Genomic DNA, 65,144 nt, shown 5'->3' on the forward strand with positions numbered 1-65,144 from the left:
CATTTGGGCACAGGGGCTGCAACAGACTCTGCTGCTGTGGAGATTCAGGCAAGTACTTCCAGGTAGCTGGGTTCCTCTGCCCATCCTGTCCCTAGCAGGAATACTGGAGCTCCAGTACTAATGCTGGTCTTCTAAAGGCAAATCAGAAAGGTTTCTGCTGGAGATGACCCTCCTAATTTTTCTGGGGTCCTATTCCTTGGGTTTGTGAGCTTTAGGAAAACTGCTCCTTGCCTAAAGTTCCCCAGTGGGAAACACTGCCCTCTGCCCGAGGGGCAGCTGTTTGCACTGGCATATTAGAGCTTCTTTCTGCATCCAGAAAGAGAGAAAAGGCTCTTGGGACCGGCTGACTTTGAGCAGGGAAAAGGTTTGATGAGCTTGTAGGAGCCTAAGCAGCTGCTGAGGAGCTCCAAAGGAGCTGCCCAGAGGGGTCAGACAATCATTAGTGGATTTAGCTTATTCCTTGTGGTTTAACGTATCAAAATTCCTTTAATTGCCCTTTTCCCCATATTCCCCCCAGGCTGTGAAATACCTTCATGTTTTGCCTTGTGGATATTTTGCCAGCTTTACTGGCAGGGCCCCTTCTTATCACGTGTTGAAAAGGGCTTTCAATGCTGGGGAATGGTGTGGGCTGCTGGTGGGAAGGATCCTAGGAAAAGTGAATTCCTTGAAGGGCTTCTCTTTGCAGAGAGGCTTTTAGTTTTGCCTGCTGATGCTTTTGTCAGCCAGTGCTTCCTCGCCTTTGCAGTCAGGAATTTGAAAGGGAGTATTTTATCTGGTAGCAAAAGCAAGGCTGGGTGATGAGTGAAGAAAAACATTTGCATCTTCCATCTTGATATTTTGATCTGTTTGGAGAAAGTCAGTTCTATGCTTTAAGGCTGCTTTTAAGTGGCGTTTGGATATGTAGTACTTTTTTGAATGCCTCCCTTGTCTCTGCATGCTGAGATGCTGCAAATGTTTCACCTCCTTCAGCTTCTCTGCCACCTCCCAGTTCCCTTTAGGGAGGTCACAGGGGAGGGGATGGAAACTCCACTGGAATTGTTCCCTTCATTGTCATCAAAGCTCCTTTGCCATCAGCCTGGGGGGAAACCCAAAACTTTTCAAGGCAGGTTTGGCCCGCATGGTGTGTGGGGGTGGATAAAGGGGCCATTTTCACACACCCTTGTCCCAGTGCTTCCCTTTGGGTTTGCATTTGCGGTTGAAGCTGCCTGAAGCCGGGTGAGTGATGCTCCTTCCCTCTCGCAGAGAGGAGCACAAAGGGTAAATGGATTTGTGCAGCTTTTGTGCTGCGGGGGCTCCTTCACCGGAGCAGTGAGTGCTCTGGGCTGGGGTGGGCACACAGGCTCTGGGGCTTTGCCTCTGGGTTTCAGGCTCTCCCCTCCCGAGGCTTGCTGGAACTCCTGGCTCTCGGAGCAGATGCAGGAGCAGAGGGTCCCCTTCCTCTCCGGACTGCAGCTGAAATAAAAACAATAGCTTCAAGCTGCCAGGGGCAGTGGTGGGGAGAGTGGGGCAAGGCATCCAGTTTCATGCTTTATTCACACTGCAGGCTTTTATAAAGGCAGTGTAAATCATGCAGAGCAGCCGTGGGCTCTGCAGACAGCATCGCTCAGGCTCTCAGACACATTGATCTGCATGCTGGAAACTGAGCGTGTCCCTTTGCCCTGAGCAGGCTGTGGGGAGAGGCCTGCCAGGTGAGGATGCTGAGCTGCTGCACTGCATGTCAGCTCTCCTTCACCTTTGTGAAGCACTGCCTGCCTCCCCTGTGTACTAACCCATTTTTCCCCCTCAATATTTTGTGCTCCAGCATTGTTATGGCAAGGCTTGCACAATGCAACGTGTTTTTCCCTCCAGTTGATTTTCTCTGATTAGCCCATTTTTCCTCTTGCCCTCATTCTGTTTTTCCCGCAGTATGCGAACGCCGTTCGCTGAGAAACTGTGTCAGCCTTCCTCTAATTAAGAGTCTGGCAGGAGGCAGCGCAACAGTAATTTTGGAGATGACGCTTCCAGTTTGGAGCTGACAGGGAGCTGAGGTGCTGCAGCAGGCGCTGCTGCTGGGGATGCAGGAATGTTCTCCGGCTGAGCAGGACAGGGGGACCCACAAGGAGCCTGCTGCAGGAGCAGTGAGTACCCCGGGTGCTTGGGTGTTTGATCTGTGTCCTCTTGAAAAGCAGCTGCAGGAATGGTTAAATCTGTGGTTATGTCACAGGTTTAGCCCTTTGTGAGGGTGTCTCTGTGTGTGTGTAAAGGATAGGAATAAATTGCAGTGGCCCTAAGTCGGCTGCATCTCTCTGAAATAGTTGTAATGTTGGAAAGTAAGATGGAGAGCTCAACAATCGGCCTGAAAAAGGGCAAATAAGGAGAAGCCATTCAATGGCGCTCTGTCATATGGCTTCAGACTCCATAGTTCTTTTATTAGCAGGAAAGCTCAAAGCAAACAAAAGGAGACAGGAGCTGGGGATCTGCTTGCCTCAGGATGTGGATGCTAAAAGCTTAGAGGTTCAAAGAGCATTTTATGGCAGAAAAATGAAGCAGGAGTCTGTGAAATGAAAGCCGTTCTCCCTGGCTGAGAAAGCTCAGGCTGCTGATCCCTGGAGGGTGGAGCATGTGCTGGGGAGATATCCCAGATGTCTGTCCCATTCCTTCACCCCCTAGCAAGGTGCTAGGATTTGGTCCAGTGTGCTGTTAATGCCTGAATGCTTTATGTGAACAGCTGAGGGATTTCATGTCATCTCTCAGTTTCCAGGCAGTCCATCGTGTCCACCATTCTGTCTCTCCATCCACTCCTGAGACAGAAGTTGCTGTTGAAGGTTGTGCCAGCCCTTGCTCTGAAGGAGCCTAGTGAGGTGTATGGGGTCAAATGTTTCATTTGGCTGAAGAAAACTCAGTGACATTTTTTGATCTTTCTAATGACCCTGTGAGCCAGACTAGGAAAACGAGTTGTGTGGTTCAGGAACTCCAGCAGAACACAGCCAGCCACATGCCAGAGTTGACCTCCTTCCTCTCCCCTCCCACCCCATCCAAAGATGTAGAGAGAAGTACAAATAAGAGCAGATGAGGAGATTTTTAAAAAAAAAAATCTTTCCTATGTGGTACCACTAGAGCACAATTCAGCATTTTCCTCTCTACTTGCTGTGTCAGATTTGCCTCTTGGGGGCAACCTCACCCCACTCCGGCTGGGACCAAAGGGAGCTCAAGTGCTTGGGGGCGATGACTCACTGCGCATCTCTCTCTGCCTTTGCGTTATCTGATCATTTTTAGTAATCGAGGTCATAATTTGCTGAAAGGATTTTAGGATTTAAGCCGTCGAGGCTTAAAAGCTGTTGGTGGCTTTTCAGAAACGATGTGATTGGCTCTTGAAGGTCCCTTTCCAGGCTTGGAGTCCTTCAAAGTTTTTTCCTGCCTTGGTGTCCTTCAGAGAGAGGAGGGTAGTATGGAAGGACGTGTCTTTTGTGGTTCTGGTTTAATGGGTAGAGCATAAATCTCTGCGAGGAAGATTTACAGTGTTCTCCTAGCTCTTCTGCCTGGGTTGGCTTGGACTGTCACTAAGCCTATCAGATAGTGCTGAGGACACTCTGACTTGTCAGGGGGAGAGCAAAAATTACTGCTCCAGCTCCATTTCAGCCCCGAGTTCCTGAGCAGGCATCTCATACAAACCCTGTCCGCAAAAAACCATTTGCATTTATTTAAAGGGCGTTGAGGTATATGATGGAATAAAGGAAGTATTATTCATGCTTCGTGCTGTGGTTCCTAATGGTACTTTACATGCTGATATGACCTACAAAGCTTGTTGTTTTGTGCCTGCAGTGCTCTGATGTTCTTCCTACCCCGAGGGTCAGAAATGACAAGAATAAATGATTGTGATGAGCGTCTTGCAAATCCCTGCTCCCTCTCCTTGGAAGTGTCCTTGCCAGGGCACAGCTCAGTGACCTTGCTGGCACAGGCAGCAGAGGGACAGCATCCTTGTCTGGCCCATGGGACTGAACAGAATGATCTTCCTGTGAGGGCAAATCCATTTATCCATAGTTGTGTTTCACCTTCTCCCCAAAGCACAGGGATGCAGCTTGGGCTGGGCACGGGGCTTGGCCCAAGCTGAACACACACAGGGCCTGTCCTCTGGAACATACCAGGGAGGAGGCTGGAGCAAGTGAGGTTCACCATGGACCCCAAAGCATAGAGACTACTCCAAAGGGGGGTGCAGGGCCTGCAGCCTGTGTGTGCCCAGTGAGGGACTGAGTCAGCCTTGCTGGGGCAGCAGCTCCTGGCTCCAGCCAGCCTGGGCACTTGGGCAGCAGCAACCACGCCGCTCATTAACCCAGCCCTCTAGCACTTGCTCTGCTGGCCTTGACACTGTCCTTCTTAATAGCTCCCCTTTTTCTTTTTTTTTTTTTTCTCTTTTAATAAAGGTAAATTAGCTATATGGATATGCAGGAACATGAATCAAAGGAATTCAGCTGACTCTCAAATGAACCATTCGTACAGAGATGTGCTAAAGCACCAGGACGTGATGGATGCAGCCTGCTCAGAAAACACCTAAGGACAAAAACTGCTTGTGAGGCATCTCACTGCAGCCTCCAAAAATCTGATTATGTAGGGGGAGGAAAAAAAAATCAGGTTTTGGAATACATTAACTTAGCTGAACAGCACAGAGAGAAAGTACCAGCAAGAAGCAAATCAATTCCTGAAGGCTGCTGGGAAATCTCACTGAATTGAAGCTTCAGAGTAAGGCTGGCTGCACTTAGAGGAGTTATGTTTCACCTGAAATATTTAACACTGGGCATTGAAGTGCTCTGTGTGTCCAAAGAGCCCACCAAAAATATGCTTACGAGAAGATTTTAGAGGAACCCTGGGCTCATGCCATGCTGTTGATGGGTGAACCCAGATTTTCACATTGATCAGTTTTGTTGGGTTTTTGTTGGTTTTTTGGTTGTTTTTTTGTTCTGGTTATTTTTAAGAAAAGCACGGGAAGGATAAGTCCATCGCCTCCATCACAGGGAAGCAGAAATTACCATGTAATGAATGCTGGTCTGCTTTTGGGACATGTGCTGACAGATCTGTTGTTAGGAGGAGATGTTTCCATAGCAAAACCATCATCATAAATGGCACTGTGATGCAGCAGAGATGCTGTGGTGGCCCCGGGGACCATCTTCCCCGACCTTTCTGAGCATCCTTCCAAGGAATATGGGAGAGTGATGGCAGGGGGGATCAGAGCAGCTCATGGTGATGCTCCTCACAGCGCTGCCATAGCACCAGGGCTCTGCTGGCAAGGCTGTCAGCTCAGCGTTTTTCAGTCCTTTCCCACTTCAACAGAAAAACTTCAACAAAAGGCAAGCTTGAAATAGCTCATTTTATCTCCACAAACAACTTGCTTTGAGCATCATTGTCATTCAGCCTAAATTACTTTTAGATGTTTTTAATGACTGGGGAACGTTATTCAGCTGTTAATTCTGCAGCACTCTGCTGAGGGACAGTCCATCTGTAAAGACCAAGGACTCCAATATTGTGGTTGCTCTTACTGACATTCATTTAGCTTTATTATTTGATACGTGATTTCCTGTGGCAGAGATGTTTTCAGCTAAATTTACAGCTACAAGCTCTTTTCTTTGCATGAAGGGGATCTGCTTCCAAAAGGGCTGGAAGGCTGGCTATGCATGTACCAGTGGAAGGTCAGGGATGTAGAGGAGAAACTCCGGGAGATTGAAGGTGACAGTCCAAATCCTGTCTGCACTGAGGGTGACATTACCCTTTGGGCTGCAGGGATTTTAGACCATCATTTGTTACCTCTACCTTGCACTTTACTTGTAATGCACAGCACGGAGAGCTGTGACTTGCAAAATGATCCCACTGGGGCCGTGGTTTGTGACATCAGCCATGCAGGTCTCTCCAGTCCCTCTTTCCAAGGCAGGCACAGCTTTTGCATTCGTTTCCAAAAGCAACTTCTAAGTCACTTGCCTTCACCATCTCTGGGTTTTGCAGTGCTTCTGGGAGACTGTATTTTTAAATCCTAGCTCATAAATTTTGGAAGCTCCTTTCCTTCCCCACCCCCTCGCCCCTATCAAAGTGTCAGAGCTGAAGAAAAACTGCGAGAGTGATGGATGTGCCCAGCTCTGCTTGCCAGTGCTCTGCTGTGTGGGGGGGTTATTTACTGCACTGCTGGGGTTGTTTCTTCTTTGGTGACAGAGACAGCAGTGTAGGGGTTCGGTGCCTGGGAAGGAGGGGTGGGATGCCCATGGACCATCCAAGCATTTGGCTGGAGGAGGCAGGGCTGGGACAGAGGTTGCTTGGGCACAGTGACACAGAGAGCAAAAAGGTGAAGCCATGGGGACATGGATCCTGTCTGGTGCCTTGGCCCAAGGGGTGGATGCTGGGGCCACAACACCTTCCTGACTCCAGCTCTGGGGGGGGTGCAGGTTGGGTCACTCAAAAGGGCAGCTTTTAATAGCCACCAGTCTTATCCCATCCCTCGTGCAGCCCCAGGTTTTTGTGCTACTGCTCTAGGCAGTGTGTGGCAGGGACCTGACCTGCCATGCAGGGGAAACACAGGGTCTGTGCCCCACTGCAGAAACAGAGAGAGACACCCCTGTGCTCCCTGGCCAGGCTGGAGCCTGCCTGCTTTTACTGGGAGCAGCTGGGATCATGGGCAGAGGGGTTGTCAATGTCCAGCCCAGCAAATCACTTCTCCTGGTGCTATGCCTCTGTCTCTTCCCTGTGTGCAGCCACCTTTGTCCTGCTCCTGCCCCAGAGCTGGGACAAGCCCCCACAATGAGCTTCAAAACTCCATTTTCTAATGGAACTCCCAGTGCCTGCTGGTATTTCCCCCTCCATGCTGCAGGAGCATCCCAAAGCAGCTCTGCCTGGTTGAAAGGCAGGTCAGGACCCTGCCCTCCCGCAGTCTCACCAGCCCTTCCCTGAGGGCACGCTGCCGACAGATCCGGAGCCAGGGAGATGCTTTCCGCTGGCTTAGAGAGGTTTGCAGACAAGCAAACCAACCCGAGCCTGCCAGCTCGCTGTGGAGCGCCCGTCCCCCGTGAACTCCTGTGCGCCTCTTGCAGCCGGGCTTGTGGGAACGGATCGGAGGCTGCTGTGACTCAGCTGCTTCTCCCTTGAGAAAATCTGCCCTGGCACGGTGCTTGGCTCTGCGGCTGGGGCTGCCGGCACCTGGCAGCCTTCATCAACAAATGGCCTTGGGCAGAACATCCCAATTTCCACTGCCAAGCATTTATGGGAGGAGAAACGCTGCATGTGATCTTGCAGGAAGTGGAGGCAGCAACTCTGCTCTGTACTGAGCCGGGGGAAAATGTCCCATCCCTCCCTGAAGCTGAGCCTTGGGCTGGAGGGGCTGCAGCACAGGCTGGCTCTTCTGGTCTGCCCCTGCCTTTTTCCATCTCCTTATAACTTTCTCAGACAAATTCTTCTGCAATTGTAATTTTCCCCGCTGGCTCTCAGCCTGAAGAAACAGTGGTTTGGAAAGTTTGCTCAATGACTTGAAGGGAAGAGACTCCCGAGCCTTTCATGCTCTGTGCCCATTGGAATATTTTTTTTCCCGGGGCTAATTTGTGGAGCATCACACTTGGCTTGATGAGTCCGTGACGCTCTCAAGAAACAAAGCCAAGCCTGGTCAGTGTGTACTCAGCTGCTGGGAAGCCCCAAGTGCTGCTGTCAGAGTCCAGGCAACACCATGTGGTCTTTTCTGTTCCTCTGCTCCACACAGATCTGTGGGCCTGGAATCTGGGCAGGCTGCTCCTGTGGGGGACAAAGGAGACTGATGAGGTTTCCCCACTCCCCTGTGGCACAGGGCTGGTGTGCCCCCCATGGGGCTTTTTTTCCATGGAGGCAGGTAAAGCAGCAGTGCAGGTCTCACAGCGTAGCTGAAGGATGGAGGGGCCTGGAGAAAGGCTGTTTTGCTTGTTACTTTCTCATGTCAGAAGGGGAAAGTACCCGTTTTTCCGCTGGTGGTTTTGCCTTTATAACAAGCCTGTCGCTGCGGTGTGGGCTGGCACGGCCCTAGCCTTAGTTTCACAACTCCTTTGTGGGTTTCATAAACCCCAGCGGCTGGAGCACCGTGATTTTGTAACTCCCAGCTGGCTTTTAAACCAGTCTGGAGAGGAGCTTGAAATGGTTGGATGCCTGCTGCCTCTTGGACTACAGAGGCAGGCAAACCAAATCCCAGATCTGGAGCTTTATCTCAGTTTCTTACCTGGGGCAAGGGAAAGACAGGCTGCAGGTACTGCTGAGCAGAAGCCAGGCCTGCCTTAGGAAGCAGTGTCCTACCAAATGCTGGGGATCCTGGTCAACCCATGGGTTTGATAAGCACCAATGCCCTGTTAGTGCTACAATCCCAAAAGAGAACCCTTTGTGACTTGCTGCTGCCATGGTCTGCACCCTGCCAGTGTATTTCTAATTTAATCCTGGCTGCTATTTGATCCTGCTAAGTTGTTTGTCTTTACCCCTCTCTGATCCATAATGAAATCCTCTGTCTGACCAAACCTGGTTTCCAGTCGTGGGAGAGGGGACACAGATCGGTGGGGAGTGTAGGGGTCTTCTGACAGCCACCCTGGACACCCCTGTGTGTGGAACATCCATAAGATCTTGGTTGTGCAGGATAAGCCTGAGAGGGGGCAAGAGGGCTGGGGGCTGGCACATTTTGGGACTGCAGGCAGGGTGAGGGTCCCTTGGGGCCCAGGGTGAGTGTTGGTGCTGAGCTACAGCCAAGCCAGACAGTGGCTCATCCCCAGCAGCCTTGAGGTACTTGAGGCACAGCAGTGTCATGCATTAAGCACCCTGAATCGCATCACTGTGTGCTCTGAGGGGTCTGCATGGCCCTGCAGGAAGGCTGAAGGCTGTGCTGGCTGGGGAAGTGTCTCTGGCAGGGAGCAGCTGGCAGTGCTGCTGCCCTGGGAGCTGAGCTGCAACCTGAGTGCGGGCAGGTCGCATCTCCCTGCTCGGGGCGAGCGCAGCCTGCGTGCTGGGAGAGCTGATCCGCGCTAATCCCATCAATATTTCACGGTGTCCTGGCCCTGTTATAATTCCTCGCATCATTTGGGATGCCGACTGGGATGGGGGTGTGGTGCCAAGTGAAACATGAGAGCTGCCATGTCTTTGCCCTGGCTCCCTGGGCATCTGGGGTGTGAGAGGGGCTGTCTGTGAGCTTTTCTGCTGGCTGCCACAGGTAGAGTGGTGTGGCAGAAACAGATGAACTCAGAAATGCTGGCTCTTGGCATCTGCCTGGTTCTGCTGCGTGCTGGAGTGGTGGGGCTGTGCTGTGCTGGGCAGCTGGCCCCTGCACGGGTGGGGCTGTGAAATGGCAGAGCCTGCTCTACTCGGTCCTCTCTCTGTGGGGCACAGTGTTTAAGTGACAACAATAAGAAAATAAACAGTAACCAGTCTCTGGGCTGGTGATGAGGGCACAAAACATTTCCTTTTCATAAAGGCTGTTTGGAGTAACAGGGAGAGAGCACTACAGACAAAATCTGGCATGGTTTTGGGGAGGGGGGTTTCCCAAGGCACCATGTCGTGACTCAAAGGGTCCCCTGCTTTGGGCTGGGATAGGAGTTGTAGGGCTGTAAATCCTATCAGGAGCAGATGATGGAGCTGGGGTTGTTTAACCTGGAGAAAAGGATGTTCTGGAGAGACCGTGTCACTCCCTACAATTGCCTGAAAGGAGGTTGTAGCAAGGTGAGGGTCAGCATTTTCTCCCAAGTAACAATTGATAGGACAAGAGGAAAAGGCCTCAAGCTGCACCAGCGGAGGTTCAAGTTGGACATCATGAAGAATTTATTCTCTCTAAGTGTTGTTAAGTATTGGAATGGACTGCACAGGGAAGTGGTGGGGTCAACATCCCAGAAGATGTTCAAGAATTGACTGGACATGGCACTTAGTGCTGTGGTTTTGTTGATAAGGTCTTTTTGGGTCAAAGGTTGGACTCAATGATCTTGGAGATCGCTTCCAACCTTCACAATTCTGCGATTCTAGAGCTGCCCTGATAGGAAATTCCCCTTCCAGCACCTTCCTGGCTCTGGGCTAGGGTTGAAGCAGAGCTAGACCTTCAGAACCAATCCATGGATATGAGGGATACAAGCACAGGAGACGGTTGGGTCTGTTTGGGCTCCTGCTGCCTGGAAAAGTGCCTCTCTGACTCTTGGGAAAACCATGCAAAGAAGGGGAAGGTCCTGGCCTTCAACTTCTTGGAGCCCTAAATTCCTTCAGTTAATCTCATGGGGGCAGCAGAGCAAGCAAAGCTCTGAAAATAGATCTGTTTCCAGCTGCCAATGACTCGTGTTAATTAATTAAAGCCTCGCAAGCTCGGGCCTTTAAAATCCCAGTGCAGGTCGCGCCAGGCTCAGCTTGCTCTGCACTCACACACTAATTATCCTGCTGCAAGGCCAGCAGCTAACGAAGCTCCAATTTGTGCTGGCTTCGGCTTCCAGCTATGTGGGAGGCAGGGAGTGCTGCTGCAGGATGGGATGGGTACAGTGCCCTGGGTAAGGGGGAGCTTTGGGCAGTGCTGTCCCAGCCCTGGCACCCCTTCCCCAGCGCTCATGGACCAGCTCTCCCCATAAGTGGCCCCACAGACTCCAGCTGTGCCTCTGCTGAGGTAGGGAATGGGGTTTGGAGAGGATGTGGAGGACCAGCTGCCTTGCAGCACCTGAGCACCCCATACCTAGGTAAGACAGGCTGGCCAAGAACATCCCTGCCTGGCTCCCGTCCCTGCCTGGCTCCCGGTGCCTGGGCCTCCCACTTCCGCAGGGTGGGCAGAGGGGCGAGGCAAGGCGAGGCGCGGAGGAGACGCTGGGGTTTTGCCCGAGGACAGGAGGAAATGGTAATTAGTTTCTGGAGCACAGAGGAGGCAAGGGCGGGGAGGCAGGGAGTGCTCTAGGAGGTGGGCAGTGTCTGCTCTGAGAGTGGGGACAAGGAATGGGCCTTGGGATGTCATGCTGGGAGAGCGGGTGGTGGCTGCTTGGGGAGTGTGTGCAAGGGTGACAGAACCACCTGTCATTAAGAACACCAGGATGAGTCCCTCCTCAGCTGAGACCCATTGGTGGGTGAGGGCTGGGGGATTCAAACCTCTGTTACCCTCCCTCCACCTACAGTGTTTGTAGGAGTCAGGATTCTGGCAGTCAGAGGCCCTGGGAATGGCATGTTAGTCAGGCTCCCCACAGGATCACCCTGGCCCTGCCATCTTCACTGACCCTTGAGGTCCAGAAGGTGGTGGAATCTCAGCTAGGGCTGACCCTCACCCCCAAGCAATGCTCAGCAGCTGTAGCACAACCTGCTCAGCCCTATGCCCTGCTATGGGTCTGGCTCCAGGTCTGCAGGGTGTGGGGTTGGGGTGGTCTTTGTCCCCTTTCTGGAGACCTTACCTCTGGGATGGGATGGTGTGGAGCGGAGGGGATGAACTGGCATCCAGAGGCGATGGTGCTGGGACTGGGCACCACATGGCTTTGTGACCACAGGCTGGCATCACCCGGCCACCCTGCCAGCTCCAAGAGAGCTGCAGTTCAGCATACACAGGTACAGCATTTCCCCACCTCCTGCTCCAGCTGATTTCCAACTGCCCTAGATCCAACCTGCTGATTACACACAATGTTGGCTCAGGGTTTGGTTTTGGGAGGCCTGCTGCTGCTGCGAGGGTTTAGGAGGGAGGGTTGGCCAGGTGCTGGAAGCTTACGAAAGGAAAGCAAACACAGGCCTGGACTTGGCAGCTCCTCCACATGGGGAGGAGCTGCAGAAGCCACCCAGGATAAAAAGGCTCCACACAGGGCCCCAGAGAAACCATTACCTGCCTGTGTTTCCAAACAACCTTCCGCCATGTGTGAATGGCGAGGCGTGCTGAGAGCAGGGAGAAGATGGGGCACAGTGCCTGATCCAGGCATGCAGTGCAGGGTGCTGCGGTGACTTTGAGGGGCAAGACACCTTAGTGAGCACCATGGCACTGGCGGGGGGCTGTGCTGTGCTGACATGGGTGCCTCTGGCTGGGGTTTTGGCATGATGGTACAGGTAGCATGTGTTTGCTGTGCTGACAGAGTAGGATGGCACTTATCCGTGTTCAGTCATGCTTTTTCACAGTACTAAGTCCACAATATCAGTCCTTTGCCTCTCTGACTTTGCAAAGGGAATTCGCACGGGCTTTTGGGGGCCGCATCATGCAAACCACCTGTGCTGAGTGAGCCCCCGGCCCACCCTACGTGTTGGGGGCTGCACGGTAGCATCCCGTCCCTGCCTGCCGCGACTCTGCCGAGGGACGTGCTGCCACCTGCTTCCACGCAACGCAGGCAGGGCCGGCCCTGCTCCCCTCCCCTCCCCTCCTCGTCCTCCTCTTCCTCCTCCTCCTCGCGGCCCCACGCTGAGGGCCAAACCCCCACGCTCGGCGCTGCCGACAGGGGGCGCTGCGGAGCCCGGCTCGGCTCGGTCCGCACGGCGGGGCCGCGACAGCCGAGCCGGGCTGCGCTGCGAGCCGAGCCGAGCCGAGCCCGGCCGAACCCTGCCCTCGCCCGCCGTACCGCCCGCACCGGCTGCGCCACCGCGCCAGGCAAGCACCGAGGGGCCGCGAGCGGCGGCGTTCGGGGCGGGCGCGGGTCCGCGGGCCAGGGGGGTGCCGCGTTTGGGCGCCGCGTCCGCGGGCAGGATCCGGGAGCTGGGTCGGTCGCGCGCGGGGTGCGGGTACTGCGCGCACACGGCTGGGGCCGGGTGATCAGCCCACGGGCAGGATCTGGAGAGCTGGGTGCGGGTGTTGAATCGCTTGGTAAGTCCTGGGGTGCTGGCTCAGGGTCGGGTATGGCTCTGCAGGTAGGGCTTGGGGTGCTGGATCCCAGCTGCTGAGTCCGCAGGCAGGATTAAGGGTGCTGGGTCCGGCTGCTGAGTCCACGGGAAGGGTTGGGTTGTTGGATTTGGAGTGCCGGGTCTTGGTTGGGGTCCACAAGCGAGGTTTGGAATGCTGGTTCTGTCTGCTCGGGTGCTGGATCCGGGTGCTGAGTCTACAGGCAGGTTCTGGGGTGCTGGGTGTGGGTGCTGCTCACAGGAACGGTCCAGAGAAAGAGGAGCAGGGCTCTGACCTGCTGTGGTTGAAATCCAGGGAATAATGCGTTTGGGGAAACAAGAGGGCAGAACCTCGGAAGCGACAGGGAAAGGGATTTAGGGTAGGTCTGATGCAGGTGAGGATTTGGGGGTGAAGAACGGAAGGGGAGGTGGGATATGCTGGATGTGGTGGCAGTGCAGGAACTTTCTCTGGGGACAGGTTTGGGGTGTGGAGTGAGGTGGGTCTGGGGGACCTGGGTAGGAGCAATGGAGGAACATGCTGGGGGTGTGAGGGAACACGATTCTAGGAGTTACGGACAGACAAGGCACCAGCTCTGGGCAGGGAGGGCTGGATCCTGCCCTGTCCTTCCCCAGCAGGCCTGGGGGGATGAGAACTGCTGGGGGTGTTTGGGAAGGCTGAGCATTACCTGGGGTCAGCTGGTGTTTCAGATGGCTGGGATGAGGTACTAAACTGATGCAGGTGGTGCAGTGCAATCCCTGCCCCCTCTCCTTCCCTTTGGAAATCAGGGGGTGGTCATGGAATGTGGCTTGTCTGAGCCTTGACTCGTCGAGATTCATCTCCTGGGGCTGCATTGCTCTGGGGGCTGCAGATGGCCCCCAGGCAGAGCAGACCAGCCTGTGCTAGGGCTTCTCTGCTTCTTCGTGCCAATCCAAAGGTAGAAAGTACCTGCAGCACAGGAATTTGGGGCTCTCTTTGCTCTCTCTAGTAGTGCCCAGGTGAGTCAGTGACTTGTGCGTGGCCTTTAAACCAAGAGCGTGAAGTGGGAGGGGGAACCATGAAAAGCCTCTCCGGGTGCAAAAAAACCCAGTCTCCTCAGACAAAGAGGCTTTCCAAAATGGATGAGGAGTGCAGTTCTGCTCAGATGCAGGGAAATTATTAATAACAACAGCGGCATTTTTGGTGCTGGCTGGGCTGCCACTGCGGGCTCCGGCTGTTTCGCTGCGGCAGGCGCTGGTTGGGCCCCCCTGAACCCCGAAGCTGGGCAGGGTGACCCTGGCAGCTGCAGATGCTGCGTGTGTGCCCTGCAGGACAGGTCTGTGCTTCATCTCCGTTTGGCCAGGCTTGCTGTGCCCAGAGGGATGAGGGGCAGGGAGCTGCCCCCCAGCAGGAGAGATCCCTATCAGGACTTTGTTTTTGTGTTGCAACCTGAGGGGAAAAAAAAAAGGCAACAAATCCAAACCACCCTTTCAGCTGCTGCAGATGAGGCTTTGTTCTCCCCCCCTGCCTTTTCCAACATCTATTTGAACATTTCACCACTTTACCCACCAGGAATGCAGCGGGTTTGCTGGAGCTGGGAGGTTTATTCAGCAAATCTGGCAGGTCATGTGCTGGGATAAAGGTGCAGGTGTGCTTAGCAAGGCTGCTGAGGGGCCTCTGCTGGGCTGTGCAGGGGAGATGTGGTGCCAGCCTCGCCTGGCTGCGTGTGGGGAATTTCCTTGCACTTGCCCGCCGGCTCTGCTTGGCATCCTGATGAGACTTGTTGGGAAGCACCTCATGTGATGGGTGATTTCGTGAGAGGGGGCCCGTCCTGGGGACCTGCTTCCCGTCCGAGAGGAGAGGTGATGCCCCCAGACTTTTATATGTAACTCCCCCGACAGTGGTGCTGGGTGGGTGCCTGTTCCTGTTCAAAGGTGAGAGCTCCTGCCTGACTGCTGCTTCAGGAGGAAACGCTGCCATCTCCATTCCTCCATTCCTGGCCGGCTCTGCCACCAGCTCCTCGTGATTTACAAGCATGAGGGCTCTGCCACAGCAAGGTCATCACCAAAGCCACCCCCTCCTTCCCCCTGGGGCCTGAGCTCTGCTGCCCAGAGACCAAGGGTGCCCAGGGTTTCAGGCTCTAGGTAACCTGTGTGGGGGCCAGGATGCAGCTTCGTGGTTCAGGGTGTGCTCTGGGTTCTGCTTTTCTTGTTGCTTAAAAGCTCCCTCCAGGTTCAATCCCACCTCCGTTACCTGACAGAGGGAGATGGTTTGCCTGTTGCAAAGCCCAGCCCATGTAAATCATGTGGAGATCTGATTTTGGGGCAACAAAGCTGGCGGTATGCAAACAACTATGGGAAAGGCCAGATGTTACTGCTTTGTGCTGTGCAGTTTTGAATGCAAAGTGAAATATCAAAATTGGGTTTGACCCCGAATTGAAGCTTTGTTGGGGGGAAAGCAAAGGAAACAAGAAGATGTTGAAACTGGAAGCCCCAAAACTGCTCCCGTCATCTGGTTTTACTGGACTTTGGAAAAGAAAACAGTTTATCTTTGGAATAAATAAAAGGGAGAGGAACAGGCTTGCAGCAGAAAGCCCCATGTTCACTGCAGACAAGCTGGGTTGTGCTCCACTTCTTGCCCCTGCTTCCAAGGGGACCCCAGGTCGTGTGGGATTTCTGAGCCTCTGTTTCCCCTTGGGAAAGCCCCGCACCGTCCGGACGGCGGGAACCCCAGGCATTGCCAAGAAACATCTTTGAAACTCAAACCTGGCTTTGGAAAATAACTGGAAGACAAACCGGCTCTAAACAAACACCCAAGTTAATTCCGTGTCTTGCATTGTATGAGCCCAGTGAAATGAAACAGTGCAGCCACAGGGACGGGCAAATGGATTCAGATGCTTTAAAAAGCCCTGAAATCTGCTGGCTTTGAGATGTCCTTTTACATTTAGGGTTGGGATTTTTTTCTTGTTTTCTTTCTAATTGTTCCTGGGAATTTAATTCTACAATTATTTTGCTGCTTCTGCTGAGGAGACAATGTGCTTCAGCCACAAAGCCTTTGAAGGCTGAATTGCAGATCACATCCAGTGCTGAGCCACTTGGATGCAGACGCCCCCTTGCTGGGAGAATTTGCTGTGATGTGGAGGGCTGTCTGTCTGTTCGTTTGTCCAGGCTGCCGAGGGGCTGCCGGCCAGCGGTGCAGCTTGTCACGCTGCAAATGCAAAAAGCATGGAGCCTGTTGGGGTTTGGAGGTGATGTTGCCTAATGATGGGGGAGGTGGGAGCCCCAGGGCTGTGCATCCCGTATCTCAGGGCTCGGTGGCTCTCTCTGCCTCCCCCGTGTCCTGGGCTGGAGGCGTGAGAGTGGAGTCAGAGCGAGCCACAAAGTCTCGGCACCATCCGGTTTCACTTCCCGGCTGTCGCACGACTCCCTGCTGCTCTCTCAGGTGCTCCCAGGCTGTGGGGTCAGCCCAGGGCTGCTGCTGTGGCCTTTCCAAAGGGGACAGATGTGCTGTGAGAGGGAAGAGCCATAGGGACTGTGTCCTCACTGCTGTCCTGCAAGAGCTAATGGCCTCCAGTGTGTGAGGAATTGTTCCTGTGGGGGGAGTTTTGCTGCTCTGTCCAGGACTGGCTGTGGCATCCCTTGGTGCTCTCAGTCCAGCCACTGAGCTGCAAGGGTTTGCCCTTCAGCCTCCCCTCCTTGCACCCTTCTGGACCATCTCCTGGCAAGGCCTCTGGACCCAGGCAAGGAACTGTTTCAGCTAACAGACAGTTTTGGTGGGTTTTCCATTTGGGTGGGCAGTGGAGGAGTGATCTCTTCTGCTGTCATGGGCACTGTGCTCTCGCTGTCTGCTTGTGTCGATTCATGAGCAGCTGGAGCAGAGCTGTCCCTGTGCCGTGGCACAGGGCAGAGCAGCTTTCCTTATTTTCTCAGTCGGACTTTTTTGGGTGGGTTTGGGTGGGAATGGCTGGAGAGCTCTCATGGGGACTTGGCACTGAGCTCTGTTGCTGCCTGGCAGCCCCTTTGAATCTCCTGCTTCACATCAGACCCGACCTGATGGAGGAGAGGAACGAGTTCTTGTGAGATTAGTGAAAACAGGGAGCTTGGGAGAAGCTAACACACCCTGATCCCTGCAGCCCTGCAGGGATGACACCATATATCCCTGCCCCTTGTGTGGTGGGCAACATTCCCCACAGGAATGCAGCAGGGGGATGTCGATAAAGGCATGGGGCTGGTGGGGGCGAGGGGGGGGCAAATGTGTTGGAAACTGGGCTGTTGTTAGTTTTATTGCTGACTATTCAGCTTGTCTTTCCAGGGATGTTTGGCTCCCTCCAGCACTGGGGCCCCTTAAACTGTCCCACATCCCCAACTGTCCCGACTCTGTCTCCCATCCATCACTTTGCTACTTCACATGTCTACTCCCTGCCGTGACATTTCTGGGATCAGAGCTGGGTGCTCTCCTCTGCTGGTGGCTGGTGGGGACTGCTGTGGGAATTCGGAGCCTGTTCCCATGGCCTGCAGGAGCCTCCCACCCGCCTCCCTGGCTCCACGATGGCTGTGCTCTTCGTGGGGGCTTTGCATTGGGAGCAGGGCAGGATACTCTGTGAGAGGAGCTGATGTTGCAGCTCTTCCTCCCCTTCTTTGTGCCCAAATCCCAAATTTGGGTAAAGGAGAAGTACATCTGCTTCCTGAATGGCGGAAGCTCGAGTGTGTGTCTGCTGAAGCACCTCAGGGTCACGCATGGTTTTGTTTAAGGAAAGCAAAAATAAACCCAGGGAGGGGCTCCCAGGAGGTCACTATGCTCCTTCTCTCCCTGACCCAGCACGGGTCCCCTCTTCCTGGAGGGTATTTGGCAAGTTTGCATTTTTTTCTTGTGTTGTTGACAAAAATCCTGTCTGGTTGAGAAATATCTGTGCAGCAGCGCCAGCCCAGTCCCACGGGTCAAATCCTGCCCCTGCAGATCTGTGCCGGGAACAGCGGCTTGTTTTCGGCTGGCCTTTGGGGGTGCTGCCACGGGGGACCCATGTCCTTGCAGGGCAATCTGGGCACGAGGCCAGGAGCAAACTCCTCGAACAAATGGATGGACACTATGGGCTTGGGGTGGATCTGATGTTTTATCATTTGCTGGTTGGGATCTGCAGCAGAAGCGAAGTGCTGGAAGTTCGTCAAGGGCTGAATTAAAGTTGCCTGGCAACCTCCATCCCGGCTCCTCTTCCCACATCTCGCAGGATTTCCCACCCAAGGCCTGCCGCCTCCAGGGAAGGGGGGCCCGAAATGCACCGTGCTCACATCAGGCTGGGGCCAGCCCTGTCTCCCTTGCCATAACTCACTGGCTGTTCCCATGCCCAGAGCTCTCCCCACCTCACCATCCCCTGGGGCAGGTGCCTTTCCCCCAGCCTGCCCCAGGAACCGGCCAGGCTGTTTCAGCTGAACCTGAGAGCATCCTGAGTGGGTCTCCTCGGGGGTGGGACAGTTCAGTGACAGTGGGAATGCGAGTGGCTGCAGGGGGTTGTGCCAGGCTGGGCATCAGTGAGTAGAGTGGAATCGGCTGCAAGGGAGTGCCCAGGCTCCAAAAAAAGCAAAGTGCAATTGGTGTCTTCTGGTGCAGTGCCAGATGGGGATTTTGTTAAGTCTGTTTTGCAGCTCCATAACCCAGAGAAGACCCACTGTAAATCCCTGTCTCTCACTGGGAAACCGGCAGTGCTTGTTTGTAGTCTGTGATGCCAAGGGGAGCAGCCCATGAGGGAGGGGGAATGTCCAGCAGCCACTCTGGGAGCCTGCTTGGGCTTTACTAGATCTTGGTAGAACAACTATAAGCTGTCTAGGGAGGAGTGGGATGTGAAAGTGTCTTGTCCCACTCCGCAAATCTGTCCTGCCATCCAGAATAGATGCTGAGGGTAAGCTGGAGAAGTGCTGCTCCCATGCACCGCTTCCATTCTTTCTCCTGAGTTCCTTTGAAATTAAAAAGCTGGCATAATTTTTTTTTGAGGAAACGTCTATGGGGGGCCTGTGAGACCCTGTCTGTGGTCTCTCCATGTTTGGCAGCCCCACAGACACCACAGCTTTCCTGGAGTGCAGCTTGCAAACACCTTGTGCTCCCAGGTTTTGCTGCCTTGTGACTTTGAGGACCATGGGGCTCTGGGAAGGAGCTCCTATGCCCACAAAATGTCCTGCTGCAGTTGAGGTGTATGGCAGCTTTGGCTTGTTTCTTTGGCGAGTTTCTTTAGCCAGATTCAGGTTGGTGAGAGTGTGAAATTCACTCATCAAAAGCTTTTTGCTCCTCCAGAGACGCTGGTCATGGGGATTTTAAGGAGGTGCCGACTGGGCCAGCCCGTTTGGGTGTGCTGTGCCTGGCTGCCGATGGGAGGCTGAGGCCAGCACAGTCATGCTCACACAGCTGCCGTGGTGACCCAGTAAACCCAGTCAGACCTGACCGGGGCTCGCTCGCTCCCCTGTGCTCTCACCCACGCCTGCACGCCTCTGCTGCCCCGCTGCTTTCCTGCATTCCCCAGGGACCAGCAAACATCCCACCGGTGAGAGGCGGAACCTGGCTCCGTGCTGGGAACTGTGGCTGAAGCCCCTAGGAGCACTGATAGCCAGTGGTAGGAGGGTGGGTTTTTGCCTCTGTGGATGTTGCACGTTGTGAGCAGAGCAGCTGGTTCCTGGCTTCACCCCTTTTGGGGTGTCCGTCAGTCCTGTGCCTGGGTCCTGCATCTGCCATCCTGCTTCTTCAGCGTCGCCAGCCAGCGACGGGAGCCTCAGTGGGAGCTGAGGCTGGACCATCAGGTCCTATGTTGGCCCCCGGTGCTGGGAAGTAGGTGAGGTGCCACGGGACTTGGGAGCTCATTCCTGGGGAATGGGGTGGGCTTTTCTGGGACGTTTTTCTCTTAAACTCCTAGCTTTCTTGGAGCTGCTGCTGCTTTCTAGCCTCTCCATCTCCCCTTTTTGTTTCCCTTCCCTAGAGAAAACTGTTCGTTTCCATTCCCAGCTTTTTTTTATTTCTCATTGAAGTGCTGGACTTGTGTAATCCGTCTGCCCCCAGTCCTAGTGGTGTGTCCCACAGATCAAGACCTCCTCTACTTCCTGCCTGAGCCCTCAGCTTCACCCTGAGCTTAGAACTTGCATACTGACAAGGGGGAAGTGCTGGGTTTGGGGGTGTTTGGTGTGGCTGCACACCAGGGTATTGACCTGAGGGGAGCAAAGGATTGTTTCAGTTCCTTCCTGCTTTTTCTCCCCCACTCTAGGTATGAAAAATAAGAACTAGAAAATTAAAAAAAAAAATAGGGAATCTTGGAACAGCCCTTCTCTTTGAGTAAATATTAACTGGCTCTTACAACGTAACTGATTAAATGTTCTTTAGGACAAAGTTACATCTGATCTCAGTCAAAGGAACCTTTGGAAATGGGTGTAGCTGCTTCACGGGAAAAAGCAGAAGAGCCCAGCCCTGACAGCATGGGAAGCTGCTCCCCCTTGCCCAGCCAGGAACCCTGCGCAACCTGCCAGTTTAATATATTTTTGTTTTCCCCCTGTACTGGTTCAGTGTGTATGATGGTTAATGTTAGCTGGGGCTGGCTCGCAGCACCACGCTGGGCCTGTGATAAACACCATCCCTGCCACCCTGGCCGGCCGCACTCCCAGCTCCGCTCCCTGGCACATCGGGAGCCAAGCAGCAGGCAAAGTTCAGGGTTTGTTTGTGCAGGGGAGATAAGCTGAGGACGCCCAGCAGCATGCAGGGCTGTTACTCATTTATGAGAATCATTGTTTGCCTTGTCGTAAGGAGGTTTTTCCTCTACTCTGCTTCCCCATCCCAGGTGCAGCAGCTCTTGTGGTTTGTGCATGATTCCAGACTTGAGTCCCCATGTGGACTCTTGGGGAAGGGTCCCTGTAACTTCCAGAGTGGTCCTGCTCCCACTGGTGGGATGGAGATGTGTCAGCATGGGGCTGGCCAGGGTGCTTTGGTGCTCCAGGTGTGACCCCACCACTGGCTTTGCCCAAAGCTTGGTGGGTTTGGCTCGTGCTAGACATGGTGCCACCAAAGCAAATTGTTTCTTCTTGATGTCCGTCTGCACTCACCTGCCTTGCATTGCTGTGCTGTCATTCATGGGCAGACCCTCTGTTTGTACAGGGCTTGTCCTGGAAACAGGAGTAACCTGGAATGAGCCTGCTCTGGGATCTGCTCCCCAGGGAGCTCAGCCCTGCATGCAGCACCCTGCCTAAACCCAGGGTTGGATGCTCTTGGGTGCTCTGTTCTGGTCTGGGGGGACAATGGGGCAGCAGGGAGAAATATTTCCCATCTGCCTCATTCCCTCTCAGGATTGGCTGTTTGGTCTCTGCCCTGAGATGCGTGGGATGGTTCTGAGGCAGCCCGCGCTCCAAAGAATGAGTCTGGACTCTTCACTTTTTGGTCTTCAGGTTGTTTATTATTTCTTATCTACAAAATTTTTCTCTCTGCCCAGCCGAGATCTGTTCAGCAAGGCAGCTACAGGCACTGTGACCGCCCCCGAGGCAGTGTCATCTTTTATACTACAAACTACGTATATCATATTTACTTTTAATTCCCAATACCTATCACCTATGTTACACAGTGCACTTCTACTCTAAACCAATCCCCAAGTGCCAACATCACAGCAGAAAATGGAGAACAAGAAGAAGAAAGAAGGAGGACTGGACACGCCCTGATTCCTCCATCTTGTCCCCATAACCCCTATACTAAAAATTCTAAAATCTATATTTTCACCCTGTGAACACATCATTCTTGCACCATTCAAACTTGTGTGGCTCTCATGTCCTCATACACAGGTGGCACTTCGTTAGAAGGACCAAAATCAAACCACCAGGTGTTCTGGGCAACATGCCAGGGTCTCTGAGCCCCCCGAGAGGGTTCTCGGCAGCTCTGAACATCCGGAGGGATGTGCTGAGTTCCCACACTTCCCAGAATGCTCTCGGGCAGCCGCCAGTGCAGGTGTGATGTTTGTGTCTGAAAGCCCTTGAAGGAACCAGAACTTTGATGCAAGCTCCAGAACTAGGGCTGAATCCACATCCGGCCTCTCACTTCTTCTCAGTCCCAAAGCCCTCTTCACCTTGGTTTTACCTCCCTTCTTCTTGGGACTCAGCAAAGTATTTGCTTCAGGGAAATTGTTTGCAGTGAGCGTGTTTGAGCAGCTTCTCTACAGGGTCAGGTATTTTGGTTTTTCATATATATATATCTATATGTGGGTGTATATATATATTTATAAACCTCTAAGCAAATACTTAGGTGCTGGTTGCTTACTGGGAGCTCTCCAGCTCAGAGATACCCAGTCATCTTTTTCCTCCTTAGTGCCTGCAAGATGAGCTAGTGGCTTTGCTCAGTGCAGCTGGGAGAGGTGGGGGATATTTGTGGGGTTCGAATGCATGAAAGTGAGAGCTGAAGTAGATGTGGAGCTTCAAGGCAGCTTGGGATGAAAGAGAACCTGAAATCTTGTGGAAAAACACAGTAGGGAAAAATTGTTTCATCTTGAAAAGATTTGCCGAAGATTCCAAGCAGTTCCTGTATGGATTTTCCTTCACCTTACATCCCTGTGTGCCTGAAGCATCCTTTCCAATGCCTCGGTCCTCTGGAGTGTCATCACTTCAGAGGGGCCAAAGCTGGGACCAAGGACCATGTCCTTGAACAGCAGGACATGGTCAGCTGGGCTTTTGGGAAGGAGAGGAGACCTTGGGCTCCCCAGGACCCTCACTGTTGCCATTCCTGCTGCAGCCACTCTGGGGGTGCAGTGGGACTTGGGGTACCCCTGTGTGCCAAGAGACCCACAGAGGGGCTCTCTTTCTCTGCTTTTGAGGGAAAAATGTTTCTGCTTTTTGGTGTGATATGCAATGGGGGACCAGCTGCCTCTGCTGAAACATATCCTTCAGTCAGGGGGATCTGCAGGAGCAAAAGGCTGGGGGTGAATGAGGGATGAACCCAGAGAAGACCTGGGGGAAAATGTACCTCCAGGCAGCTGACCCAAGTGCTCAGCAAGCAGCTCCCTGCTGTGACAGAATGGTTGCTGACCCAGGGGGATGCTGCAGAAGGTCACTGTGCTTAAACTCCCCTCCGTGCTCCATGATGGCTGCAGGCTCCGTGCCTTGTGCTATGCCTTGCTTTCCCCTTGAGCAAATGAGGGTTTGTTTTTCCCTGAAGCCATTCCTGGTCTGAGGCCGTGCTGGGTCAAGCATCCATGCGTGTGTGCAGCTGGCTCCTTCCCAAGCCTGCCTGCTCGTGAGACGTTGGGACAGCAGGAGTGTCTGAGCCAGCGCTCTGTGTTTCAGGAGGGTTTGGTGGCCAGCCCTGTCCCAGAGAGCTGGAGAGGCCGTGCTGAGGAGTGGCTGTGCCGGCCCGGCGGCTGAGAGAGCGGGAAGATGAGCGCAGGGCCGGCACATCTCCTGACAACTCTCTTCATGGCAGCGGCAGCCATGGGCTACCCGTCACGGCGCTCTGCCTCCGACCTGGACGCCACCCCCAGGACAACAGTCACCTTTGATGGTAAGGGGGTGTGGGTCCTGGTGGTGGCAGTGAGGTTTGGGATTTTGCTGGCACTGGCATTGGTGCATTGTGACTGCATCTAAGCTTTGCCACCCACCTGGAGCAGGGGGCTCAGCATGGGAGGAGGGTGGCTACATGGAGGCCTCTAATCCCCTGGGCTCCAGAAATCAGGGCCCACATGGCTGTCTGGTACTGAGTGCCCCAAAGAAATGAGCATGGCAAAATCATCTCCCCTAAAGCCGGAGGGGGACGAAGATGTACAGGGAGTCAGCCCTGACCAACCCCTGGCCCTGCCCAGCAGCTCTTGGAGGGTGTTCTGAGCTGGGCATCACACCTGAGCTGGCATCTCATGGCCCAGATTGTTAGCACGAAACTTTCTTCCATTATTTTCTCTAATTGTCCCTGAGCTCTTTACCTCCAGCCTCTGTGGTGTCAGTGAGCCCAGCAATGTCATTGTCCCTTGGGGGACATCATTGACCTCATTAGTGAGGCTCAACTCAGCAATCGATGGTGGGAGAGTTTCATTAGTAGGTGGGGTGCCCTTTTCTGGGAAAGATGGGGAGTCATTCCTTTTCCAGCTGTCTACAGGATCCCAAGCCTCATAGACTTTTCACTTCCTACTGGTCCCTCTGGCCAGGGCTGAGTCCTACCTCACACTTCTCAGCACCTCAAATTGGATGGTTTCATTGGCTTGGTGAACAGGAGCACTCAGCCTCACGTCAAATTCACTCCCCTTGTGTGACAGTTTTGATTCAGGATTTTTTATCCTTCCCTGGGCTGGCTGGGCTCAGTTCACAGACAGAGTCACTGCCAGCATGTTTCTGCTTTCTTCAGCAGTTTCCCAAACAACATGGCAGGTTCATGCCCAGCACAGACATTGCAGCTCCCACCCCTGAGCTGTGCTTTAATTAGCGGAGAGAAGTTTCCTCTGTGAGCCCGAGCCCAATTAGTGCCTTTTACCTTTTACCAAACCTTCTCCCTTCCTTTCCTCCTGCTGTAACTGCTGTCACCCAGCACTGCCTGCCTGATAACCTCAGCAAGTGCCATCTCACCCACTTCCAGCTCCATTCTCTTGTCTTTTCCCAGTGGCTCGCGCTGTGCCTGCCCCGGTGTCCCCCTCAGCCCCCTGTTCCCTTTGCAGAGCTGTCGGGAGTCCGGCGCTTCACGGCGCACACCCTCAACTACAGCACGCTGCTGCTGGAGGACGAGCGGGGCATCCTCTACGTGGGCGCCAGGGGAGCCATCTTCGCCCTCAACTCCAGCGACGTGGCCGACGGCTCCCACCACACGGTGAGCCTGTCCTCTGCCACGCTGCCCAATCCCCGTCCACATCGTGGCCACTCTATCCCTGCTCAACCTCCCCCTCACCATCTCAGGTCCTGCCTGGAGGTGATGTCCCCAAATCAGTCCCCAGGTCCCCTGTGGACACCTGGTCCTTCTCCCCAGCATGGGGACAGCAGTGGGAGATATACCCAAGCTCAGGCCTGCTGTTTCAGGGTCACCCCAGCAGAATGAAGGGCAGGGAGGGACCCACACTCTCCCCCAGGGAAGGATATCCCCAAATCCTCCAGGCTCCTGCAGTGCTCTGGGATGTCTGTCCACTAATTGGGGTGTGGGACCACTCTTGCCCCAGGCTGGTGGGATGTGTGCAGGGTGCCATCTTGTGTTCTGAGCAACCATCCCTCCCAAACAAATAAATAAGGACTTTATCATCTCTGATGGCTCTGATGAAAGCTGGAGGTTGCAGCGACGGGGGGGACCATGCAGTGATGGGGGGTCATGCAGTAGCAGTCTCTCTTCCCCTTGCAGATCCACTGGGAAGCCTCCCCAGAGAAGAGGATGGACTGCCTACAGAAGGGCAAAAACAACAAGGTAGAGCCGCTGGGTGGGTGCCAGGGAGGGGCTGCCCCCACTTTTCCTGGCTTGTAACACCTGCCCTCCCCCTCTGCAGACCGAGTGCTTCAACCACGTGCGGTTCCTGCAGCGGCTGAACAGCACCCACCTCTATGCCTGCGGGACCTACGCCTTCCACCCGCTCTGCGCCGCCATCGTGAGTACGGCTCACCCACAGCTGCCCCTGTCCCCTGCCACTGTGTCACCCCGGAGAGGTGCAAGCCCTGTCCTTTCCCACCATCTCCACCCAGCCCCACTCCCTTTCTACTGCTGTCCCTGCCTGGCTCACTCCCAGGTGAGTGACTCTCAGGCTGGGGTGAGTAGGTTTGAGGATGTGGCCACCGTGATGCAGATGCCATGAGTCCCCACCCTGGCACTCTGACCCCAAACAAGAGGGCTGGGGATGGATCAGTGCCATGGGGGACACATGTGAGCTCAGCAGGATAGGATGCACCAGCCCTGGACCTGGTCTCCACTGCCTGCTGTTGCAGAATGCCCTCCCAGAAGAGGGGCTGCAGAGTGGCTGATGGCAGGTGGTATGCATGCCCAGGGAAAGGTGACAGGGGCAGAACTGACTCAGCAGCCCCTCCCCAGGAATTTCCTGTGCTAGTCCGAGAGTCCACACATGGCTGTGACTCATGTGTCCAAGAGCAGCCGTGTTTTATTGGCAGTGTAGCTCCTTGAGTCAGTGGAGACTCAGTTGCCATTTGCCCACCTCCCTTCCTGAGCTGGGGGGCAAAGGGGCCCCGTGACCATGCCTGCAGTGTGGCTGGGGAGCCCTGGAGAGCCTGTGCCTGTTCCCATGGCTGTGCTGCTGGTCCGGTTTGGCCCTCGCACACACTGGAAATTGGGTGGAGGAGCTGCCAAGCTGGAAGGGCCCTGTCATTATTTAACATGCTTTGAACTGCAAACCCCAAAGAAAGTAACTCCTGCTATGACATGGACAACACCTGGGGGGACTCCAGGCTGGCTGAGCAACATCTGCCAACCAGGCACTGTCTGGGAATATTGGCTGCACTGGCTGGCTCCTGCCCTGTGCCCGTGCAAAGCCCAGCTGGGGCTCCTCTTCCTCCCAGAGCCCTCTACCCACTCTTGGCTGGAGGCTGTGGCTGGCTGTGTGGTTTCTGATCAGCTAGAGGGTGCCAGGGGGGTTCTTCTTACTTGGACAAGGGCATGGCTATGGGCATCACTTTGTCCCTGCTAGCAGCCTCAGCAGAGAGCCTGAGGCTGGCAGGTGAGGTGGATCTGTCCCCTCTTGTCTAACCTGATTCCCTATCCCCTTCAAGGATGCCAACAGGTTCATGTTGCCATCTCACTTTGAAGAAGGCAAGGAGAAATGTCCATATGACCCTGCCCGTGGCTACACTGGGCTCATTGTGGGTAAGCAGCACCTTTCTGGGGCTGGTGGGGACATGCAGGATGCCACTGACCATGGCCCCATCCCAACACCTCTCCAGGGGGTGCCAGTGGTCCTCCCCCCCCTCCTCTGCCTGGGGCAGTGGGGTGCTGGTGGCCTGTGGGGCTGTCCTCAGGCTGCAGGGCCATGCTGATGGGCACCTGCCCTCCACAGATGGAGGCTTGTACACAGCAACACGCTACGAGTTTCGGAGCCTCCCCGACATTCGGAGGAACCTGCACCAGCGGCCACTGAAAACGGAGGAGTCCCCACTGCACTGGCTGAATGGTGAGATGTCCCTGTCCCTCCCATCTCGTGGGCTGTGGCACACTGTGCATTGCTCTGGAGAGTGGAGCAGGTGTGGGGGATGGCTCTGGAGTCCTGTGTGGTTTGCTCTGAGAAGGAACTGAGGCAGGGAGGGATTCCCCATTCTGTATTGGTCTCCAATCACCACCTCTTGCTCCATGTCCCCAGATGCTGAGTTTGTGACCTCTGTGCTGGTCCGGGAGAGCAGGGACAGCCCTGTGGGTGACGATGACAAAATCTACTACTTCTTCATGGAGAGGGCAGGAGAGGAGACCACATCCTTCTTTGACAAGAGTCAGGTGGCCCGAGTGGCCCGGGTGGCCCGTGTTTGCAAGGTAGGCATGCTCCCAGCCACAGGGAGCCAAGCATTGCTCCTGTTGGTGCAGGGGCAGCACGCCTCCGCCTGTGGGAAGACTGAGGTACAGGCAGAGGGGAATGAGCAACTGTCCAGCCTGTGCAGAAATGCTCTCTGCACCCTCCCAGAGCGATGTGGGGGGGAAGAAGATTCTGCAGCGCAAGTGGACGTCCTTCGTGAAGGCACGCCTGGTCTGCTACATCCCCTACTACGAGGTGCTGCGCAGTGTCTGCAGCCTGGACGGGGGCGGCTGGGCCAGCACTGTCTTCTATGCTGCCTTCACACTCTCAGCACAGTGGTGAGTGGGGCAGCAGCCAGAAGGATCAGGGCTAAAAGTCTGCAGCACCAGGGGAGCCAGAGATGTGCAAGGGGATGTGCAGGCGGGTGCTGAGCACCTGGGGGTGCACTGGTTGGGAGCACCCATGTATCTGCCCAGGCTTAGGTGAGGTTCTGCTCCTCAGGAGGACCATGGAGGCCTCAGCCGTGTGCCGCTATGACATCTCGGCGGTGCAGCGTGCATTCGAGGGCCCCTACATGGAGTACCAGGACTGGGCTCGCAAATGGTCCCGCTACGATGGTGCAGTGCCCGAGCCCCGGCCCGGCTCCGTGAGTGCCTAGGAGTGCAGAGCAGGGGTGGCATGGGGCAGCTGCCTTCCTCTCTGACCCCTGTTTCCCCTGGGCAGTGCATCACGGACCACTCCCGCAGGAAGGGCTACAACTCCTCGCAGGACCTGCCCAACAATGTCCTGGACTTTGTCAAGCTGCACCCACTCATGTTTGAGGAGGTGAAGCCAGCTGGCGGGGAGCCGCTCCTGGTGAAGAAGAACGTGGTGTACAGCCAGCTGGCTGTAGACAGGGTGCAGGCCCTGGATGGCCGCTCCTACGATGTGCTCTTCATGGGGACAGGTGAGTGTGAGATGAGTTCGATGGGCCTCTGCTGGGCAAAGGCCACATCTCACATTCCCTCCTGAATCCCCTGCTCTGCTCTCCAGGGGATGGCTGGATCCACAAGGCTGTGGTGGTGAACTCTGGCATCCACATTGTGGAGGAGGTGCAGGTGTTCAGGGACCTGCAGCCTGTGGAGAGCCTGGTGATCTCCCACATCCAGGTGAGGGGTGGAACAAGTAGGGGGAGACTACACATAGGGCATGCTTGTGCTGTGAAGCTCCCATTGTGCTGTTTGGGGTTTTGGGGGGACATGACTCCTGGGTCACACCAGCTCAGGATATGTGCTGGAGCCCAGGAGGGTAGCTTGGGGAAATGAACCAGCCTGGCCATCAGCACTGACTGGGAGCTGGGGGCCCTTCTCGTGCACACCCATGAAGGGAGAGCTGTGCTGTGGGGCTGGGAAGGATCTCTGGGCACCATAGGGCACTCCACAGCCCAGCAGCACCATGCCAGATCCATACTGAGCCAGCCCTTTCCCCCTCAGAGGAGCCTGTACGTGGGGGCAGCCAGCGGGATCGTGCAGGTGCCCCTGGCCTCCTGTGCCAAGTACTCCTCTTGCTATGACTGCATCCTTGCCCGGGACCCCTACTGTGCCTGGGATGGCAGGGCATGCCGCACCATCGCCACCACAGACAGGTAGGGATGGGCTGCCCATCTGCAGATGGGTCCCCATGAACCTTCCACTTGCCCAATCCCACGCTGTTTCACGTCACCCCAGAGCCAACCCCAAAGGTCTGGCATCTGACAGTGGGTCTCCTGGTGGCCGTGACCCCCATAAGGGGAGGCTCAGCTGAGGCTGTATGGCTGAGCCCCCCATGCCTTGCAGCACAGGGCTGGTGCAGGACATTCAAAGTGGCAACAAGGGATGCCGGAGCAGCTCTGGACGGGGTGAGTGTCTCCTGCCCTTCGGGACCACGGGGACGCTGGTGTCCAGCATCCCTTAGAATAGCTGGGAGAGGTGCAAGGCAGTGCGTGTCCCCACAGGCTCCGTGCTGTGGAAGAACCGGACGGTGCTGCAGGGGGACGATGTGCTGCTGCCCTGTGACCAGCGCTCCAACCTGGCCCGAGCCGTGTGGATGATGAACGGCAGCGAAGTGCTGGGCACGGGGCAGGACCGGCTGCGCGTGGGGGTGGACGGGCTGCTGGTGACGGACACGCTGCCCCAGCACAGCGGCGAGTACCGCTGCTACGGCGAGGAGCAGGGTCTCCGGACACTGTTGGCTACCTACAGTCTCTCCGTGCTGCCCGAGCTGCCCCGCAGCCCTACGGCTGCCCCATCACCCCATGCCGCCAGCCAGACAACCAACGACATGAAGGTGGCTTACATTTCTGCCATCGTCACCTTGGTGGTGCTCTGCACCGTGCTCAGCATCATCCTCCTGTACATGTCCTGCCTGGAGAAGCGCAAGGGCAAGTATGTGCTAGGGGAGCCGCGGCCAGCCAGCGTGGAGCTGCAGACCGTCTCGGCCAACTGCCTGCGCAAGGGCCACCGGGAGGAGGAGGAGGAAGAGCTCACCTACCCCGACGGCTGCCTGCGGATCATACCCGGCGAGGCGCCCACGGCAGCCACCTCCCCAGCCAAGGAGCTGCCGGCTGCCACGCCCCCAGTGCCACCCCCGCTGCCAGCTGAGCTCACCAACGGCGTGGGGGCTCTGCCCAACGTCCTGCGCAAGATGAACGGCAACAGCTACATGTTGCTGCAGCAGCAGGAGGAGCCACTGGCCTCCCCGCTCTACAGCGCGTCCTTCACCGAGGAGCTCAGCAAAATCCTGGAGAAGCGAAAACACACGCAACTGGTGGAAAAGCTGGACGAGAGCTCTGTGTAGGGGCTGGGGAGGAGGGTCCTGCCAGTGGGGCCCTCCTCCCCTCCATCCCCTTCTCCCACCCTTTGCCAGCAGTATTACAAGTCTCAGGCAAAACTACCTCCTTGATGGCAGAGCTGGGCCGGGCCCAGGCTCAGCCATTCCTTTGGCATTCATTCACTTCTGAGACTTGCTGTACAGAAAAAAAGGAACGAGTACCTATTTAAATTCTGAGCTCTATTTATGTATAAAAACTCACTGACAGTGGCCATGAGCTGGAGACAGGAGCTCCAGGAAGGTGGACACCATGGGGAGGGAGAGTTTTTGTCTGTTCACCCAGGCAAGAGAGAGACGCTGTTGTGGATGTGTGGACTTGGCCAGCCTTGGCTGGGTGTCCCTTGGCACACAGGAGCTGGATAGCTGCTGAGAGGTGGGTGAGGAGCATGGAGGGGGGCTGAGGGCTGACAGGGCACAGGATCCCTTGCTGGCGGAGGGCTGGTGGGTTTTTCCCAGCTGCCAGCCCTCAGGCAGGAGAGGGGCCCTAGACACATCTCACATTGTGAGGGGTGGTCTCAGTGGCTTCCAGCCCCTACCTGCTGTTCTACATCTGCCCCCTCAGGGTTTCCTCTCTGGGAGAGGATGGTTTGGCGAGGCACAAGAGACAGGGCAAGGAGCTGATGTCCTGAATACTGTGGAGCAGCTGGTGAAGGGGCATGTGCCCACTGCAGAGGCCAGAAGAGGCCACAGGTGAAATACGGGGCTGGGTGCACTGGGGAGGTGGCACCCCCAGGGCCTCCAACCCTGACAGGGCTCTGCTCCCTTTTCCCAGGGCACTGGATGCAGCAGCAGGCAGCAAGATGCACTAGCAGCAGGACTGGCAGCCACCACCGTGCCCTACAGCATGAGAAGGGACCGGCACATCATCCACATGCCCTGATGTCTGCAGTGCCCCTGTGGCTCCAAGCACAACATGTTTCTGCCCTCCTGTGCAGAGCTGTTGGTGAACTGGAGTTCAGGCACAGCCCTGCAACCCATGGCAAAATGTGTGGGCAGGGAAATGTCCTCACATAGTGAGGAAGAAGAATCTTGGACAAGGGCCTGCCTCCCTGTGGAGCCTTCTCTTCATGGCACTTTCCAGGAGCAGCCACAGTTCCTAAATCTTCCCAACTGTTTCTGCAACTGCCACCTCCTGGGGACTGAGAGATGGGGGTGACAAAAGCATCTCATGCTCCAGGGACAGTGTGGTGACACTGGAGAAGCTGGGGAGGGACACACCTGTGGGGGTCCATTTCCTCCCCCATGTTCCTTGCTCATAGCTCCATGATCAGGACATGGCCAAGGGCTCAGCCCTGCAGGGGAAACAGGAGATGGGTGACAACCCCCAGGGTCTCTCACAAGCTGCAGCTCAGGCCTCCTATTCCAGGACAGTGAGGCTTAGCAGGAAAAGGCAAGAGTTGCACACTCTGTCACCCTGCCCCAGCCCTTGTTTTTGCTGCAAGAAGGGGGCGTGAGCCACCCCCAAGGACTACCCCAAGGACCACCCACAACCCTCCAAGGAGGGGCATCACTCTGTGTCTGGCACTCCTCAAGCACAGCTCCACATTCCCCCAGCAATAAAAATGGCTCTGTCTGGACGTGGTGTAGCAGTGTTCTTCTAAAGGCAGGAGAAATGGATGCAGAGACGTGGGGGTGGAGGAGGCTTTATTGGGGCTGCAGGCGTGGGCCCTGGACGGTGAGGATGGAGGGTTTGTTGGTGAGGGGGTGCCACTGGCCCTGGACGCTGGGGTTGTCAGTGTGGAAGGGCTTGCGGATGCGGATGATGTCCAGGCCGGACTGGTTGGCCAGCTTGGTGGCCAGCTGCACGATCTCCTCACTCGTCTTGCTGGCAATGAGCTCGTCCCGCACCGTCCCGTTCACTGCAGCAGAGTGAGGGGGTCAGGCTGCGATCCCCCCACTCCACAGCCTCCGGGGGCAGCTGCTGCTCCCCCATCCCACAGCAGCTGCCCTGGCACCATCTGCGCCGGGCAGAGATGGTACAGAGCCGGGGCAGGGCAGGGAGACCCCCCCCCCCGTCCCCTCCCCAAGCCCACCAGCACTCACAGTACTCGGCCCGCAGCACAGGGGCCGGGCCCGGGCCCGAGTGGGGGCTCACGTAGAGGACGACATCGGGGTGCTGCCGGGCGAAGTCCTGTGCCGCCTCCTCCACGAACTGCCTGGGGGCCAGAGGGGACCCTCAGCCCCAGCCGGGCCACAGAAGGGACGAGTCGCCACAGCCGCCAGACATGGGTCACCGTCCGCCCGTGCCGGGCCCACGGGAGGGGTCACAGCGCAGAATTTGGGGTGATGCCCCCGGTGCCGCCTTCCGGCTCCTGTCCCGTCTCGCAGGAGGCTGGAGGTCCCACCCCGCCGCTGCCCCCCGTGTGATCAGCGACAGCAGCACTGTCCCTTCCCCACGCTGACAGGCCCGGGGAAGACCCGTCCTGCCGCTTAAGGGGTCAGCAGGCTCCCCCCGCCCCATCCCCGGCAGTCGGGTGGTGCCTCCGGCGGTACCTGGCGCCGCGGGCGTCGGCCGCGGTGGGACTGAAGAGGAGCTGCAGGCGCTGGAGCTGCCGCACGTACCGGCCCACGCCGTTGTGCAGCACGGCGGTCAGGAACCGGCTGGGAGACCCGCGGCCCGTCATGGCTCCGCGCTCACCCGGAGCCGGAACCGGCGGCAGGGGCGGGACGGGGCAGCCCCGACCGCGCCGGGAAGTGACGCGCCGGGAGCGGGAGCGGCAATGGCGGTGTCCGTGCGGACCCACGTGGGGGCTGCGGCCTGAGCGGCTCGGCGGGGCCGGGGGCCGCGGGGCAGCCGCCCATGCAGAGCGGCGGCGGCGCGGGCGGGTGCCGGGGCGGTCAGGATGGCGCTGGTGCCCCTGCGGCCCGGGAGAGCCGCCAGCCGCCTGCTGCCGCTGCTGTGCGGGGGGGCCAGGAGCAAGGGAGCCTCGCTGTGCCCCGGCGCGCCGGGCCGCCTCGGCCAGCGGCGCTACAAGAAGGGCGTGCTGCCCTCCCCCGACGGGCCCGCGCCCTCCGTCTCCATCACCGAGATCCGCCAGTACCTGCGGGCGCAGGACATCCCCTTCCACGATGGGTACAGCTGCCTGCACACCCCCAGCCTCTTCACCGGCGACCGCGGGGACCAGCCGCTGTCCGCCAATGCCCCGTTCACGCTTTTCATTGACAAGACCACGGGCAGCTTCCTGTGCACTGCCACCCTGGCCGAGGGCACCTGGCAGGACTTCCAGGCTAACGTGGAAATGCGGCACCATGGCGTTACCCCCATTCCCCCCGCCAACTCGGAGGAGACGGAGGAGGAAATGCGACAGGCTCGCGAGGATGCCCGCTGCATCTGGGAACGGGCTCTGCCGCTCTGGGAGCTGCTGGATGAGAAGGAGACCAAGGAGACCAAGGCTTTGTTTGGTATCTCCCAGGTGACAGATGCCACCTTGAAACGTTTCGGTGTGCGTTATCTGAGGGCTGCCAGGTCTCTCGTCTTCCCCTGGTTCAGTCCTCAAGATGCGACCCTGAAGGGCCTGAAGCTCCTGAGGGTGGAGAAAAAGGGGGGCACAAAAACTTACGTGGAAGAGACATTACCCCGCTTCGATTCCTATCGCAATCTTTTTGGGCTGCCCCTGATAGGCCGCCGAGACACAGAGCTAGTGTTAACCGGCTGGGAGCTGGATGCCCTGGCCCTGCACCAAGCTGCAGGAGTGGCCAGCCTGGCCCTGCCGCGGGGTGCCAGCTCCCTGCCTCCCACCCTTCTTCCCTACCTGGAGCAGTTCAAGCGCATCACGCTGTGGCTCGGCGAGGACTTGCGCTCCTGGGAAGCTGCCAAGCTCTTTGCTCGCAAGCTGAGCCTCAAGCGCTGCTCTCTGGTGCGCCCTGGCAACCTGCAGCCCCGGCCCTTGGAGGCTCTGAACCAGGGCCTGAACGTCACCAAAATCCTGCGTTCTGCCCTGCTTGCCAGCCACAAATCCATCATCTCCTTCCGGCAGCTGCGCGAGGAGGTGTTCGGGGAGCTGGTGAACACTGAACAGGTGTCTGGTGTCAAGTGGGCACGTTTCCCTGAGCTCAACAAGCTCCTCAAAGGGCACCGCAGAGGGGAGCTCACCATCTTCACAGGTAACGGGCACAACGACTGGCGGACAGGGCGAGCAGAGGGGTGTTTGCTGGCTTCACCCTCCTGCGGGTGGTGCCTTAGGAGTCTTCCAGGTCTCTTTCTGCTCAAGGCTTTTGCTGAGCCTGTCTTGCGGGTGTGTGAGAGGCTGGGGTGCATTCCTCAGTTCTGTGGGACCGTGCATGCCAATGTGGTGAAGCGCTCCCTGCTTGGGGCAGTATAGGAAGTTCTGGGCTGTCCCTTACCCCTGCTCCCCTCCCTGTGCTCACCATACTGGCTGCCCAGCCCTTCACAGGGACCTGTGGAGATCCATAAGCTGTGGGAGGTTGTCCCCAAGTACCCAGGTGTGCCATGTGGCATGAGAAGTTTGTTTATGGTCTGAGTGCTTCAGATGGTCTTCTCTTGCCCCAGTCCCTGGTGCTTCCACCTCTAAACAACCCCCCAACACGGTCAGGATGGGTCATATCATCTCCCCCAGCTAATTCTCCTGTTGTTGTCCTTGTACCAGGCCCAACGGGCAGTGGGAAGACCACGTTTATCAGCGAGTATGCACTGGACCTGTGCATGCAGGGCGTGTGCACACTGTGGGGCAGCTTTGAGATCAACAACGTCCGTCTGGCCAAAATCATGCTGACACAGTTTGCTGGCCGGCGCCTGGAGGACCAGCTAGAGCTGTATGATGAGTGGGCTGATCGCTTCGAGGAGCTCCCACTCTACTTCATGACCTTCCATGGCCAGCAGAACATCAAGTATGGTCCTGCACCTCCATTCCCAGTGGCATTTACCCCTCATGGCATGTGCTGCAGGGCCCTGGGGAGCTGGGGCTCTTCCCCAGCAGTGAGTCACAGATTTGGGGCTGGCAGGAGTCACATTGGGACTGTTCAAGTCCCAGGGTTGGTGTGTGGGGACTGTGTGGCCAACCACCTTTGTTCCTCCTGTCACGGGGACTCTCACAGATTCTCTCTGGGTTGGGGGTGAAGGAGGGGACTTGATCCCGTGCTGCTCTGAAGCCAGCCTGTGCCCATGGCAGGACATGTCCCCTCACACCCTGCTTACCTGCACTGCTGTTGTTTGCTGAAGAGGGAGAACAGGCACCTCTAACCCCTTTTATTCATCAGGCACTGTTCACCTGCATGCATCCCTGTGTGCCCTGAGGATCCCTGTGGGCTGGGGGCATTGCAGGGCAGTAGACAGGGACTGTGTGGGCAGTGCTGGGTCCTTCTGATCCCAGCTACCTTTCCCTGGGGGATGGGGCTGCACCTGCTATACAGTGGGGGAGGTGCAGAGGTGGGATGCACTCACATCCCATCAGGACCTGGTACCTTCCAGCTTTTTCTCTGCATCCCTTTGCCTGGCTCAGCATTCCCATCCCTACCTCCACTAATCCCTGATCCTGATCTCCTCTGCTCAGGACAGTGATTGACACCATGCAGCACGCAGTCTACATGTACGACATCACCCACGTGGTTGTTGACAATCTCCAGTTCATGATGGGACACGAGCACCTCTCTGTGGACAGGTAGTCCTCCTTCAATCTGACCCTTCCTTTCTCTGTCACCCTCACTGCTGAAGCTGTATCTGTCAGTTGTCACTGCAGAGCCTGCACAGGGTTTCTGCACAGGGTGTCACCTTTACTTCTCTCTGGCCACTCTGTTTCATTAAAGGGCAACCAGTGCCCTAAGGAGGAAGAAGTGGGAAGGGGTGAGCAGGTCACCAGGCATCCCTACCATACCACATCCCTCTTCCCGTGTGGGCTTGTTTGCCTCACGTTCCTGGGTGGTTTCTGCTGTGGGGATCAGCACCTCACTGCCTCCTGCCACTGAGCAGTGCCAGCCCCTGACCCCATTCTTGCTGCTGTGGCAGGCTCGCTGCCCAGGACTTCATCGTTGGTGCCTTCCGCAAGTTTGCCACGGACAACACGTGCCACATCACCCTGATCATCCATCCTCGCAAGGAGGATGACGAGAAGGAGCTGCAGACAGCCTCCATTTTCGGCTCTGCCAAGGTGAGCTGGCCCTTCCTGTACCTTGGGCACAGTGTATTCCCAGAAAGGGGCTAGGATGTGTTGGGCGGTTGTCCTCAGCTGCCATCAATGCCCTGGATTATCACTGGGGACTTAAAAGGCGTGGAATGTCTCCCAGAGTCCTGATGCAGGCAGAGAGCAAACCCATTGTCAGCTAAAGCTCTGTTGGGGCTTTAGGTGCATTTAATTAATAATGACTGTGGGTGGAATGTAGTAGGAGATAATTAAAGAGGGAGGCAGGGAGGGTGTGGGGACGGGCTCTGAGTCTCTTCCGTGATGCTGACCAGCCCTGCAGTTGTGGGCAGGAGGTGCTCTCTGTGCACAGCCCTCCAGTGATTCCATTTCCCCAGGGTGGGCTGTGGCACAGGATGTACTTGGTGGGTCACTGGACATTCCAGGGGAACACAAGAGGTTGGTGCTGGGGAAATGCTGGAGTTGCTGTGGCATGGGGTGCCCTGTAAAAGGGTTTATAGCAGCTAGGAAAGTGTTTGTGACTCTGGCAGCATTCCTGGTACCCTCCTGGAGATGTTTTCCTCTCCCCAGGCCAGCCAGGAGGCTGACAACGTCCTGATCCTGCAGGACCGTAAGCTGGTGACTGGGCCAGGGAAGCGCTACCTGCAGGTGTCCAAGAATCGCTTTGACGGGGACGTGGGTATCTTCCCTCTGGAGTTCAGCAAGGCCTCGCTCTCCTTCTCATCTTCCAAAAGCAAGGTCAGGCTGAAGAAGATGAAGGAGGAGAAGGAGATTTTAGCCAACAAAATCGTGGAGGGAGGCTCAGGAGCCTCCAAGAAGCCATGAGCCCAGCAGGTCTCTTCCTCAGCTTGTCTGGGGGAACAGATCCTAGTTCTGGCAGCCCAAGGCTGGAATATGCCAGCTTCTCTTCCCTGGGAGCCTCTGCCATGGGGCTCTGTGGCCATTTCTCCTGCATGAACAAACCTCTTGACCACCAGCAGTGTCAGATGGGAGACCACCATGAGAGGAAGAGTGGTCCCATCCTGGTGAAGAGTGGATGGGGAAGGTGCTTTGACAAGCACTGGCTGCTCCACGTTGGTGCTGAGTGCTGGGAGCATGGTGGGAGTGGAGGCAGAGTGAGCTGGATGATGATGGAGATGATCTGCAGGTCAGAGACTTGGATGTCTCTGGACCTGGAGCAGGTCGTTAAATTGTGTCTGAAATGAAGCTGAAATCCTGAGTTGTCACTAAAGTGGGAGGGGATTGTGGGAGGCAACTATGCAGAGGGCCACGTAGTAGAAATCTCCCTGTCACAGATGGGGTCTGTGGGCTCAATCCTGCATGGGATGGAGCCAGCAAGGGAAGGATGGTGAGGGAAAGTGTGGGAGATTGTGGGTGGCTCATGCTCCAGGGTGGGAGCAGGTGTTACATGGAACTTGCTGTTTCTACTTGCTGGGCTGGTGCCTGACCTGGCCCTCTTTGCTCAGGGTCTCCCAAGCCCCTTTCTCTGGGGTGACATCACCAGCAATAAAACCATGTGGGGAACAGTCCTGCCTTGCTCAAACCTTGCTGGGTTTGGGGGAGCTGCCATCCCCCCTGTCCTCAGGGCTGCGGGCAGCAAATACTGTGACCTGACTAGTCCTTGCCATGGTAGGGAGTGTCCGTGGCTGGATCTTGGTCTAATCCCTTTGATTTTTTCCCTCTTTCTAGTTTTATTAAAGCATAAATATGAGTGTCTTTTTGTCTCTGTTACTGGAGTACCCTTGGTCTGGGGAGGGTACCCTGGCCAGGGAGGAGGTGCCCCCCTGATGATGTCCCTGCTGCACTGAGCATCCTGCCCCAGCCCTGGCACACAGGATTATTACCAGCTTCCATGCTGGGAATAGTTTTAACCTGAGCCATAATGAGGGCCCAGAGCAGGCAGGTGGTACACACCCAGCCCTGGGTTTCCGGGGTGCACCAGCTCACCTGGAGAGCACCCTTGGGTGCTGTCAGTGCAGGTGTGAGCACCCAGAGGCAGGACAGGGGTGGTGGCAGAGGAGGGTCCTGGGGAAGCAGAGGTAAGGCAGGGGGGAGTGGAGCTGGGTCAGGGTTCACATGGCAGTGTGGGTGGGGGCTGTGGGTTTCCCCTCTCCGCCCAAGGGTTCCCTCCCTCTCGCTGGCTTCCATTTGACCCAGTCTGGTTCAGGTGAGGTGCTGTCATGGGGGACTAGAGTGGAAGTAAGGCAGTGGGATAGCCCAGGGCCCCATCTCCTACCTGTCCCTCCATGGGCCCTAGAGGGGGTGAATAAGCTGAGCCTGTGGGGAGATGCTGGCTGCTCCCAGACCCTGGGGAGCAGGTGGTTTCTTGAGGGTTTATTTTATTCTCCTTTTGCCCCGGTTTGGGTCTCCACGAAAGGCTAGAGGATGGCAATAGCTGTAACAACTCTTGGGGAGGCACAGTGTGATGTCAAGCGCGGCAACGGCCCTCCGGCCCCTTAGCAGAGTGCTGGGCTCACCAAATAATTGCGGAGGGGGCGCAGTCTAGAGAGGGAACATAATCAACCCAGAGACCCGGGGATACTTTGGGGGTACAGAATCCTGAGAGGGGGGGCTTGGCTGAGGGAGAGAGGGGATGAGCTCCGGGAATCCCCCGGGACGGAGGTGACCGGGAATGTCCCGGGCGGGGTCCCCGCGCCCCCCCACGGTGCCCCCGTGCCCCGGCCTCTGCCCGGGGGGCGTGGCCTCGTGAGGGGGCGGAGCATCGGGGGCGTGGTCGGGGGGCGGGGCCTGTTCGGGGCGGGGCCGGGGCGCGGCGCGGAGCGGGAGGCGGCGGCGGGGCCGCGGTGAGTGCGGGGGCCGGGCCGGGGGCTCCCGGGGGTCCCGTGGGGCCGGCGGGGCGCGGGGGCGCTCCGAGGAGTTGGCTGGCGGGGTGCTTCGGGGGGAGCTGCCGGCCCCTGGGGTGTTGTGGGGCCGGGCCCCCCGGGGCCGGTTTGGGGGGGTCCGGGGGCTGGGGGAGCAGCGGCGGCCCTGGAGCTCCGTGCGGTGCTTTGGGGACGTTTCGGGGCACTTCGGGACGGTCCTGCGAATGCAGAGACCCAGGGGCTCGGTGAGGTAGTTGAGGGGGTCGCGGGGCACTTATGGGGTGCTTGAGGGGCGAACTATGGGGCAGTGCAGGCCTAGGCGCGCCGTGGGGCACTTTGGGAGTGTTTTGGAGCACTTTGGGGTGGTTTAGGAGCACTTTAGGGGCGGGGTGGTGCAGCAAAGGCCCAGGAACGCCGTGAAGCATTTTAGGGGTGTCATGGGGAACTTTGGGGATGGTTTAGGGCAGAGTGGGTGAGCTGTAGTGCAGTGGGGCCCACGGGCACCGTGGGGCATTTCAGGGTGCTGTGGGGTTGGGATGGGTGGGAGCACCGCGGGTCAGGCTCGGCGCTCTGGGGCTCAATGGGGCAGCGGAAGGTGGGTGGGAGGGTGGGGGGGGCGTTGGGCGGGCAAGGGGGGCAGCATCACTGAGGGAACCTCAGGATGCCGGAGGCCTGGAGAGGGGCACAGCCGGGCACAGATGGTGTCCGTCCCACATATGGGGTGTGTGGGGAGGGACGGGGGGCTGACCCTCATTCCCTCTGCTTGGGGGTGGCCCTGAGATGCCATCGAGGCACGGGGGTCCCGGGGGCCCCGAATCCCCGCAGCTGCTCAGGGTGGGGGTCTGGCAGAGCAGGGACCGACAGTTCCCTTGCCATTTAGGGGTCGGAACGGTGGGATCCGGCAGCGCTGTGCTCCGGCCGGAGTGGCTGGAGGTGACGCCACCCCAGTTGGTGACTGGTTTTACTGGGTGGCTGGAGGCCGGGCTGGGCACTCCCTCCCCCCGCGGGCGGCCCTGGGACCCTCTCGGCAGGCCGGGGGGCTGGGGGGAGGCAGAAGGTAAAGTCTGTTCCTACCGCCTGCCTGGTGGGGCCCCAGAAGTGACCGTGTCCCCTGCAGGCTGTGCAGGGACCCACTGTCCTGTCCCCAGGGCTGTCTGTCCCCTTGACCTGCACATCCTGGGGATTTTCGCTGGGGTATGGGGTACTGTGCCTTGTCTGGCTGGGCTGCGGGGGCCATTAGATGTTCCTTTGGTGTTCCTGGTCCCCGATTCCCTTTCCTCTGGCAGCAGCAGGTCCCCAGTGGCGGGCTCTTGTCCTCACCACACTTCCAGGGTTGACCGCAGCCCACCCTGGGTGCCAGGAGCAGCGCACCCGCCGCCGGGCTCCCGTGCCACCCTCAGTGCCACGCTGGCACCACCTGCCTTGGCCCTGCCGGCCGGGGCATTTGGGGGGGAGGGGGCAGCGGGCAGCGCGAGGGACCCTGCTGCCGATCAGCCCCCTGACCCCCTCCTCTTCCTCCTCCCCGCTTCAGGGGCCGGCGGAGCCGTGTTCACGGTGCGGGGGGCCGAGAGGACCGGACGGATGGGCAGCGGCTGGCGAGGTGAGCGGAGCTGTGGGGGGGGGTCCCCACCTGACCCCCAAGGGGTATCACGAGCACGGAGTGAGGTCACGGTGCCTGCGGATGGCACGTGCCGGTGGGGGTGACGGCGGCGGGGGGGTTGGCTCGCCGGCATCTCTGCCCTGCTCGCCCCTCCCCGGGCGCTGGCAGGCGGATTGATTTCAGGTGACAGCTCGGCGGGCGAGACCGTGCGGGCAGCGCCCCCCCCCCCCCGCCCGCGCCCTGTGCCAGCCGCAGCCATGTGCGAGATGCGATGAGGCAGCAGGGGATGGATCCGGCCCGTCGGCCGGCTCCCGTCACGCGGGCGTATGGCGTGGGTTGGGGCAGGGGGAGTCACAGCAGAGACCGGCAGAGCCCCCCCAGCTGGAGGGGTGGGAACAGGCCTCCGTGTGTTGGGGCTGGGAAAGAGCCTGGTGCCCACCTGGCAGCTTCCCCCTTGGTGGCCTTCTCCAGGGAACCCTGTGCCCCACTGTGGATGGTTGGAGGTGGAAAGCAGGCTCTGTGGGGTCACTGCTGAGAGATGGGGGCTGTGGGGCAGAGGAAGTGGATGACCCTGCTGTGTGGGGCTGTCCCTGCCCTCTGTGATGCCCATGAGGCAGACAGGCGGGCAGGCTGCCTGTGAGCCAGCTCTCTGCAGGCCTCTCGGGATTCGCCTCCAATCCTGGCACACTTCCTGTGGCAGGGTCACGCCAGGGCACGGCACGAGGCAAGACTGCATTGCCACTGCCCTACTGTGCCACCAGCACCCTAGAGCCCCTGGCAGCCCCAGGCTGCTCCATTGGAGTGCTGAGGCTGGCATGGGGATTCCTACTACCACTTTTCCCCAGCTAATCCTGATTTTGTTCTGATTCATTTGGCATCTCCTGCCCTTGGGCCAACCTTCACTTAAAAGCTTGGGGATGGTGACTGGGGATGCCCCCATGCCCACCTGGGTGGGTGGTGGGACACTGTTGTCAGTGCCCATGGCTCTGATGCTCTGTCTCCCTTGCCTGCAGGCTGCCCACGTGCCCCTGCCCGCCGGGGGCCCCCCTGCCATGGCCATCGTGCAGACGCTGCCAGTGCCCCTTGAGGCCGTGTCTGAGGGGGCCACACAGCTCCGCGCCACCGCCCGCTCACCCCCTGACGCCATGGGCAGCGTGGGCAGCCTCCTGCCCGTCCGGCCTCGCCATGACTGCGCAAGTGACGGGGACCCCTCCGCCACCTCCTTCTGCAAGCAGGAGGGGCTACTCCGAGCCGCTCCTGAGGAGCCCCGCGTGTCTGTGCCTGGTGTCACCCACTCCTACGCCAATGGGGGCTTCTGTGGCGACTGGCTTGATGCCTCCTCTCCTGCCAGTCCCTGCAGCGACTCAGATGATCTCCGTGATGACCAAGCACCAAGTGATCACCTTCGGGGGCCACCCCCCAAGCTTGTACCTGTCTCTGGCAAGCTGGAAGAGGTAGGGGGGCAGCAGCAGGGTGGGTGGGCGTGTGCTGCAGTCTTGACTTTCCACCCTGTGCCACACTGGGACTGTTGGCTCAGATGTGTGAAATGAGGTCATATGGCCACACTTCTGGTGTCCCTGGAAAAGTGGCAATCTCTATGCTCTTTATGTCCCCTCCATCATGCCAAGGGTGTCTGGCGAATTCACCTGAACACGCATGGAAAGGCAATGAAGTGGGTGGTGACTGGCCTCTGCGTCCTTTGGAGTGTGAAGGCATCAGGGCTGAGCAAACCCACTGTAACGTTCCTAGGCAGCTCTTTTTGGGGCTAATGGATCCTCCCCATCCCCTCACTTTTCCCTCTTTTCCTGGCAGAGTGTGGAGAAGACCCTGATCCGCCCCATGGCCTTCAAGCCAGTGGTATCCAAGCTTCGGAATGCCCAGCCAGGCACACGCCTAGGGCTCTCAGAGAGCCAGGTGAGCCTCACCCATTTGCTGGCTGCTGAGAAGCCTGGCTCTCTGAGCTGCCGTGCCAGCACCCTCTCGGACTCGGGGCGCAACTCCCTCTCCAGCCTGCCCACTTACAGCACGGGCTGCAGCCAGCACCCAGAGGTGGGTGTCCTGCCGACCACCCCCCATGGCCCCCTTGACCCTCCAGGGGGCTGCCGCCCCTCCAACTCGGACAGCGGGCGCTCATCCTCCAGCAAGAGCACGGGCTCTCTGAGCGGCCGGGGCCGGCCCTCCTCAGAGAGTGGCTCCTGTGGGCGCTCCCCCCTGCCTGGCGAGGAGGCCATGCTGGTGCGGGAGCTGGAGGACAAGCTGCGGGAGAGGGAGGCTGAGCTGCGGCTCCTGCGGGACAGCCTGGATGAGAATGAGGTGGCCATCTGCCAGGTATGTCCCTGGTGTCCTCATGTCCCGTACTTGTCCCTCTCGCTGGCCACAGGTGTTGACATAACCCCTGGTTGGGAGTAGGGACCTTCTTTAAGGACCCATTACAGATCCTTGCAGAGGGATACATTTTCCTGTGGGTCTGGGTATGTGGATTTTTCCCACCAGCTGGGTGGTCTGATGTAGTCCATGGGGGAGCCTTGTATGACCCATGGGACCAGTTGTAGAGACTGGGGTGCCTTATCTTGGGATGCCCTTTTTTGAATGAACCTGGGACCTGTGGCTTCTCCCTGCTTGTGATGGAGCTGAAGGAGCCCTATAAGCTCTGGGGGTGCTAACATGGGGGGCCTATGCAGAAGGATAGGGGAGCACAAGGAGGTGTGTACCACCACACTGCACTCTTCCTGGACCCTTCCTCTGTTTGGGGTAGATGTACTGCCCCTTCCCTGTGATGCCAGTCTTGGAGATGGCAGGTGAAGTGGGAGGGTGCTGTGCTGCCCTCCCAGCATCTGTGCATCCCCTGGCCCAGGTGTTTGAGGAGAAGCAGCGTCGGTGTGAGCAGGAGCTGGAGGGGCTGCGGCAGCGCTGTGCGGCCCAGGCGCGGCAGGCGGCCCACGCAGCACATCGGGGGCAGCAGGTCCTGCAGCTCCAGGTGCTGCAGTTGCAGCAGGAGAAGAAGCAGCTGCAGGAGGACTTGACCCAGCTGCTGCAGGAGCATGAACTGCTGGAGCGTCGCTGTGCCTCCTTCCAGCGAGAGCGCACTGAGCTGGCACCCCGGCTGGAGGAGACCAAATGGGAGGTGAGTCACCCAGCAGTACCAGGCACGTCAGGGGGTGCAGGCTGTGGCTGGAGGGTCCCGGTGGGTGCCTGAACCCCATCATCCCCATAGGTGTGCCAGAAGTCGGGGGAGATCTCTCTGCTGAAGCAGCAGCTGAAAGAAGCGCAGGCAGAGCTGGCGCAGCGGGGGTGCCGAGCTGCTGGGGCTGCGGGCTCAGCTGCGGGAGGCGCGGGCGCAGCTGCAGGCGGGCGAGCGGCGGGCGCAGGGGCTGCAGGAGGCCGCCCACCTCAAGGCGCTGGAGCTGGAGGTCTGTGCCAATGAACTGCAGCGCCGCAAGAGCGAGGCCGACCTCTTCCGCGCCAAAGCCGGCCGGCTCGAGCAGGAGGTGGTGGGGCTGCGGGAAGCTGCCCGCGGGCGATGCCCACCAGGCACCGGTGAAGGGTGCCCCCCACCTGGGGAAGGATGCCCCCCTGCCAGCGAGGAGCCCCGGGGCAGCGCGGGGCTGCGGCGCCAGCTGGAGCGGCTGCGGGCGGAGGTGGCGCTGGAGCGGCGGCGTGGGCAGGAGCAGCGGGATGCCTTCGAGCAGGAGCGCGGCACGTGGCAGGGCGAGAAGGAGCGCGTCATCCGCTACCAGAAGCAGCTGCAGTACAGCTACATCCAGATGTACCGGCGCAACCGGCGGCTCGAGCAGCGGCTCCAGCATCTCCGGCTTCAGGGCGAGGACCCCCTGCCCGAGCCCTGTGACCCACCGGACCTGCCCTTTGAGGAGATAACAGCCACCGAGATCTGAGATGCTGCCTGCCCTCGCCCTATGCCTGGAGGGCTGAAGGGGCCTCCAGCCTCTGTGATTTTGGGAGCTGTGGGAGGGTCCCTGCTCTCCCCCAGCTCTGCAAACTGCAGCCACTGTGAACGGGCAGGGGAGACCACACGTGCTGCCCCTCCCCAGCATTGAGGTCTTGGGGCGAGGATGTATCAGTGCCCCCAGGGAGGGCTGCCCGTGAGATGTGGGGTCAGGTGGACGCTGAGTCCTGGCCTTGGGGCCGCCCGGAACTGGTTTCTGCTGATCCTCTTAGCTCCTGGGGATTAGCAGCACTGGCTTCAGCCAGGGTCACCTTGGGCAGAGGGAGGGCTGACTTGTCCCCTCCCTCTCATCCCTGCTGGCACTGTCACCCAGTCACTTGGCGTGTGCCCCGTCTCTGCCCATGTCAGCCTCCCTCATGCTCCTTTGTGTGTTTGTCAGGGAATTCGTTTCTGTGCCATTTTAAATAACTCTATTTTTATAGGACCTACCAAAACATATCACCCTCTTCCAGCTCACACTTCACCAGTCCATGCCCCCTCACCCCTGCCACAGGGCAGCTTGCCCTCAGTGCCTTTCCCATGCTCTTGCCCCCCAGCATCCGTCTGTTTCCCCCCCAGAAAAGCCCATGCCTCTGTGATGCCCAGCCTGCCAGGGGAGAGGGGCATGGTGCTCCATGTGCCAGCTGGGGACACCCTGGGGACACCCCCAGGGATGGGCAGAGGTGAGGGGCCCCGCTGGGCACCCGGGGGGGGGGTCAAACCAAAGGAAAAGTCTGGATGTGCCCAGCTGTGGCTTGGTCACCCCTGGCTCCAGGGGGGGATTTTTGTACTTTATTTCAGTCATGTCTCGTTCCCAGAGCCTGGCTCATCAGTGTACCATCCAGAAACAGCAATTAAAAACAAGCCCCTGGCTGAGTTTTTTTCAGGACTCTGTCTGCATGTCCAGAGCAGGGTCAGGGACCACCTGTCCTTCCCCTGTGTCGCCAGTGCTGCCCTCCCTTGGGTCCTGCAGTGGGCAGCTGCTCCATGCCCTTGGGGCAGGTCTGGCTCTCACCCTCTGGCTGCACTGAGGCCAGCCACAGCTCAGTGCAGGAATGAGCCATCTGGCTCCTCTGGAACACAGCATGGCTCCTCGAAAAAGGGCTGCAGCATCACTCCGGCGGTGGTCCAGGCACCCGCACCACCAGCTCCATGGGCTCCTTGGCTTTGTTGCGGTAGGCCTGGCGGATGATGTCCACAGCCCTCTGGTGCGTGACGTTCTGCAGGCTCTCCCCGTCCACTGACACCAGCTCCTGCCCAGCCTGGGTCCCAGAAGGGAAGGCCACAGGGTGAAGTGCAGCTGCTTTTGGACTGCCAGAGTACTGCCAGCAAGCCAGTGGCACCAGGGGATGGGAGTGTCTGGATATCTGCCCACCCCCTGGCATGTGCTGGGACCCCCATACCTTGAGGATGCCACTGAGGAAGGCGGCTCCACCAGGGAAGATCTTCTCAATCTTCACCACTGGCTGTGCCCGTGACTCAATACCACCAGAGATGCTGATCCCTGCAAGGGAGCCATGAGACCCTCACACCTCAGTAGGCTGGGACCCCCACCCACTCACTCCCAAGCATGGCACCACATTTCCCTGGTGAGCTGCACCTCTGTCTTGCCCTATTTTGGTAGGTCCTACAGAGATGAGGGACTGGGGCAGGGACAGCTCTTCCCTCCCGTTCTCATTTTGGAGGAATGCTCTGGGGTTTGCCCCTTGCCAAGAGGGTGCCACCCATCCCACTGATGCTGGTTCCAGAAGGGTCCTCACCCCACCCTTGGAGTCCCACCCATGTGCCACCCACACATGTGCCACCCACCCAGCGAGTGCTTCAGCTTGGAGAGGGTGACGGTGAGCAGATGATACTCTTCCTCCTCCTCTTCCTCCCTGCCAGCATCTTCAGGGCCATTGGCTGCCCCAACCCTTGCCTCACCCCCTGGCCCCCCAAAGAGAGGGGCCAGAGGAGGCCGTGCCCACTGGGGCTTCCCCAGCACTTCGGCTTGTCTGCTGGGCGCTGTCCTGGGGGCTTCCTTGCGCCAGGTGGCCCGGGGGCTGCGAGAGTGCCCGTGGCCCTTGCCAGGGGAGGGCTCAGCCAGCAGCCAGTTTGGGGGCTGAGGGCTGAGGGTGGGCAGGGGCCGGCTGGTGGAGGCATAGGCATCCACTGGCACGTCAGGGAGTGGGGTGTAGGTGCGGGGGTGAGGCCGCCGGGGGCTGGGGGAGGCTCTTGGACGGGCTGGGCTCGCCTGCTGCTCCCCCGCTTCCTCCAGCTCTGGGCTCCCTGCTGGCTTCAGCAGGAATCCGCCCCGATAGTCTGCAATGAGAGGGGTTCAGGGATCTCCCCAGGGACCCACATCCCTGCTCCCTGGAACCCCTGCCATGCAGGCCTCCCATGAGTACCCCAAAGCCCTGGGTCCTTTGCCACCTTGTGCCCCCCTCATCTAGAGACCCCTGGACACCCCAGTTGTTTGCAAGCACTCCATGTTCTCCTCCCCAAGAACCCCAGCACCCAAGATCCACAGATTTTGCTGCTCCCAGTCTTCCCAACACCCAGAGATGCCAGATGCCTTCTTCCCTGGGAGCCCCTGCACTTCCCAGCCCCCCTTCTCTTCCCCCAGACTCCCTCCACCCTGTCCCCACCCTGCAGCCCGGTGTCCAGGCAGACCCTACAGGTGGCACTTACCAGGCACTGGTGTGATGAGGTGTCTCTTGGGGGGGGCGTCATGGTGGGCCGGGCGGAGGGCAGGTGAGCGCACTGCAGTCAGGGAGAACCCCCAGTCACCTGAGCTGCACCCACCCTTGACCACTACCAGCCCCTAGTCAAGGTCCCTGGGGGGCTGAAATCTACCTGAGCGGCTCTTTAGGGCATCGAAGGCTTCCAGCTCCAGCGGCATCACCATGCTATCAAACCTGCCCAGGTCTGTGGGGGCCACCACGCTCCTGCCAAGGCAAAAAGGTGAGGACAGATTGTAGCAGCCTCTGGGGTGGAGTGTGATCAGGGCTGAGGAGTATGTGTGAGGCTCCACTTCAATCACACCAGGATGGGCAACACTGGGGTTCCCAGATATTTCCTAGCAGCGCTTGCCTCACGTCCCGTAGCAGCAGGACCTTCTCGGGCCGGTCCAGGATGGCCAGCAGTGGCCGCACCAAATCCTCCACGCTCCCCTCGTGCAGGTACTGCGGGCACAGGAGGGGGATCAGTGGATCACCTGTTCCTTGGTTTACCTCCCAGAGTTAAGCATGGGCACAGAGTGAGCACCATGCCCCTAGGATGCAGGAGCTTCCCAGGGACAAGCCCAGGGTGGCAGTGCTGCCTGCCTGTGCCCTGCCTGTCCCCTGCCTTCGGTGCATACCCGGGAGCAGTGGCGGAGCACGGCTGTCACCTCGTCGGGGCTGAGGAGACGTTTAGCAGTGTCCTGGATGTGCGGGAGCCGGGCCTCAGGGTCGCTGCCGTTGGGCTGCAGGGTGGCCATGCCCATGGGGCCCAGGATGCTGGCACGCCGGCTTTTCTCTGGGGAGGCACAACAAGGAGGGGTAGCCAGCGGGTTCCCCATCCCCACTACCCCAGCAGCTCACTCCACACCAGAGCGGGACAGACACAAGCAGCGCAGGGCCAGGCGCATGCAGAGCCTGCCCCACAGCCCCCCAGGCACACGGCACCCCCGTTACCCCGCCTCAGGCTCCGGATGACAAACTTCTGCACAGCGCCTACTGCAAGGGAGATGGAGAGCGGTGAGTGCCCAGGGCAGACAGCAGCATCACCGCCCACTGTCAAAACTGCGTGCTTGGGGAACCCCTCCCTGTGCTCCCTTCATGCCAGGGATGCCACAAGGCCCATAGAAGGGGGAACAGTCCCAGCTCGAGTCCCTCTCTGTCCTGTCACCCAGGCTGATACCTCTGTCCCCGTCAGAGCGCCCTGGGGACTTGGAGCGTGCCCGGCGTTCAGAGCCAGGGGCCTCCTGGCTGGGGGGGGCCCAGCTCTGGCTGGTGGCACGGCCCCCCTTGAAAAAGAGGTTGACAAGGGTCTTGGAGCGGTGCAATCCTGGGGTAGTCCCCCGTGCCCCTTGTCCCTCTGGCTTCTCCTTCTTCCGCTTCTCCTCTGTGGACAGAGAGAAGGGGCTGTTGGAGTGGAGAGGTGAGGGGATGCCATCCCAAATCTTGCCTGGGGACACAGAACTTTGGGGGATTGGAGGGGCTACTGGGAGACGCTGACTGGAAAAGAGGCCATCTGTGGGGTGCAGTTAATCACCAGGGGCCATGGGGCTGGGCTTTGGGGTGCCTGGGAATGGCCAGGGACAGAGCTGGGGCAATGTGGGATTATAGGATACCCACGACTGGTGGCCAGGGGGCCATATGGGCTATAGGGTGCTAGGGTAGGGACCTAGACATTCGCTATAGGAAGCCCAGGAGTGGGGGATAGGTATCCATGTGTGTCAGGGACTATAGGATGCTTGAGTGGGGGACCTTGAGGGTCTCCACATGGGGCAGGGCCTGAGCTGTGGGATTCCCAGGGCTGGGTGTGCAGGGTTGGAAGGGGACTTCAGCCAGGGCTCAGTCCCATGTGTGGGGCGGTGCCCCAGTGCGTACCAGCGACAGTGAGGTCACTCTGGGAGCGTGTGATGGGCTGCCGTGGCCGGCTCAGCGCCAGCAGAAGCGCCGTCTTGGGTGAGTGGGTGAAGGTGCGGCGAGGGTGGGTGCCGGGGGCCTCGCGGGTGCCCTGGCCCCGGATGGCCGTGTCCCGCAGCAGCTCGGGGGGCCGCACTGTGCGCCGTGTCTCCGGCAGCCCCTCTGTGGCTGGCTCCGTCTGCATGGCCCGCTCGGCACGTTCCCGCACCCAGCCCCGCCGTGGCCCGTCCTCTGTGGAGATGGCCACATCCACGGTGCGGGCTGGGGGCACTGGGGAAGCTGCCCCCAGCCCATTCACGGTCCCTGGGGCTGGTCCTGAGGAGTAGGAGGAGATGGAGGAGCTGGTTTCCGAGGTCTGAGCCAGCTGTTGCAGCTGCCCGTTGGTCACTGCAAAGGCACAGCAGGGACACGTTGTGACACACTGTGGGCCACCCAGAGCTCCACGTCCCTCCCAAAGACAGCAGACATGTCGGGAACCCACAGGGCCATGGGGACCTGTGGACTACTGGCCATTGCATCATGTCCTCTCCAAGAATGTAGACATGTAGGATGCTGTGGGATCATGGGGACCACAAGGCTGCTGGCCATGGCAGGGGGCTCTTCACGCCTCCTCCAAGGACGGGGGACATCTGGGACCTTGCAAGTCCATCAGGCCAGTGGGTAAGCTAACAGTGTCACAGGGAGCTCCCTGCCCCCTCCAAGGCATGCAGACCTTCTCCCTCCCTACAGTGGTCAGACATCACAAGCACGGGAGTCCCAGCCTCACCGTGCCCCAGCCCAGCGCCCCTGCCAGCACCCAGCACCCGCGCAGCACTGCCCTTACAGCGACTGAGCCAGCAGTACTCGGCCACCAACTCCTTGTAGGCAGGGAACCGGCCTGTCTCCTAGGCACAGGGGGAGAGGACAAGGGGGTCAGTGAGTGCTGGCTGCCCCGGCGAACTCGATCTGGTGCCAGCCATGAATAATGCATCCCCCCCTCCCACCCGCCTGAAACCCAACCAGCCAGCAGCTGCATCAGCCCCCGGCACTGGGCTGAGCAGGGGCAGTGCCAGTGAAGGGATGTGCCAACCCTGCCTCACCCGAGGGTCCATGGGGCAGGGCGTGGGTACCTTGATCGTGAGCATGATGTGGGTCTGCCCCTTGAGCACCTCCACTGCCTTGCTATGGCTTATGTCTTCAAACTTGACTCCATTGGCTGCAAGGACTTGGTCTCCTACCCGAATGCCGTTTTGCTCTGCCAGCCCTCCGGGGTCCACCCTAGGGAAGCAGGGGAGCAGGATGGGGCTGAGCCCTTGCTGGAATCCTGCTCCTGCCTCACGCCTCCACTTGGTGGCCCCGTGGCTCAGCACCCACAGTGGTAATGCCCAAAGTGTTGTGATAGTGGGATGGCTCAGCCAGAGAGGAGGGGCTGAGCCCCAGCATGGCCACAGCAGAGATTGGGGTGTCACAATCCCTTCATGCCCCAGGGCAGCCGTACTTGGAGACGTAGATGCCGAGGCCAAACTCTCTGCCCCCGCGGATGTTGAAGCCCAGGCAGTAGTCATCAGAGGTGGTGTAGAGGTGGACGATGCGCCGCAGCCCGTCCTCGGAGCCACTCTCCGATGGTGTCGAACCGCTTTTCTCTACTACCAGGCGCCTGTTCACCACGTCCACCCTGGAGCATGGGTACAGTGTAGGTAGTCTCAGGGATTTGGCTCTTGTCCTCCAGCAGGATGGGACCATTGGTGGCACCCAGCGGAGGAAAGTGATGGGGATGGGGGATGTTTAGGATGGGGCTTGCACCCACCCTACCTGCTCCAGATCTTCCTATCCCATCCTGTATCCCAACCTCATCTCTCCCCATCTTTACCAGAGATTTCTGATGCCACTCCACCCTGGGGGTCCCCCATGGATCCTCCCTGTTGCCTAGAATCCCTCACCAACCTCCCCCAGCATGCCTTCCATGGGGTTGGGTTTTGGGGCACTGGCATGGGAGATGCCCTGCTCACCACGCCGTCTTCTCCTTGGAGAACTTGATTCCTGGCACACGGCCCATCCGCCGGACCACCATGCGGAGGCGATTGTTGCCAGTGAGGACCTTGACAGCGCTGCTCATCGTGATGTTCTCCAGACTCACACTGTTCACCTCTGTGATCTTGTCACCAACACACAGCCCGGCCTGCTCTACAGGGGACACACGGATCGTCTGGGCACCTGGCCTGGTACTGATGCCCTTGTTTGACATCCCCTCCCTCAATGTCTCCTCAACCTGCTCTGAACCCCTTGGGAACAGAGGCAGGGGTGCCTGACAACTGCACTGAGTGTCTTGGGGATGGAGCTCAGAGTCATTGGCACAAGGCTGTCTACTCCTATGTCCTGCCCTTCACTTTGGGCAGCCTGCAAATCTCATGGCCAAAGGCAGCAGGGAGCAAATGGTGGCTTTCCACCATGAAGGGAGGCATTGTTGCTGTGATCCCATGTCACTGGGAACTCCTTGAGAGGGTCTTGCTGGCATGTGCCTGGTGTCCCTCACCCTGACCCTCTTACCGGCAGTGCTCCCCTCCTCCACTTTGCTGACAAAGATGCCCAACCCATGCTCGGAGCCGCCACGGACGCTGAAGCCCAGTTTGCCGTCCACGCTCTTCTCCACTGTGATGGCATTGATGACATCACTCTCATTGCTGCTGGCTGTGGGGACAGGGGAGTAGACAAGTCACACACGCTGTGTGTGCAATGGCAAGGGGTGTCTCTCTCCCTGGGAACATCCCCAGGCCCAGGACAGCCCTCCCTGCCCCTATACCCAGGGAATTCAGCCATTGGGGCCCTCCTGGCCACGGGGGCGGGCAGGGGGCCGGGACACCCCACACACCTTCGATGGGGGCATTGATGAGGATGACACGGCCCATGGGGGAGGCGGCACGGCTGCTCCGGGTGGTCCCATTGAGCAGGCGGCTCTGCTTGCTGAGGAGGTAGCCGGGAGCCAGGCTGGCCTCGCTGCTGGAGCTCCGCGAGCGGCTGCCTGTCGTCATCCCCGACAGCACCGCGTCCCAGTCCTGGGCCATGGTGGTGCTGGGCACGCCGGCGTCCTGGCGTCTGCCTCAGGGCTGGCTGCGTCCTCACAGGGCCAGGGCTGCCCGTCAGCCAGCAGGGGACATGGCATAGTCCAGAAGCACATGCCCGGGCTTGGGCACCGCTCTTTTTTAGCAGTGCAATGCTGGGGGCAGCTGGCCTGGCCACTCGCCGCTGGCAAGAGAGGTCCCAGGCGCAGCAGCACAGCCTGGAGGGACAAGGAGCTTTGTGATCCCCCCTCTCCAGCCTGATCCCGTCCTGTCCTATGCTGTCCCAAGGATCAAACTGTCACATAGCTCCTGGGTACTACCATGGGGGTGTGGGCACAGGCTGCCCTGCCCTGGGGTAAGGATGCTGGGGTGAAAAGGAGCTCTCCCTCGCAGCGTAAATCTGGAACAGGGGATGCAAAGGGGCTTTACTTGACAGTGCAAATCCGGAAAGGCTCCAGAGAGGGAACACGGGGACATCAGCTTTATGCTACACAGCAGGACCTGATCCCTCTGGCCATTTCCCGTCCTCCCCGGAGCCCCTCTGAATTCCCAACGCGAAGCGGCTGGAGATGGGTGCACCAGTCCCCAAGGCAGTTCCCGCGGGGATTTTCCAGGCGTGGGTGAAACGCCACCACGGTGCCCCCCCCACTTCATTCCCCGCTCGCCCCAGCCTGACCTCAATAAATAAGTGATGGCCCCGGCCGCGGGGACACGCCGGTATCCCCGCCGCTGCCAGCCCCCCACAGCGCCCACCCATTACCCCCCGCCAGCATCAGACGCGGGTGCCCCCTCCCCGAAGGGGTGCAGAGGACCCCCTACCGCCGTCCCTCCCTCGCCCCCGCCCCGTGCCCTCCTCACCTGTCCCCATGGTGCCACCTGCGAAAGAGACACCTGGCAGCAGCGCGGGGGGGAAGGCGAGGCCGGGGGGCAGCACCGCCTCCTGCCCCCCCGGCCGCGGGGATTGGCTTTCCCTGTGGGACCGGAGAGGCCATCGGGCGCGGGAGCTGTCAATCGAGAGCGGCCGGGGCTGGCCTTGCAGCTGGCGGGGGGGGGACAGTCCCGTGGGTGTCCCTCGCGAGGGGGTCCGGGGGCGCGACCCCCGGCGAGGCTGAGTGTGGCAAGGGATGTGGCGTCCCCCCTGACCTCCTCCCTTAGCGCGGAGCATCCCGGGGGCACACGGGGGAAACTGAGGCACGGTCAGGGGAGGAGGGGTGTCGCGTCCCTCCGCTTCGCTCACTCCGGGGATGCGAGCCGGTATCCCCCCGTGTCCCCCTTCCCGGGGGGCATCGCCTCCGGCGCGGGCCGGCCGTGACCCCCCGGCGGGGCCCGGCGCCGCCAGCGCGAACCCGACACCGCGGCGGTTTCAGGTGATGCGCGGCGGCCGCGGGGACTGCGGGGGGGCTGCGGACGGGCGGCGGGGGCGGGGGCCGGCGCGGGGGGGCCGCCCCGACAACGCCGGGGTGAGGGGCTGGGGGGGCACGGCCGGCGTGGGGACACGCACCCACATGCACACACACCCCATGCACCCGCACGTCCACGGCATGCGTGTCCGTGCCCTTGCGCGCACTCACGGACGCCCGCGGAGCGCCGCACACGCGCGGATGCGGCCCCGCTCACACGCGCGTGTTCCGCACGCGCCGCCCCACGCTCGAGCCGACGCCCGCTCCCGCGGAGGCGCGGGCCCCGCGCGCTCCGGCGCAACAACCGCGACGCGCGTGGACGCCAACGCGGCGCGCGCGACCGCGGCGCTACGGACACGCGCGCGCTCGTGTCGCGGGCATCGAGACCCCGGGGACACGCGCGCGGCTGACACGGGGACGCGCGGAAACGCGCACGTGAACACCCACGTGCGAACACGCGCGCGCGAGCACCCGAGCGAGCGGAGGCCGAGCCGACGCGCGAGCACACGCGCGCGGTCACGGGCAGGCACGTGCACTCCCACGGGCACGCCCACAGAAGCGCGGGAGGGCCACGGGCACCGCGTGTGGCTCGGCACGTACCGCTCCCCCCGCCGCCGGCCCCGGTCACGCGTGGTCCCCGCCGCCCCCCGCGCGCCGCCCCCCGCGCGCCGCCCCCCGCGCGCCGCCCCCCGCGCGCCGCCCCCCGCGCGCCGCCCCCCGCGCGCCGCCCCCCGCGCGCCGCCCCCCGCGCGCCGCCCCCCGCGCGCCGCCCCCCGCGCGCCGCCCCCCGCGCGCCGCCCCCCGCGCGCCGCCCCCCGCGCGCCGCCCCCCGCGCGCCGCCCTCCCCGTCCCGCCCCGCCCGCCCGGCGCGGGGCCGCCCACCCGTGACGGGGCCGCACGTCAGCGCGCGCAGGGGCGGGAGTGGGGCGGTGGTGGCGGCGGCGGCGGCGGCGGTGCGGGCACGGCGGGCGCTGTCGCGGGAGCCGTGAGTGCGGGGGCTGCCCCGGGTCCCTGTGCAGGGGGGTCACGCGTGGCGGGAGGGATGCTCGGCGCGGGAAGGAAGGGAGCCGAGCCCCGCTTCCCTCGGGGCAGGGCGGGTGTGGAATAAAGCCGCGCCGGGTGTGTCGGTGCCTTGCCGGGAGGGACGTTCCTCCTTCCAGTGCCCTTCCTCACTCCGCTCCCCCGGTGCTGGCAGCAGCTGTAGCCCCTACGTGGTGGGTCCCTGTCCCCTCCTGTGTGACCGGGTTGCTCTGCTGGGGTGGGGGCTCCCTGATTTCTGGTGGCTGGTGTGGGCAAGGTCGGGGGTTTCTCTTTGGCACATTGCAAGGTGCAGTCCCATTTACAGGTCGCACCCCCCACAAAATGCTTCATGTGCTGGGAGGGCTCAAGAGTCGCTGCTGAGCTCCTGTACAAAGGGGCTTCCTGTTCACCCCTTGTCCCCTCAGGCTGGGGGAGCACAGAGCTGCTGCAGCAGGGATGTGGGGGGGACACACAGGCACCACATCCCATATAACCCTTTCATCCCCTGCCCTGCCAGAAGATGCCACCGTCCTTGCCTGCCACCATCAACATCCGGGAGCCCCGCTGGGACCAGAGCACCTTTCAGGGCCGGGCCAAGCACTTCTTCATGGTGACCGACCCCCGAAACCTGCTGCTCTCAGGGGCCACGCTGGAGGAAGCCCGACGGGTGGTGGAGGACTACAGGTACCCACTGGGAGGGTGGATGTGCCCTCAGCACTGCTCCCAGGCAGGAGCCATTCCTAGGAGTGGGAACAGAAGCGATGCTGGCCCCCCTGGCCAAAGCCCCCAAAACTGCCTGGCTGGTCCCTAAGGCATCTCCCAGCTGCCCCAAATGGTGTGGGGGACCAGTTTGGCCATGTGTGCTGGCAGGGGGTCTTTCAACAGGTGTTACCCTTACCTGGCAGGGCAGGCACCGTACACCCTGGGCTGACAGAGGACCAGCTTTGGCGGGCGAAGTACATCTATGACTCGGCTTTCCACCCTGACACGGGCGAGAAGATGATCCTTGTGGGACGCATGTCTGCTCAGGTCCCCATGAACATGACCATCACTGGTTGCATGTTGACCTTCTACAGGTACCTGTCCTCTCCTCACCTCAGGACCAAGAGGATGCCTGGAGGATCCTCCTGGCTCTGGGGTGAGAAGGGGACACGTGTCCCGTACCCCACTCGTGCTGTAGGAGCATGGGTGACATCCCCTAGTGTCTCCAGCACCCTCCTCTCTCTGGCAGGACCACGCCAGCTGTGCTGTTCTGGCAGTGGGTGAACCAGTCCTTCAATGCCGTTGTCAACTACACCAACCGCAGCGGAGATGCACCCATCACCCCCAGGTGAGCATCTCTCTGACCAGGTCCTTGAGGCACCCCAAAACACCAGGGGGTGCCTTCCATAGCAGGGTACTGTGAGATGGGACAATGGAGACCTGGTGAAGGCAGAGATGGATGCCATTGGGGCTGTCAGGGTTAGTGGTAGAGCTGAGAGAGGAACCCAGATGTCCTGATGCTCTTGAAGGGCTTGCTGTTCCTTCCTTTGGATGGGCAACTGGAATGGGAAGAACCTGGATTAAGGGTGTCACTTCCTGCTCTTTCAGCCAGCTGGGGACAGCCTATGTGAGTGCAACCACGGGGGCAGTTGTCACAGCACTGGGACTCAAATCCCTCACCAAGGTAAGCTGATCCTTGGCCATCGCAGCTGGGGGATGTGGACCCTCCCCATGGGATCTCCCTGAGCTCTGAGCTGAGCAAGGGATTCACCTGGGGTGGGGGAGAAAATGAAGAAAAGGGGTTTGCTGAGGTTGCCCACACAAGGCAACTGCTCTCCCCAGTGATGGCTGTGGAGATGGCCTGTCCCTCCAGGCTTTGGATGTATTTCCAGGCTTCTTCCATCCCTCAGCCTTTGTCCAGGCCTGGCAGGGGACCTGGGTTCCCCCAGACCCTTTGGTCTGTGCAGCTTTTACCAGCTGAGGGTTGCAGGCGAGGAGGAAACGCTTTTTCCCCAGTGGGGCTGGGACACCCCAAGGTCTTGCAGGAAGACAGAGACTGACCCAAGGACAGCCAGCTCTGCCCCCAGAGCCTCTATGTGACATTCTCCTGCTTTTCCCCCCAGCACCTGCCAGCCATCATCGGCCGGTACGTGCCTTTTGCAGCTGTGGCAGCTGCCAACTGCATCAACATCCCGCTGATGAGGCAGAGGTGAGCCCCGAGGTGGGACAGGCTGCCCTCAGGGTTTGTAGGCACTGGTGGGGAATGCAGGGACTTCCTTGCTGATCCTTAGCATGGGGGGTTGGCTTGAGGGTACAAGTGCCTGGTTGCAACCCAGGGGGTTATTGGTCCCTGTACAGCCCTGTTGGAACTGCTGCCAAATGTGAATGTGGCTCCAGCTGAGACCCCTCTGATTTATTGTGTGGATGGGGTACTGGAGGATGCCAGCCTCCCTTGGAGACATGTCCCTGTCCTGTGTCCTGATCCCCTCACCATTGTGCCCTGTGGCCCCCTGTGTCCCTGCAGAGAGCTCAAGCTGGGGATCCCTGTCACGGATGAGAATGGGAACCGCCTGGGTGAATCCACAGCAGCAGCCCAGAAGGCCATTTTCCAGGTGGTGGTGTCCCGCATTGGCATGGCAGCGCCCGCCATGGGTGAGTTCCCTTCCTCCACCTGTGCTGGGAGATTGCAGCTGATCCCTGGCAGCGTGGGATGGGGTCCCACTGCTGGCAGGGGGCTGTGAGCACTGGGAGCTCATCTCCTTCCTCCCTGCCTCAGCCATTCCGCCGGTGATCATGAACATGCTGGAGAAGAGAGCTTTCCTGAAGGTACCAGTGAACCTGGGCTGGGCAGGTGGGCGTAGGGATGCTCACCAAGCTTGGCACATTGTTGGCACCCCTCAGGGCTGGCACCCTGTTGGGGAATAGACACCTTCCTGCCCTGTCCACTGCACTGACACACATCCTCTCCCTGTCCCTGGCAGCGGTACCCGTACCTGAATGCTCCCCTGCAGGTCAGCCTGGTGGGACTCTGGTAAGTCCTCCTCCACCGATGGGCATCACTGCCCTGGGCAGATACCAAGCCCAGATGTATGGTACAGTGCTGCTGGGAACCCTGCTTGGCAGTAGGGGGAGAGAACTGCCCCAAAGTTTCCTGGGGCGATGCAAGAGCTTGGCCAGGCTAGTTGTACCCCGGACAGATGGGATGGGATATGAGGTTCTGGGGCCAGGAGTTGTTTTGCTTCATCATCATGGGCTCCTACTCAGCATTGCTGTTCCCCCACATCATCGGGGGACAGACTTTGCCCCTCCTCAGGAGCCAAATGCAGACTCTGGAGCTTGGAGAGGGCATCTCTGTAGCCCTTTCCTGGCTGGACACCCGGCACAGCTCTGGCCTGTCTCATTGCTACTCTGGGATCAGGCCATGGGTGGGTGTGGGTGATTCATGCAGCCCAGCTTCACCTTTCCCTGTCTTTCCTTTGCAGTTTGGTGTTTGCCACCCCATTGTGCTGCGCACTCTTCCCACAGAAAAGGTACAGACGGGCCCTTTGTCTGCACGTGTGGCTCCTGTGTGGGGTAGGGGTGCTCTCTGACTCCCAAGAGATTCTTCTGCTTCTTTGAGCAGTTGGGGGCTTAAGCCAGTGCACACACATCTCTGTGCACAGGCAAGGGTCTGTGCTGGGCCATGGGGACAGCCTCCCCGTGGGTGCAGCAGGTAGTTTCCAACCTGAGGCCACTGGTGGCTATACCCCTCCGTCCTCTGTGTCCGTGTTTCCTCTACAGCTCAATGCCTGTGAGCAGCCTGGAGCCTGAAGTCCAAGATCAGATCCAGAAGAAAGATCCATGGCTGGAGACTGTGTACTTCAACAAAGGGCTCTGAGCAGCTGCTGGGGTGGCTGATGTGCCCCACAGAGCTGCTAGGCCAGAGCATTGCTGAGCTTTGCCCTTGGGTCCCCTCGGGGCTGCTGCCGCTTTCCCTTGGCCGTTGTGTGTCCATAGGTCCCAGGTGCTCAGCCCTGCTTCCCGGGGTGCCTGCAGCCACGCAGCACCACACCAACCCCTGTCCCTGTGCCTGGCTCAGCCCTGCTCTGGTGGCACCCTGGTGCACTCCTCCTCTCTGGGTGCCTGTGGCTCTGTGCAGTGCGCAGGGAAGTGCGGGCAGCAACACCAGGGACCTTGTGAGCAGTGGTGTAGGGAGAAATAAAAGTGAGATGAGGAAGACAATGGTGCTCCCCAGCTTTAGGAGGCAGCAGAGAATCAGCAATTGAAGGTAGAGAACCTCTGCAGGCACCCTACAGTGCCCAGCGGTTCAGCAGCTGGTGCCTGGGGATGGCAGAGCAGCTTTTGGAGAGGAAAACTCCCCATGCCCAAAATAGCTGGGGGTGTGATCGATTGCACGTAGTGGCTGGAACTCAGAGTGGGGGGCTTTCCCAGCCCAGGCACATGCTCCCAGCTCACCTTCTGCTCTCCTCCAGGCTGCTCTGGGGATTTAATCTGGCTTTCTGCTGCTTCCATCCCCAGAGCAAATGGCACATTTTAATCCCAGTAGAGTCTTGGTTTTTATTCTCATTTTAATGCCATCTGCGTTCAGGGCTGGGCTTCCCCTGAGGGGTTACTCTACCCCCTCCTGGAGTGCTTGCTTTCAGGTGGACCTTCTCAAATAGCTTTAAGTGCACTGTGGTTTCCTCTAGATATTTTTGATATACATATAAATGTACCTATATATACCAAACAATAAAGGCAGATTGTTTATACAAAACCAACAGCAAAGTGTGCTGCTCCCTAATTTGTATTCGGTGGAAAGGGACTGCTATTGGGGTGAGGATGGGAGCAGGAGAGAGGGGCAGGCTGGCTTTTGGGGTGCCTCTGCACCTCCTGGGGCTGGGTTCTGCTTTCCAGCCTGCTGCCTTTGCAGCAGCTCTGGCTGGCCTGGCATGTGTTTAAGCTTATCCAGCTGTCAGGAGGGTTTTTTTTAGTACAGTCGGCTTTGGACCTCGCTGCTGCGCAGAGAGCTTTGCTAAGCTGCTGCCCTGGATGCTGCTGGTTTGGAGAGGCCAGAATGTCACCCAGGCTCTGCCCACACTCACACCCCCTCTTGCAGCCTGCTCACAGGACAGCTTTGGCCCTGCTCCTGTGCCTTCCCTGCAGGACTATTTTTATCCCACTTTCTATGCACAGCTATCAGAGAGCACATTGCAGAGCACATCGCTGCTGTCGCAGGACCCTGGCAGTGCTCCCCCTCAGCCTTCTGTCTGACAGGGCAGCCAGAAGGAGCAGTGGATGTCCAGCCAGGGAGAGGAGGGATGGAGGCAGCTGCGCTCTGCAGTACCCCATGCTGAATGACAGAGTGAAACCCCTGCAAAGGCCAAGATGGGCAGATACAGTGATGAGACAAGGGCCAGGCAGCCCAAAGGCACCCTGTGCCACAGCTTCCACAGCTGGCAGGGGCTGGCAGAGGCCAGGCTGGAGCTGCTCCCCTCAAGAGACAGCCAGAAAAACACCTGCACCCAGCACCTGCCCAGGGTGGGCAAGGGAGTGGATTGGGACAGGCACATCAGGGATCTGTCCCCCTCCTTCTCTCAGCCCCAGAATATTGCAAATATCTCCCCTGAGCCAGCCATTGGCAGCTTATAAATAATGCAGCCCCTTGCCGTGCAATAAGGGCTTGTCAGTAGCTATTCTGCTCTCATAAATTAAAGATGAAAAGGTACAAGGCTCTTGCCAGAAAAATGAAGACAAATTTTTAATAGCTTGCCAAGGCACAGGGAGATGGAGCGCTCAGGAAAAATGAATTACGTTTTTATTATGTGTTTTATTGTGGTATAATTGAACGGGATTATCTGAGAATGCAATATATTTCCAGAGCAGTGTAAAGAAAACAAAAATAATGATGACACCTGCCTCCTCCCACACACACCACCCGGCTTTGCAGGGCCACCCTCCTTGTGTGTGCTAGTTGGGAGCTGGCCCTGAGCTGCTGGTGGCCACAAGAGACAGAGATGGAAATGGGAGGGCCATGGGACCAGAGACACAGATGCTTGGGGTGGCTGGGTGTGGCTGCATGGGTCTGGCCAGGCTGAGTCTGGGCTAACCCCAAGAGCCGTGAGGCTGGATTACAGGGCAGTGTGGTGTGGCACACAGAGCCACTGAGAGTCCTTCATCTGTCACCTGCTTTCATTCCATCCCTGAGACCCTCTTTGGTCTGTCCCACAACGGCACAAGCTGGCACCAATAGGCAGAGACATGAAAAACTCAGTAGTGGAGCACTGCAGCTCTGGGCTGCTCAGCCACGGGGTCTGTTCTCTCCTGGAGCCAGCAGCCGTGCAGATTCAGCTACTTCACTGCACTAAGGGGTACCGTGGATTCCCCTGACTGGGGAAGAGAAATCTCACTTAGCCGGTGAGTTTTGGGGTGTTGACAAGCCCCAAAGGGACACTGCTGCCTCTGCAGGGGAGCCCAGGATGCAGCAGGGGAGCAAGGATGCTCAGTCCCTCCCGAGCTGGCTCATCACAGAGGTCAAGGGCCAGTCCCAGAAAAAGAGCAGCTGGATGTCCCCGGGGGTGCTGGGGGTGCTGGGCGGCGCTGGGCTGGGGACATCGATTGGTCCCTGGCATTTTTAGTGAGCTGCCCGACCACATGCTTTAACCTTGCCCATAATGAGGGCGAGCAGCAGCAATTCCTACCGCCTCAGCCGGCTCCCCCAGCCTTAATGAGCTAATCAATACTTGTTCTCAGCTTAATTTCCAGCTAATTGCTCTTTAATGACGCCTGGAAATGGGCAGCCTCTTGCAGGGGGGAGCGGGCAGGCTCCCCCTCCCCAGCGCCCGTCCCCAGTGGCAGCGGGTGCCGGGGTGTTGGCAGCGGGTCACCTTCCCTGGCTGTGTCCCAGCCCTGCCGGGCTCCTGGAGCCTGGGGAAGGGGAGGGTGGCAAAGGCGGCAGCGGGCGCGGTGATACTGATCTGGCAGCACCCTCTGGAGCACCCACCCCGTCTGGGGGGGCCGTGCAGCCCTGAGCACGAGGGCGGGCTGAACAGAGGATCCCAGTGTCACAGGAGGATGTGGCCAAGACCCTCAGGACATACTATATCGCTCCCAGGCTCGGCTCACAGTGGGGCTTTTAGCGCGCAGGAAGATAAGGGTGGTGGGGCTGAGGCGTGCATGCATTACTGCAGGTTCTGCAGCCCCCAGGTACGGGGTCAGTGTCACCGCGAGGGGCCGGGACGAGGCCAGCGGTGCCCTGGAGGTGGCAGCAGAGACCCCGCAGCCGCCACCGCTCCCCGGGCCGTGCAGCCCTGCGGGCCGGGCGGGACCGCCGGGCCCCGATTGCCGCGGGCTGCGGGAGGAGCCGGGCGGGTCTCGGGTCCCGGAACCCGTGCTCACCCGGCACCGCGGTGTCAAAATTGGCACGGTGGTGCCAGTGCGGGGCCATCCCGGGAATGCAGCCCCCGCCGTCTTTTCGGTTCCTGCCCCGGGTTATTGGACTTGCGCTTGGATGGGGCTGGTGGGAAAGCCTCAGGATTCCTGCCGGGATGGAGCTGAGCCGCGGCTCGTGCCGGGGACCCCGGGCAGTCCGGACACCGGGGCGTCCCTCACCGTTCGGGACGCGCCTCGGGGCCGGGTGACCCTGCGCACAGCTGCAACCGCTTCCCCAAGAATTTGCTGACGGGTTGGTTCTTCAGAGGAATTTGGTCTGGAAAAGCCTGGAGAAACCTGAGCCTGTCTGCTTCCTAGAGCAGGTCCGGCCTGGCACGCAGGCGGGGTGACCTGCCTGTTCCCCTGCCTTGTCCCCACAGTGGGACCCTGGAATGTGGCTGGGCCCCTCGAGAACCACAGCCTTGGGCTGGCCAGAACCGGGCTGTTCCAGGCTGTCGGACAGCAGCAAGCAGAGAGTGTATTTGATGTGAAACGAGAGAGATTTGGTTTACTACTAGAAGGAGACCCCCATGGCCCAGGAGGTGTGCTGGCAGCATTGTCCCAGGACCCTGGTGACATGTGCTTCTGCTGTGACATAACCCACATTCCCAGCCCCGCCAGCCCAGCCCCAGTGCTGCTCGCCAGCCCTGCCTGACATGACCTATGTTGAGTCACTTGGCCTGGGGCTTTTTTTTCCAGAGTGGATTCTTCTCTTGGCTTTGTCTGCCATAAACCCCAGATTGCTATGGGGTGTCTGGGGGATCAGCCCAAAGCTGCAGGAGGGTCAGTGGGGCCAGGAGCAGTGGGGTACCCCTGACTGGATGAGATGTGTTTCATTCTGATGGCAGAGCTCTGGAGGGATGACAAGGATGGGGGCCTGCCAGGAGCACCCATGGACTCCTGGCTTCTATGGGACCATCACAACATGAGGAAACAGTGATGGGGAGCAGCCCACCAGGAAGGGAGGAGGGGACTTCGGTGCTTTAGGCTCAGCTTTCAAAGCCCAGTTCCAGGAGCTTCACTGGGCTCATGAAAAGTGAGGAAAGAGAGATAACCAGCCAGCACTGGTAGGGAGCCAGGAATGCAATTTACCCAAGTGCCAGGCCATGCAGGACTGCGATCACCCTTTTCCCCACAAAGCTGTCAAGCAACCTAAGCCACAAACCCCATTTGCAGCCACAAACACCATTTGCAGCCATGGCTGTGTTGATTGACTTCAGGTGTGATTGAGCAGAAGTCCTTGTTAAGCACAGGTTAGATCTTCCACCTCTCATTCATAGCTGCTACTGTCTATTAACACATTCAATAGTCTCATTAAGCGGGAGGTTTAATTAACTGCCACGTTTGAGCTCCATCTTGTTGATCTGAGCTAAGCTGCCCTTGGCTTTCTGAGGCTGGGTTGTATTCCTCCACAACCGGAGCTGCTCCTGCTCAGACCTGTGTTTGGATTTCACCTTTGGCCAGGGGTTCTCCCCAGTTAGTGGCTGATGCTGCCGTGATGCTCAGGTGAATTCAGCCCCCCAGAGGCCATGATAATCCCATGGAGATAAGACACACCAAGTGTTTGGGCCATGGCATATGGGAGGAGGAACCATGTGTGGGAAAGGACAGCAGCAATGGGGCCTGTTCCCCCTTGCTAAAGGCAAGACACAGAAATAACCCAAAACATTGATGGACTGTTTTCAGCAGTGCCTGGGATTTAAGTGCTGGCTCTGTTTCTGTGCTGGCCAAGGAGCTTTGAGAGCAGGAGATGGCATACAGGGCCAGGCTTGCTTCACTGCCTTGCCCCCTGTGTGGATCAGGGACAAGGGAGGGTGTGCAGGAATGCCTGAACATGCAGGCAGTCCTTCATCCCAAAGCAGAGAGGGTGGTGTGGCAGGGATAGCCCAGGAGGCTCAGCACTACAGTCTGTCTCCTCTCTGCTCAGGCTCTGACCCAGCATGTAGGAAAACCTCAGCCCTTCCTGACTTTTTCCCTGTTCCCAAAACAGCTGCAGCCCCAGCTGCTCAGCAATTCATGGATGCTGGACCTGAAAACTTGTGGCATGTGGGGACTGAACTCAATAGGTTGGACAAGGGGAGCCAGGGGAGGAGGCAGCCCTGAGCCAAGGGGCTGGGGGCCACAGAGGGGGAGTGGGACGTGAGGCTGAAGGCAGAGCTGGCAGGAAACCCCACTCTGCAGCAGGGGGCTGGGGAGGGGAGCTTGGCCAGCAGAGGCAGATTTAAGGGGGCTGAAGTTTGCTGCATTTTCCGTTCGTTAGACATGGCTGGACTCACAATGTCACCGAGCAAAAACCTGGAACCTAGAACAAATTAGCAGGAGGGTGTTGGAAAGCAAAAGCAGATTTTTGCAGCATGGTGAAGGAAACCAGATTCTTAGAGGGGTCCTGCTTTGCTTGAGCTTCATGGGGGAACTAAATCCCACAAATTCCTTGCCTGGAGAGGAGCAGGCTGTGTGATCCCTCCTGGCATGGCATCCAGAGCAAGATGCAAAGGCACTGTGTATGTTTGTGCTGCAAAGGCAGGCTGGCTCCCCCACTCCTCAGTCCCAATTCCAGAGGGAAACTGAGGCAGGGAGCAGCGAGGCAGCTTGCTGGGAAGGTGTGGATCCCCAGCCCTGTGCACATAGGTTTTGCACTGCTGTAGCAGGGAGCAGCCCCACCATTGCTCCCAATGGCTCCACTCCAGCCAAGGGGGCACCGTGGTTCACATCCCAATGCCCCCTTCACACTCGGCTCCCGGTGTGAGGCGAGTGCAGACATTCCCAGGAGTTATCCCCCCATTTGCTTACAGCAGCTGCTCAACTTTTCAGTCTGTGTTTCCTCACCAAATTACAGCTTAAGAGATGCTTCTGACCGCTTCCTTAGCCATGCCCTCCTCTCCCATTCACTTGTCCCCACGGACTGCTGCCAAGTTGGACTGCAAAGGAGGGGACCCCAGTCCCTTCCTGCCCCACGACGGGGCGGAGCATCAGCCCAGGTGCCGCACACCACGGGGTGATTCCAGCGGGGAGGTGCCGGTGCCGGGGAGCGGAGCGGCAGATTCCCGGGGCCAGGCTGGGTGCGTGGCGGGCCCGCGGCAGGGAAGGGGTGCCAGGCAGCCAGCCCGTGTCCCGGTCCAGGGCCGGGCCGCCGGAGAGGGGCGGGGGGATTCACGTTTCGCTGACATCACGGCGGTGCAGGAGCGGCCGGGGGCCAGCAGCCCCGGGGCCCGGCAGCCCCGCAGCCACGGCCGCCGC

General features: G+C 59.1%; 7 protein-coding genes across 9 annotated transcripts in view; 5 read left to right on the forward strand and 2 right to left on the reverse strand.

Annotated features, from left to right (window-relative positions):
* Positions 1-2,022: 2,022 nt before the first annotated feature.
* Positions 2,023-31,561, forward strand: SEMA4G (semaphorin 4G). 2 transcript variants are annotated; one of them, XM_059477257.1, is made up of 17 exons: positions 2,023-2,117; positions 23,014-23,227; positions 24,369-24,517; positions 25,037-25,099; positions 25,179-25,277; positions 26,407-26,500; positions 26,691-26,804; positions 26,991-27,157; positions 27,306-27,475; positions 27,639-27,783; positions 27,861-28,083; positions 28,170-28,285; positions 28,610-28,761; positions 28,952-29,013; positions 29,110-30,357; positions 30,547-30,674; positions 30,757-31,561. In XM_059477257.1, the coding sequence occupies exons 2-15, from the start codon at positions 23,104-23,106 to the stop codon at positions 29,949-29,951; spliced, it is 2,520 nt and encodes an 839-aa protein (XP_059333240.1). In that variant the 5' UTR covers positions 2,023-2,117; positions 23,014-23,103; the 3' UTR covers positions 29,952-30,357; positions 30,547-30,674; positions 30,757-31,561. The 2 variants fall into 2 exon arrangements, with proteins under 2 accessions (XP_059333240.1, XP_059333242.1); XM_059477259.1 differs by lacking the exons at positions 2,023-2,117; positions 23,014-23,227; positions 24,369-24,517 and having other exon boundaries at positions 25,085-25,099; positions 25,179-25,281; positions 29,095-30,357.
* A 50-nt stretch (positions 31,562-31,611) lies between these two features.
* MRPL43 (mitochondrial ribosomal protein L43) lies at positions 31,612-32,634 on the reverse strand. The gene is made up of 3 exons (XM_059477262.1): positions 32,478-32,634; positions 32,028-32,140; positions 31,612-31,843 (listed from the first exon to the last, which is right to left on the reverse strand). Exons 1-3 carry the CDS (start codon positions 32,606-32,608, stop codon positions 31,629-31,631), a joined length of 459 nt encoding a protein of 152 aa, XP_059333245.1. The 5' UTR covers positions 32,609-32,634; the 3' UTR covers positions 31,612-31,628.
* A 73-nt stretch (positions 32,635-32,707) lies between these two features.
* On the forward strand, positions 32,708-37,795 carry TWNK (twinkle mtDNA helicase). Of its 2 annotated transcripts, none has more exons than XM_059477260.1 (5): positions 32,708-34,088; positions 34,592-34,832; positions 35,495-35,602; positions 35,947-36,088; positions 36,650-37,795. In XM_059477260.1, the coding sequence occupies exons 1-5, from the start codon at positions 32,828-32,830 to the stop codon at positions 36,902-36,904; spliced, it is 2,007 nt and encodes a 668-aa protein (XP_059333243.1). In that variant the 5' UTR covers positions 32,708-32,827; the 3' UTR covers positions 36,905-37,795. The 2 variants fall into 2 exon arrangements, with proteins under 2 accessions (XP_059333243.1, XP_059333244.1); XM_059477261.1 differs by having other exon boundaries at positions 36,686-37,795.
* LZTS2 (leucine zipper tumor suppressor 2) lies at positions 37,006-45,128 on the forward strand. Its single transcript, XM_059477114.1, is given in 8 exon segments — positions 37,006-37,260; positions 38,791-38,883; positions 40,433-40,501; positions 41,515-41,955; positions 42,314-42,829; positions 43,356-43,625; positions 43,716-43,790; positions 43,792-45,128. Coding segments are annotated over 8 exon segments (2,322 nt in total). The 3' UTR covers positions 44,395-45,128.
* A 267-nt stretch (positions 45,129-45,395) lies between these two features.
* Positions 45,396-52,098, reverse strand: PDZD7 (PDZ domain containing 7). Its single transcript, XM_059477026.1, has 16 exons — positions 51,906-52,098; positions 51,584-51,724; positions 51,046-51,220; positions 50,535-50,711; positions 50,167-50,314; positions 49,881-49,941; positions 49,019-49,444; positions 48,327-48,530; positions 48,101-48,142; positions 47,785-47,942; positions 47,517-47,608; positions 47,280-47,371; positions 47,115-47,186; positions 46,254-46,745; positions 45,848-45,948; positions 45,396-45,706 (listed from the first exon to the last, which is right to left on the reverse strand). The coding sequence occupies exons 1-16, from the start codon at positions 52,096-52,098 to the stop codon at positions 45,557-45,559; spliced, it is 2,724 nt and encodes a 907-aa protein (XP_059333009.1). The 3' UTR covers positions 45,396-45,556.
* A 2,328-nt stretch (positions 52,099-54,426) lies between these two features.
* SFXN3 (sideroflexin 3) lies at positions 54,427-59,264 on the forward strand. Its single transcript, XM_059476764.1, has 11 exons — positions 54,427-54,480; positions 55,033-55,199; positions 55,421-55,591; positions 55,747-55,845; positions 56,106-56,181; positions 56,621-56,706; positions 57,022-57,149; positions 57,274-57,323; positions 57,479-57,528; positions 57,980-58,027; positions 58,278-59,264. Exons 2-11 carry the CDS (start codon positions 55,036-55,038, stop codon positions 58,372-58,374), a joined length of 969 nt encoding a protein of 322 aa, XP_059332747.1. The 5' UTR covers positions 54,427-54,480; positions 55,033-55,035; the 3' UTR covers positions 58,375-59,264.
* A 5,823-nt stretch (positions 59,265-65,087) lies between these two features.
* The window catches only part of KAZALD1 (Kazal type serine peptidase inhibitor domain 1), a 6,780-nt gene continuing 6,723 nt past the window's right edge, over positions 65,088-65,144 (forward strand). Inside the window, exon 1 of the mRNA XM_059477103.1 lies at positions 65,088-65,144. This exon is cut by the window's right edge and continues 24 nt beyond it. The gene's annotated coding sequence lies outside the window, so the exon portion shown is untranslated.

Source organism: Ammospiza nelsoni, chromosome 8 (genome assembly GCF_027579445.1).
Source record: "Ammospiza nelsoni isolate bAmmNel1 chromosome 8, bAmmNel1.pri, whole genome shotgun sequence".
NCBI lineage: Eukaryota > Metazoa > Chordata > Aves > Passeriformes > Passerellidae > Ammospiza > Ammospiza nelsoni.

What these genes read in the sequence shown, in the direction of transcription:
- SEMA4G (XM_059477257.1), top strand. Translation starts at nt 23,104, where the DNA reads ATGAGCGCAGGGCCGGCACATCTCCTGACAACTCTCTTCATGGCAGCG. An exon ending in CCCACTGCACTGGCTGAATG is followed by an intron (nt 26,805 to 26,990) that starts GTGAGATGTCCC and finishes CCATGTCCCCAG; the next exon opens with ATGCTGAGTTTGTGACCTCT. An exon ending in GGGTGGCCCGTGTTTGCAAG is followed by an intron (nt 27,158 to 27,305) that starts GTAGGCATGCTC and finishes GCACCCTCCCAG; the next exon opens with AGCGATGTGGGGGGGAAGAA.
- MRPL43 (XM_059477262.1), bottom strand. Translation starts at nt 32,608, where the DNA reads ATGACGGGCCGCGGGTCTCCCAGCCGGTTCCTGACCGCCGTGCTGCAC. An exon ending in GCCGACGCCCGCGGCGCCAG is followed by an intron (nt 32,141 to 32,477) that starts GTACCGCCGGAG and finishes TCTGGCCCCCAG; the next exon opens with GCAGTTCGTGGAGGAGGCGG. An exon ending in TGTGCTGCGGGCCGAGTACT is followed by an intron (nt 31,844 to 32,027) that starts GTGAGTGCTGGT and finishes ACTCTGCTGCAG; the next exon opens with TGAACGGGACGGTGCGGGAC.
- TWNK (XM_059477260.1), top strand. Translation starts at nt 32,828, where the DNA reads ATGGCGCTGGTGCCCCTGCGGCCCGGGAGAGCCGCCAGCCGCCTGCTG. An exon ending in CATGGCCAGCAGAACATCAA is followed by an intron (nt 34,833 to 35,494) that starts GTATGGTCCTGC and finishes TCCTCTGCTCAG; the next exon opens with GACAGTGATTGACACCATGC. An exon ending in CCATTTTCGGCTCTGCCAAG is followed by an intron (nt 36,089 to 36,649) that starts GTGAGCTGGCCC and finishes TCCTCTCCCCAG; the next exon opens with GCCAGCCAGGAGGCTGACAA.
- PDZD7 (XM_059477026.1), bottom strand. Translation starts at nt 52,098, where the DNA reads ATGGCCCAGGACTGGGACGCGGTGCTGTCGGGGATGACGACAGGCAGC. An exon ending in CATCAATGCCCCCATCGAAG is followed by an intron (nt 51,725 to 51,905) that starts GTGTGTGGGGTG and finishes CTGTCCCCACAG; the next exon opens with CCAGCAGCAATGAGAGTGAT. An exon ending in CAAGCTGAAGCACTCGCTGG is followed by an intron (nt 45,949 to 46,253) that starts GTGGGTGGCACA and finishes GCTCCCTTGCAG; the next exon opens with GGATCAGCATCTCTGGTGGT.
- SFXN3 (XM_059476764.1), top strand. Translation starts at nt 55,036, where the DNA reads ATGCCACCGTCCTTGCCTGCCACCATCAACATCCGGGAGCCCCGCTGG. An exon ending in TGCATGTTGACCTTCTACAG is followed by an intron (nt 55,592 to 55,746) that starts GTACCTGTCCTC and finishes TCTCTCTGGCAG; the next exon opens with GACCACGCCAGCTGTGCTGT. An exon ending in GCACTCTTCCCACAGAAAAG is followed by an intron (nt 58,028 to 58,277) that starts GTACAGACGGGC and finishes TTTCCTCTACAG; the next exon opens with CTCAATGCCTGTGAGCAGCC.